The sequence below is a fragment of the Nerophis lumbriciformis genome, linkage group LG21, assembly GCF_033978685.3.
Source record: "Nerophis lumbriciformis linkage group LG21, RoL_Nlum_v2.1, whole genome shotgun sequence".
Lineage (NCBI taxonomy): Eukaryota > Metazoa > Chordata > Actinopteri > Syngnathiformes > Syngnathidae > Nerophis > Nerophis lumbriciformis.
Genome location: NC_084568.2, coordinates 29,761,965 through 29,825,000, shown reverse-complemented (window position 1 = coordinate 29,825,000; position 63,036 = coordinate 29,761,965). Strand labels below are relative to the sequence as shown.

General features: G+C 38.5%; 2 protein-coding genes across 6 annotated transcripts; both read right to left on the bottom strand.

The window, feature by feature from the left end:
• Window positions 1-16,194: 16,194 nt before the first annotated feature.
• Window positions 16,195-34,777, bottom strand: snx10a (sorting nexin 10a). 5 transcript variants are annotated; one of them, XM_072915645.1, is made up of 8 exons: window positions 34,532-34,777; window positions 28,307-28,385; window positions 26,546-26,590; window positions 26,397-26,483; window positions 26,232-26,332; window positions 18,283-18,381; window positions 17,992-18,186; window positions 16,195-16,659 (listed from the first exon to the last, which is right to left on the bottom strand). In XM_072915645.1, exons 3-8 carry the CDS (start codon window positions 26,576-26,578, stop codon window positions 16,533-16,535), a joined length of 642 nt encoding a protein of 213 aa, XP_072771746.1. In that variant the 5' UTR covers window positions 26,579-26,590; window positions 28,307-28,385; window positions 34,532-34,777; the 3' UTR covers window positions 16,195-16,532. The 5 variants fall into 5 exon arrangements, with proteins under 5 accessions (XP_072771746.1, XP_072771747.1, XP_072771748.1 ...); XM_072915646.1 differs by lacking the exon at window positions 28,307-28,385 and having other exon boundaries at window positions 18,255-18,381; window positions 26,546-26,587; XM_072915647.1 differs by lacking the exon at window positions 28,307-28,385 and having other exon boundaries at window positions 16,195-16,656; window positions 18,255-18,381; window positions 26,546-26,587.
• Window positions 34,778-41,535: 6,758 nt separating this feature from the next.
• cbx3a (chromobox homolog 3a (HP1 gamma homolog, Drosophila)) lies at window positions 41,536-53,662 on the bottom strand. The gene is made up of 5 exons (XM_061982481.2): window positions 53,515-53,662; window positions 52,778-52,940; window positions 52,439-52,595; window positions 47,942-48,036; window positions 41,536-42,027 (listed from the first exon to the last, which is right to left on the bottom strand). Exons 1-5 carry the CDS (start codon window positions 53,603-53,605, stop codon window positions 41,901-41,903), a joined length of 633 nt encoding a protein of 210 aa, XP_061838465.1. The 5' UTR covers window positions 53,606-53,662; the 3' UTR covers window positions 41,536-41,900.
• Between the last annotated feature and the right edge of the window lie 9,374 nt (window positions 53,663-63,036).

Here is a 63,036-nt window from a genome sequence, read left to right as displayed (position 1 = left end):
ACATCAAATATTCCACTTGGAAGTATTTTGGGGTAAAATATTTCATATTTTGTGTGTTTGTCTTATAAAAAAAATATTATTTGACAAAAAGTGAATAAAACAAAAAAAAATGATGAATGTATTATTGACGGGCAGATCTGAAGTGGATCTAGAGCAGGGGTCACCAACGCAGTGCCCGCGGGCACCAGGTCGCCCGTAAGGACCAGACTACTCAGTGGCCTAGTGGTTAGAGTGTCCGCCCTGAGATCGGTAGGTTGTGAGTTCAAACCCCGGCCGAGTCATACCAAAGACTATAAAAATGGGACCCATTACCTCCCTGCTTGGCACTCAGCATCAAGGGTTGGAATTGGGGGTTAAATCACCAAAATGATTCCCGGGCGCGGCCACCGCTGCTGCCCACTGCTCCCCTCACCTCCCAGGGGGTGATCAAGGGTGATGGGTCAAATGCAGAGAATAATCTCGCCACACCTAGTGTGTGTGTGACAATCATTGGTACTTTAACTTTTAACTTTATGAGTAGCCCGCTGGCCTGTTCTAAAAATAGCTCAAATAGCAGCACTTACCAGTGAGCTGCCTCTATTTTTTAAATTGTATTTATTTACTAGCAAGCTGGTCTCGCTTTGCTCGACATTTTTAATTCTAAGAGACAAAACTCAAATAGAATTTGAAAATCCAAGAAAATATTTTAAAGACTTGGTCTTCACTTGTTTAAATAAATTCATTTATTTTTTTACTTTGCTTCTTTTAACTTTCAGAAAGACAATTTTAGAGAAAAACTACAACCTTAAAAATGATTTTAGGATTTTTAAACATATACCTTTTTACCTTTTAAATTCCTTCCTCTTCTTACCTGACAATTTAAATCAATGTTCAAGTAAATTGATTTTTTTAATGTAAAGAATAATAAATACATTTTAATGTAATTCTTCATTTTAGCTTCTGTTTTTTCGACGAAGAATTATTGTGAAATATTTCTTCAAACTTATTATGATTAAAATTTAAAAAAATTATTCTGGCAATTCTAGAAAATCTGTAGAATCAAATATAAATCTTATTTCAAAGTCTTTTGAATTTCTTTTAAAATTTTTGTTCTGGAAAATCTAGAAGAAATAATGATTTGTCTTTGTTAGAAATATAGCTTGGTCCAATTTGTTATATATTCTAACAAAGTGCAGATTGGATTTTAACCTATTTAAAACATGTCATCAAAATTCTAAAATTAACATTATTCAGGAAAAATTACTAATGATGTTCCATAAATTATTTTTTTAATTTTTCAAAAAGATTCAAATTAGCTAGTTTTTCTCTTCTTTTTTTCGGTTGAATTTTAAAGAGTCGAAATTGAAGATAAACTATGTTTCAAAATTTAATTTTCATTTTTTTTGTGTTTTCTCCTCTTTTAAACCGTTCAATTAAGTGTTTTTTTCATAATTTATTCTCTACAAAAAACCTTCCGTAAAAGATAAATATTATTAATTATTAATAATAACAGAGTTAAAGGTAAATTGAGCAAATTGGTTATTTCTGGCAATTTATTTAAGTGTGAATCAAACTGGTAGCCCTTCGCATTAATCAGTACCCAAGAAGTAGCTCTTGGTTTCAAAAAGGTTGGTGACCCCTGATCTAGAGACTTAAGTGTGGAAAAGAAAAAAATAAAGAAAATTAAAAAGTATGACTTGTTTTTAATGCTTTTATGAGTGGGGCCCTTTTAGAACCAATAACTTTCATTGCTGAACAAAGAATCAAAATCTATTTTGTTATGAGAACTCCAATTACTTCATATGAAATGTTTCACTTTGAAAATGTTTTGGGGGGGAATTATTGCATATTTTGTGTGTTTGTCATATAAAAAAATACATTTTCAATGACAAAAAGGCCATAAAGCAAACCAAAAAAAATGTGGAATCGACAGATCTGAAGTTGATCTAGAGACAGTTAAAAGTTAAAAAAAATACTGTATTTTTCGGAGTATAAGTCGCACCGGTGTATAAGTCGCACCGGCCGAAAATGCATAATAAAGAAGGAAAAAAACATATAAGTCACACTGGAGTATAAGTCGTATTTTTTAGGGAAATTTATTTGATAAAACCCAACACCAAGAATAGACATTTGAAAGGCAATTTAAAATAAATAAAGAATAGTGAACAACAGGCTGAATAAGTGTACGTTATATGAGGCATAAATAACTAACTGAGAACGTGCCTGGTATATTAACGTAACATATTATGGTAAATAACTATAACATATAGAACATGCTTTTTGTTTACCAAACAATCTGTCACTCCTAATCGCTAAATCCCATGAAATCTTATACGTCTAGTCTCTTACGTGAATGAGCTAAAAAATATTATTTGATATTTTACGGTAATGTGTTAATAATTTCACACATAAGTCGCTCCTGAGTATAAGTCGCACCCCCGGCCAAACTATGAAAAAAACTGCGACTTATAGTCCGAAAAATACGGTAATAATAATAATTTAAAATATGACTTTTATATCCTCAAGAATTTGTGGGATTTAAAGAAGAAAATTGTCAGTTTAAAAAAATAATTTAAATTATTTTGTAATGAATATATATACTTTGCATCAGTCCATCTTGGATGAGCTCTGTAATGAATATATGAATATTCCACTTTGGAAATGTTTTGAGGTAAAATAATCTCTCTTAGGTCATCAACTTTAGGAAAGCCCATAAGGTTAAAAAAAAAAACGATATATCGGATTGCAGTTGTGGTTCGTGTACCACTCGTGGTACGTAGGCTCCATCGAGTGGTACGCCGAAGAAACACTTGATTAAAGTACAGTGTTTTATTTTCCTACATTCAAACACAGTGTTACTGTTCAAACTGTGTGGAATGTTAGTGAAAATTTAGCAATATAAGTGACTAGTTACTCTCAATTAAATGTAGCTAGGCTACAGGGGAAGCTATCCCCAGGGAATTGTAGCAAGCTACACAGCAAAAGTAGCTTGCGACATCAACACTACATATACATATCTAAAAATAGGTATGTCAACTTAATGTACAACTTTTCACCAACAAATAGGCAGAGAATAAACGCTTAAATTGATTGTTTATTATAATAAACAAAGTGGAAACATGCCGTCTGTCTGGCTTTGAAACATTTTTTAACTTGCACAGTTACAGTACCATGTAAAAAATGAGGGGTAAGATAATTAAATCAAGTTAGTTAACAATAATAATAATAATAATATCAAGTAAAGCAGGGGTGCTCATTACGTCGATCGCGAGCTACCGGTCGATCGTGGAGGGTGTGTCAATCACCAGCCAGGCATTAAAAAAATAGTCCTAAAAATGAGCGATCATAAATCTTCACTATGACGTCACTTTCGTCACTTGATTGACATTCACGGCACCCGAGGGTCTTCTGAGATGACGCTGGCTGCTGCCAGCTCATTAAAATTACCGACAGGAAGGCGAGAAACACTTTATTTCAACAGACTCTGGCGCCGTACCTGTCGTCAAAACTCCAAAGACCGACTGCACAGTTGCACAATAAAAAGCTCTGCTTCATCCTGCCTGCGCTAACAAAATAAGAGTCTCAGAAAGCTGGCGTGCACAAGCTAGCAAGCTACGGAGTTTGCCGACAATGTATTTCTTGTAAAGTGTATACAAAGGAGTACGGAAGCTGGATAAATAAGATGCCAAAAACCAACAACTTTCATGTGGTATTGGACAGAAAGGAGGAGTTTTTTTCTCCTCCATTCAAAAATGCGAACGTTATCAGCACCACTGTCTGATTCCAATCAATGCAAATCATCAGAATCAGGTAATACACCAACTTATATTCTTGTCTTCATGAAAGAAAGGAATCTATATGTGTTAAACATGCTTGTATTATCTTTAAACACCTTTAACTTATTACCAATATTAACTATATGTGTTAAACATGCTTGTATTATCTTTAAACACCTTTAACTTATTACCAATATTAACGATAAGTGTTAAACATGCTTGTATTTTCTTTAAACACCTTTAATTTGTTAATATTAACTATATGTGTTAAACATTCTTGTATTATCATTAAACACCTTTAATTTATTAACAATATTAACTATATGTGTTAAACATGCTTGCATTATCATTAAACATCTTTAACTTGTTAACAATATTAACTATATGTGTTAGACATGCTTGCATTATCTTTAAACACCTTTACCTATTAACAATATTAACTATATGTGTTAAACATGCTTGTATTATCATTAAACACCTTTAACTTGTTAACAAAAACATATATTTCATAAATAAATATAAATTATATATATGAATGAGGTAGATCCCCACGACTTGATCAATTGAAAAGTAGCTCGCCTGCAGAAAAAGTGTGAGCACCCCTGAAGTAAAAGGAACCCTATGCAACTTTTATAGCAGTGTTAACTGAGCAGCATTGACACTTGCTATGGTCTCCCTCCTCACACAGCTATTAGTCAGCCAGAACAAAACACGTTTAGAAAATGTTGACAATAATGTCAAATTAATAAAAGTACCGATAAATGGCCTAATGATGCACCCTGGAAGAAAAAGTTATTTAAACCACCAACATGAATTGATTAACGTGGACCCCGACTTAAACTAGTTGAAAAACTTATTGGGGTGTTACCATTTAGTGGTCAATTGTACGGAATATGTACTGTACTGTGCAATCTACTAATACAAGTCTCAATCAATCAATCAATCGCTGTGGGCAATGTGTTCAAACGTTGCTTCCTGGTTTAAAGCGTCAGGACCCGCCCTATCTTGCCTCTGATTGGCCCTGACTTTAGCCAATCCTGACTCACCTTGCATATTAAACCAGCCAATCATTATGGAGTTTCTCAGTTTTTTTCCCCCACAGGGGACAAGCGGCAATAAAGGATGGACGGATTTGCAGTCCAGTTTGTCTTTTTGTAGCTTTTATGGACGCCAATGGACGTCTAAAAATAGCTAAGCTACTAGAATCGCTACTGCTTCAAAAAGTACGCTCCTCAGAAATGTAGTTAAGCTACACAGCTTTCGTTACAGCACCAAAAATATCAACTATACCTTGTTAAAACCTCTGCCTTGTTTTTAATGAATACTTAGGTCTACTACGCTACTGTTAGAATAATTGTATTATCAGTTATCACAAAACTGTGTTGCCATGAGTTCCCGGCGAGAAGACAAAAGCTGTCTTTGATCCTACCAAGAAGAAGGCTTATAGAACTCCACTGTGTAGGATGGGAAGCAACATGAAGGTGTTCTGTTTCTTTGATGTATTGTAATCCACAGAAGGATTTTGTCTTGACCCGAGAACTACAAAGGGGAGAGGAAGCAGGACCAGACTCCCCTTCAGGAGACCTTTTCTTTAAGCTGTTTTATGACCTTTTCTTTGAACTGTTTTACGACCTTTTCTTTGAACTGTTTGTAATCAAAGGCGATGGCTGTTTATGACCCCCCTCCCTTGGAAACAGCTGTCCAAATAAAAGAGGAGGCGTACAATCTTTCGTCAGAGCGTGGAACACTGTACAAGGGTACAGGTGTTCGCGTTTCTCCTCATTGAGCCAAATTTAGTTTTGTCTGTTTGATTCCTTGCTTCTTGTCTTGTTTAATAGATGTCATCAATGTTTGAACCTGACAGCTACTGTATGTTAATGTTGGTCATTATGGAAGTACTTGGAGAGAAAGGTTTGGGAACCACTGTTGTGTTGGTTTTGATGATGAAAAATATCGAAATGGCCCCTACGTGCCACCTAGTTAGCCTAGGTCTGGGCGATATATCGAATATACTCGATGTATCACGGGTTTGTCTCTCTGCGATGCAGAAAATGACTGTTTTGTGAGTATTCGAGTATACAGTATGTTCTTACGCAGTTGCTTTCAGCTGCGGGCATTACACTACAGGCTTTTCTCACTCTTTCTAGTCTCTCCTTCCCACAGAGAGTTAAAACAAGTGCACCTTGTTACATACGTCACATACTGACGCGCATGCAACGTCACACGCCCTCGCCGAGCAGAGAGGTAGCGGCATGGGTAACGTTAGCCGTGGCAGGTGGTGCGAGTGGTAATTCGAGAGAGAGAAGGTGCGCATCTGGTAACAAATGGAGGAAGAAGTGGTTTGGCTTCAAGCGGGAAGATGTTGAACAGACAACCGTAATATGTCAAGTATGCGGCAAAAGCATTGCTACAAAAAGTAGCAGCACTGCTAATTTGTAGCATCATTTGAAACATCACCCGCTCGAGAATGGAGAGTGCTTGAAACTCCGCATGTCAACATCTCCAGCCAGTGCCACACCCAACAAAATGCCGAAGCAACCAGCACTGACCCAATTGAGCCTGGCGTCTTCCATTTCCACATCAACACCGCATGAAAAAAATAGTCAACAGAAGGAGATAACGTCCACAGGAACCTACCACATAGCGAAGGACATACACTATTTGATTTCCTATTATGCAGCTCATTTTTATTTGACAGTTATTGAAATATCTTGTGTGACATCGTGCACAAAAATGCACTTTATTTGTTTTAAACTATTGTAGTGGCGTTCTGTACAAAAAGTGCACTTTAATTTAGTGTTGTTTTGATATGTCATCTTAGTGACATCATGCACAAAAGTGCACTAATAGCTTGTTTTAAAATGACAATCTTGTACTTTCTGTTTTGTTTGTGCCACTGCTTAATAACTGTTTCATAAATACAGTTTTGGTAAATTGACTTAGTTTTGATTTCCCTCTCTGCACGAAAGTTTAAAATGAGCATATATTAATGCAGTATGAACAAGAATGTTTTAATGTAGACACATAGAATAATCATACTGGTGTCATTATATGCATCAAGTGTTTATTCAGGGCTAAGGCAAAAATATCGAGATATATTTAGTGACATGGCCTAAAAATATAGAAATATTAATTAAGGCGCTACATCTGTAAGGGCAAGTTAAAACTCTACTATGCAACGCGAAAGCCATTAATCAACAACACCCAGAAACGCCGCCGGCTTTGCTGGGCCGGAGCTCATCCAAGATGGACTGATGCAAAGTGGAAAAGTGTTCTGTGGTCTGACGAGTCCACATTTCAAATTGTTTTTGGAAACTGTGGACATCGTGTCCTCCGGAACAAAGAGGAAAAGAACCATCCGGATTGTTATAGGTGCAAAGTTCAAAAACTTTCATCTGTGATGGTATTTGTGTGTAACATCTGCTGTTAGTGAGGCAGCCCTAAGTGCTGCCTCACTTAGGGCTGGGCTCACTTAAGCCCAGCCCTAAGTGAGTGACACTTTAATATTGATCCTCATGCGTGTTATTACAACTACAGTACACTGCTGGCTAGCTGTGTACAAACAAAACATGAAATAATACTTAACAGATACTGTAATATGATTTTTCATGTTTTTCCTCTCGACGTAACTAGCTTTTACGGCTAATACCGACACACGCCAATGTGTTAATGCACTAGAAAAAAAACAGTTCCTCAGTATTCACTCTTACAATAACAAATATCGCTATAGCTTGGTTATTATACAGGTTAGGAAACATAAATAAAAGTATCGTTGACGGTTTTGGAATGCATTTTTAAAAAGAGATTTAGCGGGAGAACAAGATTTTACATTGCATCATAATGATTGTGAACGATAGGGAAAATACCAAAAAATACAGTTCAGTTCCCCTCATACTTGCCAACCTTGAGACCTCCGATTTCGGGAGGTGGGGGGGCGGGGGGCGTGGTTAAGAGGGGAGGAGTATATTTACAGCTAGAATTCACCAAGTCAAGTATTTCATATATATATATATATATATATATATATATATATATATATATATATATATATACACACACACACAGACACATATATACACACACACACACACACACACACACATTATATATATACATATATATACACATATTATATATATACATATACATACACATATTATATATATACATACATATTATATATATATATACATACACACACACACACACACACACACACACACACACACACACACACACACACACACACACACACACACACACACACACACACACACACACACACACACACAAGAAATACTTGACTTTCAGTGAATTCTAGCTATAAATATATATATTTTTTTATATATACACACACACACACACACACACACACACACAGGTAAAAGCCAGTAAATTAGAATATTTTGAAAAACTTGATTTATTTCAGTAATTGCATTCAAAAGGTGTAACTTGTACATTATATTTATTCATTGCACACAGACTGATGCATTCAAATGTTTATTTCATTTAATTTTGATGATTTGAAGTGGCAACAAATGAAAATCCAAAATTCCGTGTGTCACAAAATTAGAATATTACTTAAGGCTAATACAAAAAAGGGATTTTTAGAAATGTTGGCCAACTGAAAAGTATGAAAATGAAAAATATGAGCATGTACAATACTCAATACTTGGTTGGAGCTCCTTTTGCCTCAATTACTGCGTTAATGCGGCGTGGCATGGAGTCGATGAGTTTCTGGCACTGCTCAGGTGTTATGAGAGCCCAGGTTGCTCTGATAGTGACCTTCAACTCTTCTGCGTTTTTGGGTCTGGCATTCTGCATCTTCCTTTTCACAATACCCCACAGATTTTCTATGGGGCTAAGGTCAGGGGAGTTGGCGGGCCAATTTAGAACAGAAATACCATGGTCCGTAAACCAGGCACGGGTAGATTTTGCGCTGTGTGCAGGCGCCAAGTCCTGTTGGAACTTGAAATCTCCATCTCCATAGAGCAGGTCAGCAGCAGGAAGCATGAAGTGCTCTAAAACTTGCTGGTAGACGGCTGCGTTGACCCTGGATCTCAGGAAACAGAGTGGACCGACACCAGCAGATGACATGGCACCCCAAACCATCACTGATGGTGGAAACTTTACACTAGACTTCAGGCAACGTGGATCCTGTGCCTCTCCTGTCTTCCTCCAGACTCTGGGACCTCGATTTCCAAAGGAAATGCAAAATTTGCATGGTTGGGTGATGGTTTGGGGTGCCATGTCATCTGCTGGTGTCGGGTCCACTCTGTTTCCTGAGATCCAGAGTCAACGCAGCCGTCTACCAGCAAGTTTTAGAGCACTTCATGCTTCCTGCTGCTGACCTGCTCTATGGAGATGGAGATTTCAAGTTCCAACAGGACTCGGCGCCTGCACACAGCGCAAAATCTACCCGTGCCTGGTTTACGGACCATGGTATTTCTGTTCTAAATTGGCCTGCCAACTCCCCTGACCTTAGCCCCATAGAAAATCTGTGGGGTATTGTGAAAAGGAAGATGCAGAATGCCAGACCCAAAAACGCAGAAGAGTTGAAGGCCACTATCAGAGCAACCTGGGCTCTCATAACACCTGAGCAGTGCCAGAAACTCATCGACTCCATGCCAGGCCGCATTAACGCAGTAATTGAGGCAAAAGGAGCTCCAACCAAGTATTGAGTATTGTACATGCTCATATTTTTCATTTTCATACTTTTCAGTTGGCCAACATTTCTAAAAATCCCTTTTTTGTATTAGCCTTAAGTAATATTCTAATTTTGTGACACACGGAATTTTGTATTTTCATTTGTTGCCACTTCAAATCATCAAAATTAAATGAAATAAACATTTGAATGCATCAGTCTGTGTGCAATGAATAAATATAATGTACAAGTTACACCTTTTGAATGCAATTACTGAAATAAATCAAGTTTTTCAAAATATTCTAATTTACTGGCTTTTACATATATATATATATATATATATATATATATATATATATATATATATATATATATATATATATATATATATATATATATATATATATAAAATAAATACTTGAATTTCCGTGTTCATTTATTTACACATATACACACACTTAACACTCATCTACTCATTGTTGAGTTAAGGGTTGAATTGTCCATCCTTGTTCTATTCTCTGTCACTATTTTTCTAACCATGCTGAACACCCTCTCTGATGATGCATTGCTGTGTGGCACGCACAAAAGTGCTTTCATCAAATGCACTAGATGGCAGTATTGTCCTGTTTAAGAGTGTCACAACATTGCTGTTTACGGCAGACGAACTGCTTTACGGTAGACGAAAACGTGACTACTGTTGTTCTGTGTTGTTGCCGCGCTGGGAGGACGTTAATGAAACTGCCTAACAATAAACCCACATAAGAAACCAAGAACTCGCCCTCCATCATTCTACAGTTATAACGTGATTGGGCAGGTACGCTGTTTATATTGTAGGAAAGCCTGAATTTCGGGAGATTTTCGGGAGAAAATGTGTCCCGGGAGGTTTTCGGGAGAGGCGCTGAATTTCGGGAGTCTCCCGGAAAATCCGGGAGGGTTGGCAAGTATGGTTCCCCTTGAAATTGTAGTGGAAAAAGTTAGGACACCCCTGCTCCAGTTGCTTTTATTCTATTCCGTTAGCTGGCGATATGACCTCATCGGCTGTGTTCCTCACTTTGAACACGTCGAGGCTGCGAGGTGCGCCATTTATTGCAGTCATTTAGGCCGGTAATATGTCACCTCCATTAACCGACTTTTTAACAGTCGCAGATAGATGGTCCTGTGACATTTATCTGCGCGCGGCTCGTATTTTACTAGCTAAATGGCTGGCCGTGTGTGTTTAAGGAGTGCCACGCCAGGGCGAGGAAGGAGATGCATTGACTTTTAATGATACTCTATGCAACAGCACTTGAGAGGTAATAATCCCAAATACAATGCCAGAGACGACCTTTCACCCCTGCTCCGAAGGGAGAGACGAGGGTCCGGATCGAAGCCGGGTGTCAGCAGAAATGAAACAAAGAGAATATGAACGGGGAAGAAGTTGAGAGAAATGACTAAGAGTGATGGAGGGACAGAAGCAAGACGTGACAGAATTATGCAGACTAATTGCTCCAATGGATTTGGCCATTGTTGACTTTTGAAGGGGTCATGAGGGGAAGCCACTGCGTTTGGTGGCTGGCGTCAGGTGAGCTAATAACCAAGACTCATAAACCAATATCAATATACGGCGCTCAGGACCGATATGGAAGGATAATCAACAGGGAATTGAGAATCGATAACCCCTTTTACACTGCTAAAGCCGCCATTGTATCACCTTTCAGAGCCACAACAGTGCCTCATTTTCACTGCAGCATACCTACTGTCTTCCTGTAGTTATCTACAAACCCCGTTTCCATATGAGTTGGGAAATTGTGTTAGATGTAAACATAAACGGAATACAATGATTTGCAAATCCTTTTCAACCCATATTCAATTGAATGCACTACAAAGACAAGATATTTGATGTTCAAACTCCATCCATCCATCCATCCATTTTCTACCGCTTATTCCCTTCGGGGTCGCTGGAGCCTATCTCAGCTACAATCGGGCGGAAGGCGGGGTACACCCTGGACAAGTCGCCACCTCATCGCAGGGCCAACACAGATAGACAGACAACATTCACACTCACATTCACACACTAGGGCCAATTTAGTGTTGCCAATCAACCTAAATAATAAAAGTTAAAAGTATATCAAACAAACTTTTAACAAAGTGATCAGTGCAAACTCATGCGTTCTTCCACTCTGCTCCCTTGGACTGGATTTTGAGAACCTCTCGAGGAACTCTGAAGAAATGTTTTTCCTTTTCGCCATTTGAAAGATTCATACAGCCAAAACCAACAGGCATAGGGCATTTTTTCTTTGAGAAAGGCTAAATGGTGCAGAGTACCTATTGAGAACAGAGCTCGCTTGACCACCACGCATATTTAATGGTAGGAACGTGAGCCGGACACGACTTCAGTGAAATTCAAGCAATTGACAAAACCAAACAGAGCAAGAAGGATTGAGGGAAAAAACGCCATATTTGAGGCATCAACACTGGAGAATAAATAACTAATTTCTCCAGTGTTAAATGGAGGATTAAAATAAAAATGTGTAATAAATAAAATAAATACATGAATTAAAACAGAGAATTATAGTAATACATAAGAAAAAACATGATCAGTAAAAAGCCTGATTAAAAAGGGGTCTTTTTAGCCTTTTTTCTTTTTTTAAATATATATATTTCAATGCTCTCTGGCAGGCTGTTCCACAGGTGGGGGCCATAGTGGCTAAATGCCGCCTCACCGTGGGTCTGGTATTTGGTAAAGATAAAAGGCATGTGCCAGAGGACCTCAGGAACCGCGAGGGTTGGTACGGAAAAAAGCAAATCAGATAGATTAGAAGGTGCAAGGCCTTTAGAACATTTAAAGACTAATAGAAGGTTTTATATGCAAACTGACCTAAAGTCTCAAAATGCTAAAGTATCATATGAAGTCACATGTGAGAGCTATTTAAAAAAGGCACTATTGGGGCTTGACTTCCAAATAGCAGCGCTTCAGGGCATCAGGAAGAACTTCTAGCATAAAACCGATCATGGACAAGTCTGCCGTGCCACACCATCCATCCATCCATCTTCTACCGCTTATTCCCTTCGGGGTCCCGGGGGGCGCTGGAGCCTAGTAATAATAATAATAATAATGAATTTGTAACGCACTTTACAATTGTTAAAATCTCAAAGTGCTACAAAGTATAAAAAAAAAGGTAAAAAATAAAAATAGAAAGTTAGAATATAAAATAGAAAATTAAACTAGAAATAAAAACATGAAAAACACTAGTTAACACTAGATAAAACATAGAAAAATAGAAATGAAAACATGAAAGCACTGGATAAAACAGATAGGCAAGCAGTGCATTTAAAAACAAGAAGGCAGAGAAACTAGATAAAAGCTGTGCTAAAAAGGTGGGTTTTAGTCCCTTCTTAAAACGGTCGACCGACTGTGGTGCTCTACGATGGTCGGTGGAGAGCGTTCTAGAGTTCGGGTGCGGTCGACCAGAAAGCCCGGCGGCCCATTGTTTGTAGGTTTGTCCTGATGGGTTTGAGGAGCGGAGGTTGCAGGTAGGAGGTTGAGGGGAAACTAGGTCGGCAACCTTTACCACTCAAGAGCCATTTTGACCCGTTTCACAAATTAAAGAAAACAATGGGAGCCACAGAACTCTTTTGAAATTTAAAATGAAATAACACTGCATACTAAGTTTTTTTTTGCTTTGTGCTATGTATAAACCAGGGGTCTCAGACACGCGGCCCGCACCTTAATATGAAAATGTAATGTTAGTGCAGCCCGCGAGTTTTATATGAATGGCGCTTGACAGCGTCATACTTGCCAACCCTCCCGATTTTTCCGGGAGACTCCCGAATTTCAGGGCAACAATTCTCTCGAATGTACGCTGATTTTCACCCAAACAACAATAATAAGGGCGTGCCGTGATGGCGCTGCCTTTAGCGCCCTCTACAACCTGTACATACCGCGTGCCAGCCCAGTTACATGTTATATGAGGCTTCTGACTGCAAGGAAAAGGGTGGAGTGCCATCTCCGGGTTGGGGAGGAGATCTTGCCCCAAGTGGAGGAGTTCAAGTACCTCGGAGTCTTGTTCACGAGTGAGGGAAGAGTGGATCGTGAGATCGACAGGCGGATCGGTGCGGCGTCTTCAGTAATGCGGACGCTGTATCGATCCGTTGTGGTGAAGAAGGAGCTGAGCCAGAAGGCAAAGCTCTCGATTTACCGGTCGATCTACGTTCCCATCCTCACCTATGGTCATGAGCTTTGGGTCATGACCGAAAGGACAAGATCAAGGGTACAAGCGGCCGAAATGAATTTCCTCCGCCGGGTGGCGGGGCTCTCCCTTAGAGATAGGGTGAGAAGCTCTGTCATCCGGGGGGAGCTCAAAGTAAAGCCGCTGCTCCTCCACATCGAGAGGAGCCAGATGAGGTGGTTCGGGCATCTGGTCAGGATGCCACCCGAACGCCTCCCTCGGGAGGTGTTTCGGGCACGTCCGACCGGTAGGAGGCCACGGGGAAGACCCAGGACACGTTGGAAAGACTATATCTCCCGGCTGGCCTGGGAACGCCTCGGGATCCCCCGGGAGGAGCTGGACGAAGTGGCTGGGGTGAGGGAAGTCTGGGCTTCCCTGCTTAGGCTGCTGCCCCCGCGACCCGACCTCGGATAAGCGGAAGAAGATGGATGGATGGATGGATGACTGCAAGGCATACTTGGTCAACAGCCATACAGGTCACACTGAGGGTGGCCGTATAAACAACTTTAACACTCTTACTAATATGTGCCACACTGTAAACCAACACCAAACAAGAATGACAAACACATTTCGGGAGAACATCCGCACCGTAACACAACACATAAACACAACAGAACAAATACCCAGAATCCCATGCATCCCTAACTCTTCCGGGCTACATTATACACCCCCCCGCTACCACCAAACCCCGCCCCCCCAACCCTGCCCCCCACACATCAACCTACCCAACCCCCTCTGTGCGTTGGTTAAGGTGGGCGGGGTTGGGGGGGGCGGGATTTGGTGTTAGTTGAGGTGTATAATGTAGCCCGGAAGAGTTAGGGATGCATGGGATTCTGGGTATTTGTTCTGTTGTGTTTATGTTGTGTTACGGTGCGGATGTTCTCCCGAAATGTGCTTGTCATTCTTGTTTGGTGTGGGTTCACAGTGTGGCGCATATTAGTAAGAGTATTAAAGTTGTTTATACGGCCACCCTCAGTGTGACCTGTATGGCTTTTGACCAAGTATGCCTTGCAGTCACTTACGTGCGTAGGCAGAAGCCGCATTCAACATGTGACTGGGCCGGCACGCAGATAGTATGGTGAAAAAGTGGACGCGACGACAGGTTATAGAGGACGCTTATAACGGCAGTGCCATCACGGCATGCCCTCAATATTGTTGTCCGGGTGAAAATCGGAGAATATTTGCCCCGGGAGAGGCACTGAAATCCGGAAGTCTCCCAGAAAAAATCGGGAGGGTCGGCAAGTATGCTGCTGAGCCGCATCAGAGTGGCATGCGGCTCTGGAGCTGCGGGTTGCCGACCACTGCCATAGATGCATTGATGTGTTAGCAGGTTAATCTTGAATTGGGTCCGGGATGCAATAGGGAGCCAGTGGAGTGATATGAGAATAGGTGTGATATGATCACGCTTGCGCACTCTCATCGGGATCCTCGCTGCGCTGTTTTGGATATACTGGAGCTTTTTGATGCTCTTTTTGGGGACCCTGACGAGAAGTGCGTTGCAGTAATCAAGAAGTGTTGTGATGGTTGTCATTTTATGTGTTGACTGTGAAAAGTTCAGCACTGAAGTTGACTAATGTGACAGAAAATGAACAATTAAAACTATCAGATGGGTCCACAGCCTCTGCATGGCGGTGCTTTCACAACTGAGTGGATACCCTAATTGCCTTGAAATACAATTTGGGCTGGGCCTTTTGTTTGCTGCTTTGGAGGTATGAAGTGCTCGAGTGCACACTGGAAATTGAGTTATAAATTACCAAGCTGAAATAGATATGCACGCTGAATGCTCAATATCTAAATGTTAGACCCCCTCCTCCTCCTGTAGCTTTTGGGATACGTCTTGAAAATAAACACTGGCTGTTTTTCATTGGACATTTTGATAAGGTTAAGCCTAACTGCAATGAAACGGAGCCTCCAAGCATAAAGGGAGCGCGGAGAAAGAGAAAAATCATCATTTGTGGAGTGCAAGCATCCCCACTTGTGTGGCTGTAAATGTTTGTGGGCACGGCGCCAGTGTGTTTGTGGCTGACAGCTTCATTATGACTTGTGTGCACATCCAGGGACAGGCTGGCTTCACTGTTGGGACGGCCCGTGTCGGTCCAGCTGCTGGAGGAGGGACGGGGGACAGGTGCTGTCTCCTTTAATGAGCCTTCGCTTATGTCATCAGCTTTCAATTTACAGAGCTGTCCACTACCTCTGCCCCTCATTTCCACATCCTTGTCACACATGCACACACCTTCAGTCATTAATTTGCTGTCCTCTTACCTGGGAAGCTGTCATACGGTGGACCTCGCCTTTCTTTTGTCTGTCCATTATACTGTCCACCCAACAAGAACCTGCCAGAGAATAAGGAGTTTTAAAGTAACACGGCTAATTGATTGTACGCTAACTCAAGTCATAGCGAGGTTTCACCTTGTCCAGCCAAATATTGGTAACCGCTGCGTGTAGAAAGCCCTGTAAGGAACACACGGTCATGAACATTGATTTGGATGGTGCGTTGCCAGAGCTTTACCTGCACCCAGGCTGTGGTGATGTCTCTACTCCCTCTACTGGGCTGTGGAGCGCACGGCTGAAATATCCAGCAGAGCCATTTTCTTCAAAAAAAGAGTTTATTCATCCTTTAACAGATCATAAAAGTGTTCTCCTGATAAATGTTTCTTTAAAAAAAAAATACAATTGAAAACATACCGAACTAACCTCAGCTTCAGTGCAGATAAAAATATAAACAGTTAAGATTATAAACATAGGTTTACTGTACATTTCTTTAAAAAAACATGAATTGTTCTTTTCCAAGTACACATTCGATGAAATAACAGGTATTACTCAAAGAAAGGAAAAAACAATATACAGACATAATTTTTTAAAAGAGCATACAATAAGGAAAATGTTCTGGAGGTTAATAAGGGAATAAATGCAGCGCCTCAGGCGTCACTGAGCTGCTTTATGGGCGACTGAATGACAAGTGCAGGAGCCGGGTGACCCGAGGAAGGGAAGGGGACTTCTGAGACTGGTGCTGTCCACACTTAAGCCCAAGCCCGATGACGAAAAGGAGCTGCTAAAAAAAAGATGGAGAAAAACAATTGATAGAATTATCCCTCTGGGCACGTTCCATTTTCATTATCTTAGCCAAACAGGACTTCAAAGTCCTTAAGTTGATGAAGGGCCTAAAAACATTTGGTTCATATTTTTTACTCTCAAACTTTAGTCTTAAAAATATTTTTTTTTTCTATTTTGTCCTTTTTGGCCAGATAATATCACATGTTTAAATCAGTTCAATAACTAATGTTGTGCAAATGAATACCCATTGACAACTGTGACATCATTTGCTCAAAAGGCCTTCAAACTACGGATGCTGCATCAGGGTTTTATGACGCCGATACAGATCGTCCATTAACTGTACATTTTTCAGTGTATTTATGGTGACAGTTGAACAATACTTAAACTAGATCCTTATTCTCTTATTACAATCAATAGTAGGCAATAACTACCATCTACTACTCATTTAAATATTTGGGGTTTTGCCCTCAGGGTCCTCCTGCATCTGGGGAATTATTACCCAACATTAACAAAAAACAATTGAGAAAATAAAATTAATCAACCTAATCATTTACTGATCCCCTTGGTATCGACACCACTAATTTAAGGAATGATCTGACCTCGTCTTACTATACCGATTGTGATATTGCTGACACACCCACAGTTATGTTATCCTTCCTCTAGACTTGTATTCCTCTACTAGTTAATTTCTTATTAATATCTGCAATGCAGATCTTTTAACACTTTTTAAACTTTAGAGCCCTTTTTTTAAAATTTTTTTTAGCTTAGAACGCCTGCTCCTGGTTTGATCTCGATGTGTAACAGGTTTAGCCTCGTCCTCCAGTGATAATACTTTAATGCAGTTTATTAGCCGTAATGGAGGTAATTAGCATAGGGGAGCAGTTCCACACAGAGTATGAGACACATAATTAGGTGCTAGCCAGTCAGGTTTGGCATTAAAAGGCATTAATCGGCAATGTGATCACATCGTTTTGCACAGAAGTCGGCCAATACTGATCAGTGGCTGATCAATCGGCACATTCAAATAAAAACATGACATATTTTTGTTTAGGGCTAAAGTTGATTGAGAGATTTGAGCAAATAAAAAAAAATATGAATACAAAATGTTTTATGCTCTTTGAAAAATGAAGGACTATCCTGTCTTGTTTGTGGTATTGTCAAATAACTGCTAGTGTATCAAACATCCGAGACAGAATTGGACATTTTAAAATCTATCATGAAAAAATTACCTAAATTGGCGTAACGAAAAATGGAGCAAAAGTTGAAAGGACAAAAAAAGTCAGCCATTGTCCCTTGAGGGTTAAAAAGAAGGAATTCAAGGTTGAGATACCTCTCATAGTCAGAGTCAAATGAGGCCTTGTCCTCCAATCGACTGACGCAGTCGCCGCCGCAGCGCTGAATGGCCTCGGCCACCGTGTACCTGCTCTTGCCAATAGCACACCTTTCCATCTTGGCGACGCTGAGGTCGGACTGGAGGAACAGATGGAGCCGACTGTCGGACAGCAACAACGGTGTGTGAAGAGCACTGGAGAGGAAAACCACATGCAATGAAAGCATCGTCCACCAGGTCGGCCTCCACTACGCCAGACTGACTTTTCCTTCTCCGCCATACAAACCGCACATTTCTAAAAACTCCTGCAGGCCCGTCATCCTCTGGCTGACTTGCTGTGGGTTCCTCAGGTTGAAGAAAGGATTCCAAGGGGGCAACTTGGGCACTTCTCTGTGGGGAGGAAGAAAGGAAAACATCCACTGGTTTATTGTGATAGACAAAGGAATCGTTGTGTTTGAGGTAAACATGTCCTGACTTGACTTTAGCACAAAACAACATGTAGTGAGAGCTCAGTGATCATCTCACTTCCACCACTGGGTTTTGCTGCATCTATGGCTTTGTTGTATTTAGTGCGACATCATTATGATGAGAGGGTAAACACGACCTTGTTAGAACTTTGAACTAAAGCACATAGAACATGTGAACATTTGTAATCAATGACCACGTACTGGTTATCCATTTTCAGACGGATGTCAAAATGTGAACAACATGACGAAGGGGACTGTTTCAATAGCATTGTAATTAGAGATGTCCGATAATGGCTTTTTTGCCGATATCCGATATTGTCCAACTCTTAATTACCGATTCCGATATCAACCGATACCGATATATACAGTCGTGGAATTAACACATTATTATGCCTAATTTTGTTGTGATGCCCCGCTGGATGCATTAAACAATGTAACTTTACCATTAATTGATTAACGTGGACCCCGACTTAAACAAGTTGAAAAACGTATTCGGGTGTTACCATTTAGTGGTCAATTGTACGCAATATGTACTGTACTGTGCAATCTACTAATACAAGTTTCAATCAATCAATCAAAAACAAGGTTTTCCAAAATAAGAGAACAACTTCAACTCCAGTTATGGAAAAAAGTGCCCAACATGGCACTGCCATATTTATTATTGAAGTCACAAAGTGCTTTTTTTTTTTTTAACATGCCTCAAAACAGCAGCTTGGAATTTGGGACCTGCTCTCCCTGAGATAACCCTAATACCCACTACAACTATGGGAAATACTTATAAATAAATGATAAATGGGTTGTACTTGTATAGCGCTTTTCTACCTTCAAGGTACTCAAAGCGCTTTGACACTACTTCCACATTCACCCATTCACACACACATTCACACACTGATGGAGGGAGCTGCCATGTATACTTTATTTTTTTTAAACATACCTCAAAACAACAGCTACAAAAACAATGAAGGCACACAGCTTCAGTACAGAGTATACTAGAGCATACTTGCCAACCTTGAGACCTTCGAATTCGGGAGATGGGGGGGGGGGGGGGCAGCGGGGGGTTGAGGTGGGCACGGTTTGGTAGTAGCGGGGGTGTATATTCTAGCGTCCCGGAAGAGTTAGTGCTGCAAGGGGTTCTTGGTATTTGTTCTGTTGTGTTTATGTTGTGTTACGGTGCGGATGTTCTCACAAAATGTGTTTGTCATTTTTTTTTGGTGTGGGTTCACAGTGTGGCGCATATTTGTAACAGTGTTAAAGTTGTTTATACGGCCACCCTCAGTGTGACCTGTATGGCTGTTGATCAAGTATGCCTTGCATTCACTTATGTGTGTGTGTAAAAGCCGCATATATTATGTGACTGGGCCGGCACGCTGTTTGTATGGAGGAAAAGCGGACGTGACGACAGGTTGTAGAGGACGCTAAAGGCAGAGCCTTTAAGGCACGCCCCCAATATTGTTGTCCGGGTGGAAATCGGGAGAAATTCGGGAGAATGGTAGCCCCAGGAGATTTTCGGGAGGGGCACTGAAATTCGGGAGTCTCCTGGGAAAATCGAGAGGGTTGTCACACCCTACGTCCGTGTTTTACCGGATATGTACCGCTCCGTAAAGCGGCGTTTTAAAAAATCATTAAATTTTACTTTTTGAAACAGATACCGATAATTTCCGATATTACATTTTAAAGCATTTATCGGCTCTAATTGTAATTAAACCTGTTCATTTATTGGTCCATTAATGGATCACACACACCTTTGTAGAAAACAAACATATGCGTTCAAAGGTTTAGAGAAGGTCAAATTAATAGGTAACATAAATTCCAGAATACAAGCCGGTACTTTTTCCCCTACGCTTTGAAACCTGTGGCTTATAAAACGGTGTGGCTTATTTATGGATTTTTCTTCGCTGTATAGTTTTCATTAAACACATGCAAAGACGCTGAAATAGAGTTATTGTTTGTGCTGTGGTGACATCTTTTGGACAAGTTTGCTCACAGCATGCGCTGCTAGGTGAATGCCTTCAGTGTTTCCTGCGGTTTAAAGCTTTGAATCAGAGGTACAAGTGCCTTTCCGTCTTCTAGTTGTCCATAGCGTTTCTACTCGTATGGATTCTTTATTCATCACTCCAAGCAGCGTTTAAAAGTTTTACAATATAACTAAAACAATTCTTACTTACTAAACCGTCCCACGTAGGATGTATGTAGGAGTGTTTTTATGCATATTTGTACATTCTATTGTAATGTAATCAAGCTAGCGTTGTTACCTCCAGGCAACTTCAACCCTAAACTAACACCCTCCCTTCCACATCCTACCTCCCCGGATTGTAAATAGTCAAATGTAAATAATCAAATGTAGATACTTATTCTTATGCATTCTGATCTCTCTCTCTATGTCCACTACTTTCTGTACATATCCTACCAAGTCAGTCCTACACTGTTCCAATGTCCATTTCTCTGATGATGCAATTGTTGATGACTTAAGTGTTGATATCAACCAAACCTAACCCCCCCTCCACATCCCACACCCCGGATTGTAAATAATGTAAATAATTTAATGTATATACTCTGATGATTATCTTGTGTGATGACTGTATTATGATGATAGTATATATCTGTATCATGAATCAATTTAAGTGGACCCCGACTTAAACAAGTTGAAAAACTTATTCGGGTGTTACCATTTAGTGGTCAATTGTACGGAATATGTACTGCACTGTACAATCTACTAATAAAGGTTTCAATCAATCAATCAAGCATTAGCTAGTATGCTAACACGTTTACAAATGCCCATGTTCGGATTATGGCATTCTTTTTGTATTGTTTCAGTTTAACAAAATTCCCCAGTTAATTCACCAAAACGTCACGGTGGAGTTATTGAGTCTGTTTAGCTGAGTGGAAAGCTAGCTTTTGCAGTTATTGGGTCCATGACCCTGACGTCTGTTTTGTTTGATCAACCATTTTACTACCGTGTTACAGGCACCGTTTGGAAACAGTTAATGTAAATACAAATTTACTGAATATTTTTGAGTAAATAATTCATTTCACAACGTATATATCTGCGACTTATAGTCCAGTGCGACTAATACAGGTATATGGAAAATGTGTGTGTATATATATTTTTTTTTTTTAATTTATTTAGTGGGTGCGGCTTATATTCCGGTGCCCTCTAGTCCGGAAAATATGGTACGAGACCTAACCCGATCATGGCATGGCACACATGGGAGACAAAACTACATTTCCATATTCCTTGTTACACACATGCAGGAGTTGCTTGAATTGGTGAAATTCAAACCTGCGCAATTAATTTATAAAGCAAGAAATAATCTGCTGCCGCCAGATATCCAAAAAATGTTCAAAGACAGATGGAAAAGATCATTTGAGGGGTAAACTAAATTTGAAACAGTTAACTCTTAAAAAGGTACAGTGTATGTGCGCATTAGTTCGTGGGGTGGAAACAACTGCATGAAGGAATTAAAAAGCAAAAACATAATTTAGTTGAAAAAGAAAGAAATATTCTTGATAGGTACAACAAAGAGAAGCACACAAAATATCTTAGGGGAAAAATTAATTCATATAAACTACCTTTGATGAAATTAGTTTATTTTTTTTTAGTATTTATGGATGTGATTATATATGTATTCTGTAATTATATACTAAATACTAATATATACTGAATGCATTCTGTTGATAAAGAATCACATTATATTTGTGTGATAGGAGTGATACGCTTTTGCTTCTTCCTGCTCCTTTGCGGACACATCACATTTTCTTTTTATTTAACTTGTTAAATTGTATACATGTGAGAGTATTTTGGTTGCTGCAATCGAAATAAAGTTAAAAACATTTTTTTTAATGTCAATTCCAGGGGGGGTACGTGTCTTGACAGAACACTGGCTTGAATTTTAAGGCCGGCTGCAACGAATGAGTCTATCCACAGTGTGAAGCCGCTTCTAAGATATTAATTCCTACCCCATGGCGGAAAATGTAACTTGGGGCAGCTGATGAAGTATTCACCTCAGAATCCTGTGTCAAAGTCAAAGTCAAAGTGCCACACACATGCTAGGTGTGGCGAGATTGTTCTCTGCAATTGACCCATCACCCTTGATCACCCCCTGGGAGGTGAGGGGAGCAGTGAGCAGCAGTGGTGCCCGCGCCCGGGAATCATTTTTATGGTGATTTAACCCCCAATTCCAATCCTTGGTGCTGAGTGCCAAGCAGGGAGGTAATGGGTCCCATTTTTATAGTCTTTGGTATGACTGGGTCGGGGTTTGAACTCACAACCTACCAATCTCAGGGCGGACACTCTAACCACTAGGCCACTGAGTAGGTCAACCACGCGATTAAATGTTGTAACTTCCAGACGCAGCTCCAGTGACCATAGTCAACCTCGTGTCATTGGAAATGTAAACATTGGATATATTGACACTGAGCTCCACAGGAGATGCTCACAGATTGCCATAATATTTCAAACTATTGGCCTTCCAAAGTGCACGGGCCGCAATGACGCTAAACCATAAAGTTAAGTAAAAGGGCCACAAATTATGGAAAAGGCACCCAGACCGCAAGGTTTTTCTGCCCCTGATTTTAACAATACTAATGCAATCCACTTTATTTAAAGTTAAAGTGCCAATGATTGTCACACACACACTAGGTGCGGTGAAATTATCCTCTGCATTTGACCCATCCCCACAGAGGAGCAGTGAGCAGCAGCGGTAGCTGCGCCCAGGAATCATTTGGTGATTTAACCCCCAATTCCAACCCTTGATGCTGAGTGCCAAGCAGAGAGGCAACGGGTCCCATTTTGATAGTCTTTGGTCTGACTCGGCTTGGGTTTGAACTCACGACCTACCAATCTCAGAGAGGACACTAACCACAAGGCCACTGAGCAGGTATATATAGCACATTTAAAAAAAACAATAGACATTCCACAAAGTGCTGCACAGAAGTTGAGACCTACATACTAGGAGAGTCAATAACATAAAACATTTACCTATAAAAAAATAATAGCATAAAATACATCAGATAAAATAAAATAGACTAAAATCACACAACTCTCATGCTGGTTTAAACGCCAAAGAGTAAAAATATGTTTCAAAGATTTAAAGAGGGAGCCGTCCGAATAGCAAGAGGGATATTGTTCCAAAGTTTTGGAGCCACAGCATAAAATGCACGATCACCTCTGGATTTTAAACAGGTTTTTGGGACAACAAGATGAAACTGGTCAGCTAACCTCAGAGACCTTGTGGGGGTGTACATTTTTAGAAGGTCTGACATATTGTGGCGCTAATCCGTTAAGAGATTTAAAAACAAACAATATTTTAAAATGAATTCTAAAATGAACCGGGAGCCAGTGAATGGACGCTAAAACGGGGGTAAAGTGTTCATGTTTTTTAGTGCCAGTTTGAAGGTGAGCAGCAGCATTTTGGACTAACTGCAATCGAGCGATTGAGGCCTGATTCATTCCAACGTAAAGGGAGTTGCAGTAGTCCAAACGTGAGGAAATAAAAGCATGGATTACCCGCTCAAAGTCAAAAAAGATTTTGTGATGATAAAAAATATCGATGTAATCCTAGTAGTATCGACTAGATACGGTCTTGTACTTGGTAGCATTACAGTGGATATCAGGTGTAGATCCACCCATGGCATTTGTTTACATTCAGGAACGCTGGCTTTTGTAAGCGGTGACGCCGCTGAGCTATTGTATCCTCCTACGGTGTGTAGTGAAGCATGTTTAGCTATTCCTCGTCCTGCAGTGATAATGATACTTGTAAGAAACGTACTTTATTTGTTGCCATGGAGGTGATGATTAGTGATTTAGAAGTACCGGTAGCTAAAACACTGCCGACTGCAGATGGATGCGTCCGTTCTCCCTTTTCTGTCTACACACTGTGTCTACTTGTAAGTACTCCGTAATTGTGCGTTGCCGAACATGCTCTTCTGCTCGTAAAACCAGTAATGTCATGTGACGGTGCTTTTCAAACAGACTATAGTACCGTTTTTAATTCATTAGTACCGCGATACTATACTAGTACCGCTATACCGTACAAACCTATTTCCTATGGGCATTTATTTTGTTTCCAATTATCACAACCAATGTTCCCTCTAATTTTTCATATGTGTGAGCAAACGCCAAAACTCCCTGAGCATTCAGTGGAGCCCATGTGAGCAACATCAGACGTGCACACTGTGGCTACACCAGCAGCACATCTGTCCCAAACATGACTAAATAACAAGTTAAATCTCCATCCATCCATCCATTTTCTACCGTTTGTCTCTTTCGGGGTCGCGGGGGGTGCTGGAGCCTCTCTCAGCGGAAGGCGGGGTACACCCCGGACAAGTCCCCACCTTATCGCAGGGCCAACACAGATAGACAGACAACATTCTCTTATTATTATAATCAAATGACAGCAGTCATTTCCATGAGATTATTTTCTAATATAAGTGTTTAGGCCCACTTACAATGACAATAACAAAAAATATTGTTTTTCATGAACTGTGTACTTGTATTGTTTGTCTGGGTGGAGGTCCTGCTTTGGAAATAATTTGTACCCCTTTCAGACATTGCATTTAGTTCCCATTAAAACATTCACATGTTGCACAATGAGATGTAAGCAGGGGATCATGTGTACATTCCCGCAACTTCCTGTTTGTAAAAAAATATATTTTTATTAGTATTTATTTAATATACTAACAGCATTTCATGATTAATATTTATAAATTAAGATTCCTAATAAATAACACTAGAATAAGCACACATTTGATTTGTAAATCATAGTGTAACGACCTGGTATTACACTTTATGTGTGGTGTTGGAGTTGTCAGACTTTTTGTGTGGCTGTAAACGCATCACTGGCTAAGTGCCATATGTGCATGTGTTGGCGCAAGTGAGAAAGAGCGAGCGGCTGCTGTTGCTATAACAAAGTTGCTTTTGGTCTGGTTTGTACTGCAGAAAATGACCAGTTTTGCTAGATATCATTTTTTTTACTAATGTTTTGGTGATGTGTTTATGGCCGACAATAAAGAGTTTTGCTCAGTAAAGTGATGGATGGAATTCATGTCCTCAAAGCGTCTCGACCGATGTTACAATATTTGAACAATGATGACGAAAACTGTTTTCTCTGTCGTGTCCGTGTGTCGAAAATTGTTATGCGCTTATTGTTTTATTTGATTTTGTGCGTGGCATAGATTTGCCGTGCGCAGAGGACACTTGAGCAGTGCGCAATTGCACAGGTGCGCACCATAGAGGGAACTTTGATCACAACGTGGTCGTCATCCTTGGATAGATTGTGTACTTTATACAAAGTTAAAGTTAAAGTCCCAATGATTGTCACACAACACTAGGTGTGGTGAAATTTGTCCTCTGCATTTGACCCATCCCCTTGTTCACCCCCTGGGAGGTGAGGGGAGCAGTGGGCAGCAGCGATGCCGCGCCCGGGAATCATTTTTGGTGATTTAACCCCCAATTCCAACCCTAGATACTGAGTGCCAAGCAGGGAGGTAATGGGTCCCATTTTTATAGTCTTTGGTATGACTCGGCCGGGGTTTGAACTCACAACCTACCGATCTCAGGGCGGACACTCTAACCACTAGGCCACTGAGTAGGTGATGACGTCAGCAACTCCTTGTTGGTACAGATAAATATTAGGTTCTCAATAGTAGTAGTATTTTCATATAAAAGTGAGGACATGATATTTAATATCTAAATATTTCAGAAGCAGTGTGTTAGGTCTCCACTGCACGGAGCAGAGTAACATTTTTCTCACTGCCAACAAAGTGGGAACTTACATGATGATGGCGTTTTGTTCCAGACAATGTCGCAGCCACACAAACTCGCTGTAACGCCGCCGCACACGTGAAGTCTTCTTGCGAAAACACATGCTATTCGTCTAAAGATAGATCAACAGGATTAGGATAGACACTTGAGGACACGCCAAACTTAGCCGTACTCACGTTTAAAATGATTTCATAGTCCACATGGGCGTGCCAGCCGTCCTTTTTCTGGCGCTTTGGGTTTTGGACGCAGATACTGATGAACTCCTGCAAAAGAGAAGAAATAACTAACAGCTCCGATTGGATATGAGGAAGAAAAAAATACTTACAGTTTTGGCAAGATTTTCTAACATACTGTCCATATTCGAAACCTGCACAACGAGAACACATTTACGAGATTAACATAATGGCACAATTATTTGCTGTGTAAGGGTCCGTGTTACGCAGCTTAAGGACTCAGGAAGTGCAATGTTGGAGCTCATGGAAGCATAAAGGCAAATAAAACACAGCAAAACAGGATTAGAAACAATAAAGCCTCTTTTGCACACATTAAGCACTCACGCAGGCCACCAGCAGCACTATTACAGTGCAAGGCAAAATACAACTACACAGGTCCGATCACGTCGACAGTTATATTTCCATGTGACTTGATGTTTTTTTGACATGAAAATCCAAGAACTGAGTCAAAGCCGCGTAAATTGAGGATATAAATCTATGACTAACGTCAGCGTCAAATTGCACTCTGCTTAAAGTCACATGCACTCATAAGGTCGCACACAAACCCATTGGCTACAGCCTATTATTATTATTATGTCATATGATGTATTCATATCAATCCATCAATCCATTTTCTACCGCTTGTCCTTATCCGGGTCACGGGGGGTGCTGGAGCCCATCTCAGCTGCATTCGGGCTGAAGGTGGGGTATACCCTATATGTACAAATAGCGCTGCTCGGTTGTTTTCTTTTAAACAATACATTCAACAAAACCTAACCTGTATGATTTCACTTTAAGCAGCATTAAACAAAGCATCAAGCTACAGATGATTCAGTTAAAAAAAAAGTTTTTTTCCCCCCAATCTGTCCTGTGCAGCCACACAGACAAATCATATTGTTGATGTAGATGATCTATATCTGCTGTACAGATGTACTTTAGAAAAGAGTAGTGTTGGATACTTCTCTTGTTGCCTTATTTGTAGTTGACTTGATTAAATGTTTGGGTAGAATTGTATTTAACAAAAGCAGTTTCCTTTTATGAAATATAGGCATTTATCAGAGTTGTTTATGTATTTTACGGAGAAATGTAGTCAATCATAAAACTGGCACCCAGTGTTATTAAAAAGTATTGATTTTGGATGCAAAATCGATTCTGAATCGAATCGTTACCCCCAAGAATCAAACCAAATCATGCGGTGCCCTATTATGTATATCACATTGTTTCAGGACAGTATGACAAGTTTCACACATTTGCCAAGATAAAGTGTGGAGTAGGGATGTCCCGATCCGATATTTGGATCGGATCGGCCGCCGATATTTGCCAAAAAATGCGTATCGGCAAGGCATGGGAAAATGCCGATCCAGATCCAGTTTTAAAAAAACTCCGGTCCGTGTTTTCCAACGCACCGATTTAAATAATACATTCCACTTTCCTGCTGCTCCATAATTTCCGTTCCGCATTTTCCAGCACACCTTCAACACATCCACAGGTCTGTGGAATCTCACGCAGTTGCTTTTAGCTGCTGGCATTACACGACAGGCTCTTCTCACGCTTTCCTGTGTCTCCCTCTCACAGACAGCGAGCGCACCTTCTTACACACGTCACATACTGTCACGTCATACGTCACATACTGTCACGTCATACGTCACATACGTATACGTCCTCCCCGAGCAGAGAGGTAGCAGCATGGCTAACGTTAGCTGTGATGCTAGCGCAGCCGCTAAGGTGCGCGCCTGCTCAAACGTCCTCTGCGCACGGCAAATCTATGCCACGCACAAAATCAAATAAAAAAATAAGCGCATAACAATTTTCGACACACGGACACGACAGAGAAAACCGTTTTCGTCATCATTGTTCAAATATTGTAATATCTGTCGAGACGCTTATCTCCGTTCGGTGCCACACGTCCACACCATCAAAATGCTGAGGCAAAAATTTCCAGATCAACACCGTCTGAAAAAATTAGTGATCTATTTAGTTGTGATTTCCTTCTCTGCATGAAAGTTTAAAAGTAGCATATATTAATGCAGTATGAAGAAGAATGTTTTAATGTAGACATGCAAGCCTTGAAACAAAATTTTGAAAATCAAGACTACATTTCTTGCAAATGGGTGCATTTCTACCCTATATTTTAACTTTAGATTTATTCTCATATCAAACTCTTTTGGCTGTCTTTTTGACACTTACATCCGGCGCCCCCCTCCACACCCTGGATTATAAATAATGTAAATAATTCAATGTGATTATCTTGTGTGATGACTGTATTATGATGATAGTATATATCTGATAGTATATATCTGTATCATGAATCAATTTAAGTGGACCCCGACTTAAACAAGTTGAAAAACTTATTGGGGTGTTACCATTTAGTGGTCAATTGTACGGAATATGTACTTCACTGTGCAACCTACTAATAAACGTCTCTATCAATCAATCAAAACACATAGAATCATCATACTGCTGTGATTATATGCATCAAGTGTTCATTCAAGGCTAAGGCAAAATATCGAGATATATATTGTGTATCGCAATATGGCCTTAAAATATCTCAATATTAAAAAAAGGCCATATCGCCCAGCCCTAGTTCAATGATACCATTTCTGTTTGTCATGTATAATTTTGTCTATTTTGTGTTTATCCTTGAATAAACAGGTCAGTTTCTTGTTACCAACCATTGTGTATTATTCAAACTCCCCTAATTCAGCTGGCTAGTTGTTATCAAGAGTACTAAAACCCTTTTCAACATCATTCTGACAACTAAGTAGGCTAAATAACTTTAAACTTTAATACATGCTCGGATAGGCCAGTATCGGTCAGTATCGGTATCAGATCGGAAGTGCAAAAACAATATCGGTATCGGATCGGAAGTGCAAAAACCTGGATCGGGACATCCCTAGTGTGGAGTGTACTTATATTTCTTTAAAGGCAGTCCAATAGGGTGGAAATTGAAATAAACATATTGACTCTATTGAACATACATACAATACAAGGGTTGTCAATTGTCATTGAGGGCCACATCACAGTTATGGCTGCCCTGAGAGGGCCCCTTGTAACTTGGAATAATAAGAATACAAATGATATTACGTATTTGCATCAGCATTTCAATATTATATTTATTTATCTACACTAACAAAGCTGTATATTTTAGGGTAAAACTGGCAGGTCCGTCGGCAGAATTGTAATGCACATCACTGCAAGTAAAAAAAATGGTACCACAGTTAAAAAAAAATAAGTTGCCAATGATTTACTGTAAAATCTACATTTGCTTTTACTGTGTACAATTTTTACAATAACTTGCTTTGAAATCATAAGTCAAGCAGATGTTTAAGTAATATTTTTATTTCAACAAACATTTTGAAGTTTGAAATGTATGATAACAAAAATATTTGTTGCATTATTAGATACTAGTTTAAAATATATGCAATTGCATGCAGTTCATGTTAGGGCTGGCGGTGGTTTGGCTTCAAGCGGGAATATGTTGAACAATTATGCGGCAAAAGCGTTGCTACAAAAAGTAGCACCACTGCTAATTTGTAGCATCATTTTAAAAGTCACCCGCTAGAGAATGAAGAGTGCTTGAAACTGCATGTCAACATCTCCGTTCGGTGCCACACCCACAAAATGCCCAAGCAACAATTTCCAGATCAACCCCGAATGAAAAAAAATCGTTGTTTACCATGAATTGATTTACGTGGACCCCAACTTAAGTTGAAAAACGTATTCGAGTGTTACCATTTAGTGGTCAATTGTACGGAATATGTACTGTACTGTGAAATCTACTAATAAAAGTTTCAATCAATCAATCAGTCCGCAGGAACCTACCACACAACGAAGGACATATGCTATTTGATTTCCTATTATGCAGCTCATTTTTATTTGACAGTTTTTGAAATATCTTGTGTGACATCATGCACAAAAGTGCACTTTATTTGTTTTTAACTATTGTAGTGGCGTTCTGTACAAAAAGCGCACTTTAAATTTAGTGTTGTTTTGATAAGTCATCTTCGCGACATCATGCACAAAAATGCACTAATAGCTTGTTTTAAAATCTCTGACAATCTTGCACTTTCTGTTTTGGAAATGACATGAATGTTTGTGCCACTGCTTAATAACTGTTTAATAAATACAGTTTTGATCAATTGACTTAGTGGTGATTTCTATCTCTGCATGAAAGTTTAAAATGAGCATATATTAATGCAGTATGAACAAGAATGTTTTAATGTAGACACAGAATCATCATACTGCTGTGATTATATTCATCAAGTGTTCATTCAAGGGTAAGGCAAAATATCGCGATATATATCGTGTATCGTGACATGGCCCAAAAACATCGAGATATTAATAAAAGGCCATGTCGCCCAGCCCTAGTTCATGTCTTTTTTCTGTCAAAATGAATACATTTAGTCAGAAATAATAAAGTACTTTGATGCATATTTCCAGCCTTTTCGTGGGCCATGTCAAATGATGTGGCGGGGTAGATATGGCACCCGGACCTTGAGTTTGACACATGTGCTTTACACACTTATACAGTTGATAAACATACACGTATGTAAACAGAACATATTCATTGGAGATGATAATTCAGTAGAAGCATTTACGACCCATCTTAAAACTAATCTATACACAAATATACAGTATATACACGTATGTAAACAGAAAATATTAAGAGATGCTACCTCAGTAGATCTGTTTAAGTCCCATCTTAAAACTCATTTGTACACAAACATAAAGTATATACACATACACGTATGTAAACAGAACATATTCATTGGAGATGATAATTCAGTAGAAGCATTTACGACCCATCTTAAAACTAATCTATACACAAACATACAGTATATACACGTATGTAAACAGAAAATATTAAAAGAGATGCTACCTCAGTAGATCTGTTTAAGTCCCATCTTAAAACTCATTTGTACACAAACATAAAGTATATACACATACACGTATGTAAACAGAACATATTAGAACATATTAGTTAGAGATGCTAACTCAGTAGAAGCATTTAAGACCCATCTTAAAACTAATTTATACACAAACACTGTATATACACATTAGAGATGCGCGGATAGGCAATTATTTCATCCGCAACCGCATCACAAAAGTCGTCATCCATCCGCCATCCACCCGAACCAACATTTTATCAAAACCACACCCACCCGCCATCCGCCCGTTGTTATATATCTAATATAGACGATGCAAGGCATTAGTGAGGTTAGAAAGCTTTTGCCTGTTAAAGAAAGGAGACTGATCAAATGCAGCAGAGACATTCAATGCGTGCCACGCATTAATATCTCTTGGCTACGCATTAGTGGCTAAGAGATATTAATGCGTGATAATATTCTTTATCATTATTATAATATTATTGTCATTTCCATTAAGAAAGTGTTGACTATTGTTGCCAATGCCCTCAGATCAGGAGTGCGTTCCTCACACTTTGTGTGCGCAGTTGCAGCAAGCAGAACGAGGCTTTTAAGAAGTTAAAAAAATGTTTTAGAAAGACTAGGCCTATATTTTCGTTAGGTAAAAAAAATGTTCTGAATTTATTTCAATGAATATTAACTTGTTAACGTTATAATGCTCAAATAGGGACGAGGGCGGGGTGCACAGTGAAGCAGTGAACAATTTCGCGACAAAGATGAACCTTTATTGATTGATCTGCAGCCATGACAAAATATCAGACAATCTCCATTGTCAACGACAGGCAGGAAAATAAAGATAAACACATAGCCTATGTTGTAGGTATAGGCATAGGCTCATGCGTTTTTAAGTTGAAATAAAAAAATAAATAAAAAATGTGCCTCATAAGCCTTAAGCTGTCAATCACGCGCACAAACTTAAATTATACAATAACATATGTATGTCATCTCTATTTAAACAAAAATAAATTAAATAAATAATAATAATAAATTACCTGCAACTTATTGGCCAAGGCAAATAGCTGAAGGGGGGAAATCCAACCCATCAGACTGCACTTTATCATCAAACTTGAATTATAATGAAAATAGACGGTCGCGACAAACAAAGCAGGCTAAATAGCCTTACATTGTCGCCAATCAGAGATGCGCTTCACTTGAAAGCGAGGCCAAATAATTATTCACACATAGTAGTATATCTCGAATAGAAAAAAACCACAATAAACAACGCAATTGCCTTAATTCCTTTGCATTGTAGTGCGCCCAAACAACACGTAACCATCAAAATTATTTAGCTGACCGAACTCAATATAGGTTAGACATGGGCTTATTTGGTATAGCCTAGGTAACGTAGACTAATTCGTTCAACATATCCAACCGTATGTCTACTTACTTTTTTTTTGTTAGCACTATGCAGGAATAAAATGGCATCTACAGTACCAGGATTCATGCGAGAGCGCCTGGCCTCTAAAATGCGCCCTGCTGCGCTGAAGGAGCGCTCACTTGCGCCACTTGTTGCTGGGACGCGGTGCCATCTTTTTCTTTTTTTCTTCTTCTTCTGTTGTGTTGTGTTGTGCTGCAGTGCCTGATGAATAATTGACTGTTTCAAAGAGTGCTGCTCGTTTTTCGTATGTGGGTAACAACATTTAACTATGTATATATATTTCCGAATTGGTTCAACTGCCAACCGCCCGCATCTATTTAAAATCTATTTTTACCCGCCCGACTCTGCGGTTGTGTCCGCAAACCGCGCATCTCTAATACACATACACGTTTGTAAACAGAACATATTAGAACATATTAGTTAGAGATGCTAACTCAGTAGAAGCATTTAAGACCCATCTTAAAACTAATTTATACACAAACATACAGTATATACACATACACGTGTGTAAACAGAACATATTAGAACATATTAGTTAGAGATGCTACCTCAGTAGAAGAATTTAAATCCCATTTTAAAACTAATATATACACAAATATACTGTATATACACATACACGTATGTACACAGAACATATTAGAGATGCTAACTCAGAAGCATTTAAGTCCCATCTTAAAACTAATTTATACACATACAGTATATACACATACATGTATGTAAACAGAACATATTAGAACATATTTAGAGATGCTAACTCAGCAGAAGCATTTAAGACCCATCTTAAAACTAATTTATACACAAACATACTGTATATACACGTATGTAAACAGAAAATATTAGTTAGAGATGCTAACTCAGTAGAAGCATTTAAGTCCCATCTTAAATAAATAATGATAAATGATAAATGGGTTGTACTTGTATAGCGCTTTTCTACCTTCAAGGTACTCAAAGCGCTTTGACACTACTTCCACATTTACCCATTCACACACACATTCACACACTGATGGAGGGAGCTGCCATGCAAGGCGCTACCAGCACCCATCAGGAGCAAGGGTGAAGTGTCTTGCTCAGGACACAACGTACATGACGAGGTTGGTACTAGGTGGGGATTGAACCAGGGACCCTCGGGTCGCGCACGGCCACTCTTCCACTGCGCCACGCCGTCCCTTAAAACTAATGTATACACAAACATACAGTATATACACGTATGTAAACAGTACATATTAGTGATGCGCGGACGGATATTGACCTGAGCAGATCTCTACACTGAATTATGGATTCTCAAATCAAAAGATATTTTTAATACTTTAGTGATTGTGGATAATGTATATCATTATCAAAAAAAACGGTGTAACTAACTAAATCACAGGTATTGTCAAAATGATACGCAATTGGTGGGAACTACTTTTTCTTCCGCCTTGGTAAGTAGGTAAAACAGCTGGTAATTGACAAGGAGTCACTCGGTAATATAAATTGTAAATATTGTAAAACACCAAGTGTATGGATCATTTTATTGCAGGACATTTTTGAAACGCTACATAGAGAATTAAACATAAATTAGATTAAGAATACCATCATTAATAATTTGTTTGTTATCATGATGCACTACTTTTTCAAATTTGACCAGACACATTAGGTGTATATGCACACAGCATCGGATGATGATCGGACAGAAAATCAGTGTAATCGCTTAAACAGACTTTATTGAAATAGACAAAGTCAATGGTAAAAAAAACACTATATTAATTTAATACACAGTCGTCAACACATAAGAATATGAGATTATTCACTCCTACCTTCAGCTTCTTCAACCTCAATGTTCGTGTTACAGTCTCTGTTCGTGGCTCTCAAACACCTTGCTCAATCAAGCCTTTGCCCCTAATGCACTATATTAAAAATAAGAAACGCGGGCTAACAATAATTTAAAAAATAACAAAGTAGTAATGACGACTACTACTACTACTACAACAACCGTAGTGTTGTTGGCGACAAACAAAAATGGCGGACGGTGCTGCACACTAACTCACACCTGCGAGCCGATTGAGAAGGAGGGGCGAGTTTAAATGATAACACCTGGTCATCCCAGAGGGGCGGGGACTGCCTGTTCCTCGTATAAACATAGTAAAAGACCGCACATTACCCAGTAGGTGCAAATATGACTAAATTCAACGAACTTCTTCTGAGCACTGTAAATCTATTCTGGAAAAAAAATAAAAAATAAATAGAATAAAATCTAAGAAAACATTCTGAACTTTGCACTAAATAGAACAGTGTTATCCAAAGTGGTATTTTTTTTTATTCGCTCACAGTAGATTCTAAAAATAGGTTGTAGTAAATATACTTACATAATAAATATATATGTAAATATATATCATAGTGAATTCAATTGTGACAAAATAAACAATTACTGAGCCATTCATGGTTTTACTTCATTCTACAAAGTATTAATAAAATGAATTTTTTTTAAATGATTTTAATATTTGTTAGTAATTTATCAAACTTTCATTCTGACGACTGAGCTGCCAGCTGTATATTGTAACATCTACAGATTTATTTATTTTAACAATGTACAATAACAAAAGTGTGTGTTTTTAAATACAGAAATCAAGCATTGAAGGTTTTTTTAAGAAACTAAAAAAAAAATTGTCTGATTTACATGTACAACATACATGATTATGGTCTCGCAGCTTCATTTATAATATGACTGGAAAGGTCTACAAAATGTCATAAATCAGTGATTCTCAAACACTAGTGGTACGCCAAGGACTCGCTTAATTAAATATTCAAACACAGTGTTACTGTTCAAACTGTTTGTAATGTTACTGTGGCCAAAAATATTACAAAACCCAAAACCGGTGAAGTTGGCACGTTGTGTGAATCGTAAATAAATACAAAATACAATGATCTGCAAATCCTTTTCAACTTATATTCAATGGAATAGACTGCAAAGTCAAGATTTTTAATGTTGGAACTGAGAAACTTTTGTTTTTTTTGCAAGTAATCATTAACTTAGAATTTACTGCAAAAACTCATTGCAAAAAGGTTGACACAGGGGCATTTTTACCACTGTGTTACATGGCCTTTCCTTTTAACAACACTCAGTAAACGTTTGGGAACTGAGGTAACCAATTTTTGAAGCTTTTCAGGTGGAATTATTTCCCATTCTTGCTTGATGTACAGCTTAAGTTGTTCAACAGTCCGGGGTCTCCGTTGTCGTATTTGATGCTTCATAATGCGCCACACATTTTCAATGGGAGACAGGTCTGGACTACAGGCAGGCCAGTCTAGTACCCGTACTCTTTTACTACGAAACCACAATGTTGTAACACGTGCAAAATGTGGCTTGGCCTTGTTTTGCTGAAATAAGCAGGGGCGTCCATGATAACATTGCTTAGATCGCAATATATGTTGCTCCAAAACCTGTATGTAACTTTCAGAATTAATGGTGCCTTCACAGATGTGTAAGTTACCCATGCCTTGGGCATTAATACACCCCCACACCATCACAGATGCTGGCTTTTGAACTTTGCGCCTATAACAGTCTGGATGGTTCTTTTCCTCTTCGGTCCGGAGGACACGACGTCTACAGTTTCCAAAAACAATTTGAAATGTGGACTCGTCAGACCACAGGACACTTTTCCACTTTGCATCAGTCCATCTTAGATGAGCTCGGGCTCAGCGAAGCCGGCGGCGTTTCTGGGTGTTGTTGATAAATGGCATTGGCTTTGCATAGTAGTTTTAACTTGCACTTACAGATGTAGCGACCAACTGTAGTTACTGACAGTGGTTTTCTGAAGTGTTCCTGAGCCCATGTGGTGATATCCTTTACACACTGATGTCCGTTTTTGAGGGACCGAAAGTCACGGCTTAGCTGCTTACATGCAGGGATTTCTCCAGATTCTCTGAACCTTTTGATGATATTACGGACCGTAGATGGTGAAATCCCTAAATTCCTTGCAATAGCTTATTGAGAAATAATGTTCTTAAACTGTTGGACAATTTGTTCACGCATTTGTTCACAAAGAGGTGACCCTCGCCCCGTCCTTGTTTGTGAATGACTGAGCATTTCATGGAATCTACTTTTATACCCAATCATGGCACCCACCTGTTCCCAATTAGCCTGTTCACCTGTGGGATGTTCCAAGTAAGTGTTTGATGAGCATTCCTCAACTTTCTCAGTATTTTTTGCCACTTGTGCCAGCTTTTCTGAAACATGTTGCAGGCATCCAATTCCAAATTAGTTAATATTAGCAAAAAAAATAAAGTTTACCAGTTCTAACATTAAAAATATTGTATTTGCAGTGTATTCAATTGAATATAAGTTGAGAAGGATTTGCAAATCATTGTATTGTGTTTTTGTTTACGATTTACACAACGTGCCCACTTCACTGGTTTTGGGTTTTGTAGATATACTCGTTAAATAAAACCCTCTGCTTTGTTTTTAATGATTACTTACGCTCACTACGTTTCTGTATTTTAATGTTGCTCATTGTGGTGGTACTTGGAGAGCCTAGTGTTTTTTTGGAGGAAAAAGTTGGAAAACCATCGATATAAACCATGAAAAGTTCAAGTTCAATCTTCATTCAACTGTAAAAATGGTACCTTAATATACAAGCAAGTACAGTTGTAACCTGATTTACATTGTAAATAAGGCGGGTTGTTTTATTAGAATAAATAGTAGATAAAATAGGAAAAAAATGATATTCAGTTTGTTCCAATTGAATTAAGAATTTAAAAAAAAAACATTTCTGTCACAGCATCCAAGTTATTTTTATTACTAAGGAATGGAACAAGTTGAATACAAAAAAAATGCATGCGCTATTTGCGGCCCCCAAAGGGTCACTCATTTGTCTTGTGATTCTTCACAAGTAAATAAACACTGATTAAAAAAAGTATCTTATTTTCTGTCGCACTTCCAGGTCACATGAATATAAATAATGTCATGCGATAAATATATAGGATTTGCACTCCTTTGACGTGAAATAAGCCTTTTTGATTGAGATAATTAAATCATTGACAGTGTGCATTCTCCATTTAGCTCACCTACAAGTTACCAAATATTACACCAAACATTAATAAAGGATTGTCACTTCTGCATTAAAGGGATTAAAGGGAAAATAAACACTTACCAGCCGGTGCTATAAAATGTGTCCCAGCAGGAGGTCACAGTAAAAGCACAATAAACACTAACATGCAAGCACCAGATCTCCACATTTGCATACAGTAGAGTCCTGCTTGGGGGGAGGAGTTAGGAGGCTTTTCTCTCATTTAACTGTTAACGTGGAGCTATTTTGGGGAAAAATATTCAATATGACACTGTTTTTTAATTTAGCTCAATAAAAGAATATATGAATAATAATGCAGGGAACACTTCTCTAGGATTTGATGCACACGAACGCAATCCACTCTCAATAATGATAACATAGCACTTCTTTAATCATTAAAAGTGTCAAAAATGAACGATTGAATTATGATTTGCAGCATCTTTCCTTTCTTGTGGGAGACATTGACTCAATCAAGGAAAAAAAAAATATTTGTGCAAACTTGTATGCAACATGGAAAAATTGCTAATTTTACTGTATCGAACTGATACCGTACCAAGTAAATACAGTGATAGTATCGTTGATACTGATACTCTGACTTGAAATGTCATAATCCTTGAATACTTTTTGAGTCGGCCTCCAGTTTGTTGATTATGACGATGATAACGCATCAAAATGTAACTTAAAGCAATCATACAGAACAATGCATTAAAATAAACCCCTTATGACGATCAGTTACACACAAAAGAAAAATGTGTTTGCGCAGATGAGAAAATGCAAGAAAGCATCCATGCTATACCAACACCCACCTTGGTATCGATATTTAGAGCGATACGCCCAACAATACTGGACAAACTTTTGATTGTGGTCAAATGATATTGACGCATCGATGCCTTATGAAACAGTGATACTGTGTCCCTTTAAGAAAATATCATGTGACCAATACCCCAAACTGTTTATTAGTAAACGCCTCGGAATTTGTCTCATGTAAAAATTCCGAGGTGTGGGATTATTTTGACGTTACAACACCAAACATTGTTTTTTTTTCTGTTTACTATTATGCTACACATTCCTTTCGTTAAAAAATGCTAACTATTCATTTTAATAGGTCAAATGTAAGTGAAACACTAACTGTATCGGCGCAGTGTCAATACAGGTAGTGAGTGTGGCATACACTCACTTCCCCAAGACAAAAAACTAGTAACTACTGGTCCTGAGTAAAATTCTTATTTTTACATTAACTTAGTAAAAAAAAAAATATATATATACATTTTTTTTTTTACAAAATTAATGTAAAAATACCAATTTTAAATTTTTACATTAATTTTGTAAATAAATATATATTTTTTTTTTTTTTTTACTAAATTAATGTAAAAATAAGATTTTTACTCAGGACCAGCAGCTACTAGTATTTTGTCTTACTATACCTACTAGTATATATATATATATATATATATATATATATATATATATATATATATATATACATACACATACATACTACTCAGGTAGTGAGTGTGGCATACACTCACTTCCCCATGACAAAAAACTAGTAACTGGCCCTGAGTAAAATTCTTATTTTTACATTAATATATATATATATATATATTCTTTACTAAATTAATGTAAAACTTTAAAATTCTTATTTTTACATCAATTTAGTAAAAATATATATATTTTTTTTTTACAGGACCAGCAGTTACTAGTTTTTTGTCTTGAGTAAAATTCGTATTTTTACATTAATTTAGTAAAAATAAAAAAATAAATTAATGTAAAAAGATTTTTACATTTAGTAAATATATATATATATATATATATATATACTAAATGTAAACATCTTTTTACATTAATTTAGTAATATATATATATATATATATATTTTATTTTTACTAAATTAATGTAAAAATAAGAATTTTACTCAGGACCAGCAGTTACTAGTTTTCATTGGTACTTAACTTAAATTATATATATATATATATACACACACACACACTACTCAGGTAGTTAGTGTGGCATACACTCACTTCCCCAAGACAAAATATAATATAATTTAGTAAAAAAAAAATATATATATATTTATATATATTTTACTAAATTAATGTAAAAAGATTTTTACATTTAGTAAATATATATATATATATATATATATATATATATATATATATTTACTAAATGTAAAAATCTTTTTACATTAATTTAGTAAAATATATATATATTTTTATTTTTACTAAATTAATGTAAAAATAAGAATTTTACTCAGGACCAGCAGTTACTAGTTTTTTGTCTTGGGGAAGTGAGTGTATGCCACACTAACTACCTGAGTAGTGTGTGTGTGTGTGTGTGTGTATTAGAGATGCGCGGTTTGCGGGCACAACCGCGGAGTCCGCGGATTATCCGCGGATCGGGCGGATGAAATAAAAAAAAATTAGATTTTAAATAGATTCAGGCGGGTGGCAGTTAAACCAATTCGGAAATATATATACATAGTTAAATGTTGTTACCCACATATGAAAAACGAGCAGGCACCTGCAGCATATGCCACAACAGAAGAAAAAAAAAAAGAAGAGATGGACACTTTTACGGAGCGGAGAAGGCCCCCGACGCCTCGCCGGGGTCCGGGACCGAGGCCCCTTCCCCCGAGAGGGCCCCACCGGGAGCCGTAGCTGAGGCGATCCGCGAGAAGGGCCCGACGCACGTCCAGGGTCACCACCGCGCCCACCGCACCGACACCCCGCCTCGTCCGCCTTCGCCGCGGCCGGCGTCACGCGCAGCAGGTAAGCAATTTACCTGCCCGCCACTCCCGTGGCCGGGGGCTCGTAACAGGGGTCACTCCGCGCGCGCAGCTTACCTGCCCGCCACCCCTGTTGCCGGGGGCGCGTAACAGGGGTCACTCCGCGCGCAGTGCGCTCATGAAAGGGGTGGGGCTCACCCTGGTTGATATAGACAGCAGGACGGTGGCCATGGACGTCGGAACCCGCTAAGGAGTGTGTAACAACCCACCTGCCGAATCAACTAGCCCTGAAAATGGATGGCGCTGGAGCGTTGGGCCCATACCCGGCCGTCGCCGGCAGCGAGACGCGCTTGGAGGTGCGCTCAGCGCGGCTCCCATATGATTGTGCACTGGTGTGCGTCTGGGTCGTGACAGCGTGGCACGCGAATGTCTGTGCTGCATTGGATCAATCTCCTTTCTTTAACAGGCAAAAGCTTTATAACCTCACTAATGCCTTGCATCGTCTGTATTAGATATATAACAACGGGCGGGTGCGGGCGGGTGCGGTTCTGATCAAATGTTACATCGGGTGGATGGCGGATGGTTGACGACTTTCTGATGCGGTTGCGGATGAAATAATTGCCTATCCGCGCATCTCTAGTGTATATATATATATATATATTTAAGTTAAGTACCAATGATTGTCACACACACACACACACTAGGTGTGGTGAAATGTGTCCTCTGCATTTGACCCATCCCCTTGATCACCCCCTGGAGGTGAGAGGAGCAGTGGGGAGCAGTGGGCAGCAGCGGTGCCGCGCCCGGGAATCATTTTTGGTGATTTAACCCCCAATTCCAACCCTTGATGCTGAGTGCCAAGCAGGGAGGTAATGGGTCCCATTTTTATAGTCTTTGGTATGACTCGGCCGGGGTTTGAACTCACAACCTACCGATCTCAGGGCGGACACTATTTAATCCGGTTTCCAATTGCAGTTAGAGGAACTTTGAACCTTCACAGTAAGAGCACATGGAGATGCCGCCTTGATTATTTGGTCAAAAAACTTTATTTGAAATGAAGCAACATTTACACAAAATATTATAGAAACAAAAACAGTGGGACACAAACAAAACATTTCCTTTTAAATGACATGGCGAGGTTAACGAGAAAATGCGCGTCACCATGACTGATTGTTCCACGAGGAGGGGCGTCCTTCAGACTGAAGACTGGTATTTATTGTGCGCAACATGGGTGCTCTCCGATGTCGCCGTGCTTGGCAAACGGTACAAATCCTGCAAAAAGGTCAAACAAAACTAGGACAGCTAAAAAGTATACGGCCAGGCCAACAAAGGAGAGTCAGTCCTGAGGAATGGGGAGCCCAGGGGGATTTGGAGGAGGTCCAGAAGGAGCCACTACTGGGCCTCGTCCTCTGGGCAGGAGTGCCACGTTAGTCTCTCCTCGTAGAAGGAGATGACCACCTGAGGGCACTTGGTGTTGGCCTCGCGAGCCGGGACCAGGTCCGCTTCGTCCGAGTCTTTCCTGCGGCGGCAAAAGGTGTCAGAAAACCCATTCTTATTCAAAGCGTATGAAACGTTGAATTAAAAAGGAACCGACTGCAGGAAGCCAGGGAGCCTTGTGAGGATGACTACCATACAACAGGAAATGGACGCCGAAAAACAGAACTCTGCAGGTTTCAACAAGTCAAATGTAAGTCTGAGACTTTTTTAAGACCAGATTGAATGTGATTGAACACCATTTCACATTTATACGAACTAAAAAGTACAAAGGAAAGTCAGAGGGCCAGAATGAATTGTAAGTATGTGAATTAATTTACTGCTCTTTCACATTGGAAAAGAAAATGGTCAAACTAACTGAATACACCAGCAGACTAGGGTTGTACAGTATACCTGTACTAGTATAGTATTGCGGTACTAATGAATCAAAAACGGTACTATACTGTTTAAAAAATATATATACATGAGGAACCACTACTGTTAAAACGGGCATGACAGTGCGTCGTCACGTCATGACATTGCTGGTTTTACAATCAGAGGAGCATATTCGGCAGCACACGCACAGAGTACTTACAAGCAGACAGTGTGTAGACAGAAATGGGAGAATGGACGCATTTTGGTTTAAAAACTAAAGATAAAGGTGAAGTTATAACACTGAAACGCCCTCAGGAAGAGGTGCCTTAAGACACGGCTACCTAGCGAACTAAGTGCTAACATTCATCTGCAATGTTTTAGCTACTTCTAAATCACTAATCCTGGTCTCTATGGTGACAAATAAAGTATGTTTCTTACAAGTATCATTATCACTGCAGGACGAGGAATAGCTAAACATGCTTCACTACACACCGTAGCTCACCGGCGTCACCGCTAATGACGCCGCTCCTGAATGTAAACGAACGCCATGCGTGGATCTACACCTGACATCTACTGGAATGATATCCAGTACAAGAACGTATCTAGTCGATACTACTATCATTACATCAATATTTTTTATCATCACAAAATCTTTTTTCTAAAATTATTTTTATGTTTATAAACTCAGGAAATACACCCCTGGACACATGAGGACTTTGAATATGACCAATGTCTGATCCTGTAACTACTTGGTATCGGATCGATACATTTGTAGTATCATCCAAAACTAATGTTAAGTATCCAACCAGAAGAATAAGTGATTATTACATTTTAACAGAAGTGTAGATAAAACATGTTGAAACAGAATGTAAGCAGATATTAACAGTAAATTAACAAGTAGATTAATAATACATTTGTACATCTTGTCCCGCACCAAGAAAAATTCAGAGTTTGTGAACCCGTTCTCAAACAATGGCAATAAAACTAAAACTATTCTGATAATGTTGACAAAATAATAGGTAGATAAATGACACAATATCTTACTGCATACGTCAGCAGACTAATTAGGAGCCTTTGTTTGTTTACTTACTACTAAAAGACAAATTGTCTAGTATGTTACTATTTTATTTAAGGACAAAATTGTTCTTCGATTGCAATAATAAACATATGTTTAATGTTTTTGTTAAAATAAGCAAATAATGCCATTTTTTGGTGGTCCCTTTTATTTAGAAAAGTATCGTAATACATTTTGGTACCGGTACCAAACTATTGGTATCGGGACAACCCTACAGGGGACTATTGTAAACTACTTAAAAAAAATATTAGCAAACATCACTATAGCCATTTTTCAGATTTGCCATAGAAGTGTTTTCTTTCAAAAGATGCAGTGTGCTTCATATCAAGTATTTTCATGGAACAACAAGTCCAACGTCAGCACAACAATACATTGAAAGTTAAAGTACCAATGATTGTCACACACACACTAGGTGTGGTGAAATGTGTCCTCTGCATTTGACCCATCCCCTTGTTCACCCCCTGGGAGGTGAGGGGAGCAGCGGGCAGCAGCGGTGCCGCGCCCGGGAATAATTTTTGGTGATTTAACCCCCAATTCCAACCCTTGATGCTGAGTGCCAAGCAGGGAGGAAATGGGTCCCATTATTATTGTCTTTGGTATGACTCGGCTGGGGTTTGAACTCACAACCTACCGATCTCAGGGCGGACACTCTAACCACTAGGCAACTGAGTAGGTGAAGGGGACTGTTAGCATCTCTGCTAAAGCTAAATGCTTCACTTGCGGCTGTCAAAATGTAACAAACATGAAAACATCTACAGTGTGACGACTATCTCTGCACAAAGTTGTGACAACCAGAGTGCAGACTGATGGTCTAAAAAGAAAGAAGGCCATCATGGCATGCAAGCCTCAAAAACAATTTTGATAGGAATAATGTGCATAACAGTCCCATTTGCGCAGATCATTTTGTATCTGCTATGTATGAATACATTTGACCTTCATGTACATAGATCGGTAGGTCGTGAGTTCAAACCCCAGCCGAGTCATACCAAAGACTATAAAAATGGGACCCACATACCTGCCAACTTTTGAAATCAGGAAAAACCTAGTAGCCAGGGTCCAAGGGCCGCAGGCCCCGGTAGGTCCAGGACAAAGTCCTGGTGGAGGGTTCAGGGCTTCGCCCCCCGACGCAAAATGATTATTAGCATTCAGACAGGTTAAAATGTTGCTAAAACCATCACTTTTCTATCAGTCACAGTGACTTTTCAAAACAAAAATATTACAGCAAAAATCATATGGGTTGATTGACATGTTTATTCTGTAAGCTAACTTCAATAGTTTGAAATTATTTTGACAGTTAATGCCAGTTATCCTGTCAACCTTTCACAAGACTTCAATTTGTTAATTGAAAGTATAAACAGTATAAACACTTTTTACAGTAAACAAATGGTAAAACAGTACTAAACAATTCCATTAAAAAAAAAACTGGTGTCATTATTAACTTTCTGTCCAAGCTTGTATAATCTACTGCCTTGTTCAATTGTAAAAAATAGTCTGTGCCTAAAATTCACATTTCTATCACAATTATCATACTGTAAACATGGTAAGCTAACTTCATTAAAATTAATAGTCCTGTCAATAGCATGGAATTACAATTCAAATGTAGTTTTTTTGTAAGCCTTTCAAAAGAATTCAAAATATGAAAAATTAATGAAAATTAATTTAAGCCATCAGACACTTGAAAAGTGGCACATCACATCTCTAATGTAATCATTTTAACTTTTCAACAGAAATAGCACTGCAAAAATATTAAGGACATACTTCTGTATTTTGGTAGTTATGCTGTCAACATTTAACAAGATTTCTTCAACTTGGACTTGAAAGCATAAATAGTATAAACACTTTTAACAGTATAACAGTACTAAACAATTCCAATAGATAACATTGGTGTCATTACCTTTTTGTGGCTAAAATCCAAATTTATTCTATCAGATTGATCATACTGCAAAAATGATATGGTAACTTTATGATAAGTTTACTTGAAGTGGCATAAAACACTGAAAGTGATTGTTCCTATAACCCCTTTGTTTCAAATGTTTGTTCCACTTGTGGCAGTCGGGCACCAGCATACCGTCTTTGACAACTTGAAGTGGCATAAAACACTGAAAGTGATTGTTCCTATAACCCCTTTGTTTTAAATGTTTTATGCCACTTCAAGTTGTCAAAGACGTGCTGTGAAATACAGCCGACAGGATTGCGGAACAAACACGAAGCAAGGCCAAAGCGCATGCATGGTGCAGGAGAACAAAGGACTTCTTTCATTTAAGGTTTGTGATAAACCATCAAACTCATTCGTTAAAAGGACTCTATAGTAATATAAAGTGAGTTTTTCTGGACATTATCATGCAAGAAAAGTTTATTTTTGGGACCGCGATCACCGCGTAATGATTTTTAAAGGTTGCATTACAAACATTTAACTGTCCCATGTGATCAGCCAGTGCGATTGGAAGTCCATGCTCAATTATTGCCTCCGTAAATAAAACTTCGGCATTTATCACATCCAAAGAATCTGTTTGGGCGACGAAAAACGTTGAAAGTTTTCCACTTGTATCGCTAGCAACAGCATTAGACTTGTGTTTTTTTGTCCCAACGTGGTCTTTTACATCGCTACTTCCTCCGTGTCCGATCGAAAAATCTTGTCTGCACAAGGTGCAATTCGCGTAGTTTTCACCCTTTTTTTTTTAAATTAATGAAAAACTGTATTTTTTATCACTGCAACCGTAACCCGGAATAGGTTGATGAAAACCGTACTAATTACGGGAAAACCGGAGTACTTGGCAGGTATGGACCCATTACCTCCCTGCTTGGCACTCAGCACCAAGGGTCGGAATTGGGGGTTAAATCACCAAAAATGATTCCGGGGCGCGGCTGCGGGTGATGGGTCAAATGCAGAGAATAATTTCGCCACACCTAGTGTGTGTGTGACAATCATTGGTACTTTAACTTTTAACTTGTATATACCCCCCCTACCCCCTCCCATTTTTGTATATATTGTTTTTCAAATCACCTGACATGTATACTGTGTATATGTACATAATGTATCCATTTTCCCCCTATTTTTTTTTATATATACACATGTTACAGGTTATATACCTTATTATTGAATCTATCAAATGTGATGAATGTTTAATAGACCGCAATGGAAACAAGCCTTTTGGCTTTTTGTGCCATCCATTTGCCTTTTTAAAGCATTATGTGGATTCAATTCTTTAAGATGTCAATAAACTTCTCAATCAATCAAACCTGTTTTTGAAAACATATTGCTAATAAACAAAGACTAGTTTTTATTTATCCTTGCTTGGCTCACCTCACCATAAACTGAGTGTAAACACTACACAGGCAACCTTTATAGATTTTAATGTCACTTGCTGTATAAACATGGAGAAATGATTCAGCATGAGAAACTGCCCTGAAATAATTGGAATAAATAATAGAAACAACAAGAGAATTTGTTTTTTTATATAGTTGTGAGTATACTACTAGCACAGAAAAATTAGCGTGTGCTTACTGTATGTAATAGTATGATTTCACTAGTAAACATCTCATATTGATCTCCTGGAAAATGGCGCCACGTTACCTACAATGCACTCATGTGGGGGGATAAGTTGCTCCTGGTATAGTTGTGCAAGTGTTTGTGGCGTTTCAGCAGATTTTGACACCGATTTATCCCAGATTTTTTACTTTTACATTATCATTCCGTTCACTTTCACCGCCATGTTTATAAACGCTTCCCTCCTCGATGGCTCCACATCCGGGTCCTAAAGACTTTGTACGTTTCCATCCACCGCCTTCAAGCATGCATGAAATTGATGGTTCTGGAGCCACAAATGGTTGAACTTGCACTTGTTCATCTTATGCAAGTCATTCCGCTTTGCTGTGGGCTTTCATTTAGTTTTGTCCACTGCGCACGCGCACAGCACACCAAGTGGTGCGCGATAAATTCTCACCAGGACAGCACAGGTAGTCTACTTTAGTTCCATTTTGTAGTTACATTATGGCATCCTCAAAAATCAAGACTGAAGTTTATGCATGTTTTAAATAAAAGTAGATTTTTAAAACCTATCAAAATCGTACTTATGTGAGATTTTAGACATTCTAAGAACCTAAATTCAAATTATTGGATTTAAGACTTTAAGACCCCACGGATACCCTGTACTTACGTTGCAGCGGTTTTTGAGTGAATTTCTGTTGGCATTGGAAACTGCATCATTACCTTGAAGTAGTTTGCTTGTGTCCGCTCTCAGTGCTGCTGGAGTGCCGAAGCGCAAAGAGCTGACTGAGGTACCATAAGATGGCACAGTTGGATTTTGCATAAATCGGTGCTCGGTAAAACTGGATTTAGGTTACCACCCTAAAGGTAACCATGTAGAAATGATTCGAATCACCCCCAGAATCTAACCACTTGTTCCCATTTTTGACATTCCCTGAGAGTTTCATCAAAATCCCTCCATAACTTTTTGATGCTTAGCGACAGAGACAAACAAAGCCCGGGGATAAGATTGGCATTACTCACCATTTCATCAAGAACATTAACTCCCCGCTGCTGTCTGTTGCGCCAATGATCCTCTCAGGCTCAAGGTTCCTTGCGAAGCCTCTGGGTTTGTCAGACTGTAAACATGACAAATACAATAATATGATCAAGTTCAAGATGAAATGCAGTACAACTGCAACGATTAATCGGTTGGAAAAAAGCCAAATTTCTGTGGCGCCAAAGAGTGTTTTTTTTTCATGCACACATGGTAAAAGTGCAAATTCAATGTTGATGATTTGCATTCAATAAAAAATGAATAATAGTTATGACAAGCAGAATTTTTTTATATTTCCTTAAAATACAAACTGAGGCTATAAAGTGTTTTACCCGATTACTCTAACAAACCAATCGATAGATTACTTCGATTAGTAAAATAATTGATAGCTTCAGCCCTAGTATTTAGTATAGATAGACTGATATGGCTTTTTCAGGGCTAATACCGATTATTAGAGGTCAAGACACCGAGTGTTGGTAGTCAAGACACCGAGTGTTGGTTCTCAAGATACCGACTATTGGTAGTCAAGATACCGACTATTGGTTGTTAAGATAACAATTATTGGTAGTCAAGATAACAACTATTGGTAGTCAAGATAACAACTATTGGTAGTCAAGATACCGCTTATTAGTATTCAAGATACCGCTTATTGAATTGAAGTATTTATTTCAAACCTGCACAGTGCAACAACACACTTTTTTTTAGATTTTGGCAGACATTTATGCAAGGCTTGAAAAGGGGTTGGATGAAGCAGATGCTTATAATATCCCAACCCCTCTCACTCATTCCACATTTAACATAAACAATATAATACAAGAACAACACTATACTTATTAGTAGTCAAGACACTGCTTATTAGCAGTGTTGGGACTAACGCGTTACTGTAACGCCGTTAGTTTCGACGGTAACTAGTAATCTAACGCGTTATTTTTCATATTCAGTAACTCAGTTATCGTTACTACATGATGCGTTACTGCGTTATTTTACGTTATTTTTCATGTAGTATCGGCTAGAAACAGAAGATCTGAGTGTGTTTTATTGCAGCGCTGCGGTGGAAAAGAAAAGGCGTGCTTTGTGTGGGTGGGGGCGGGGGGGACTCCCATACTGCAGTTGAGGAGCGCAGGGGAGACGTTCCACCAGGGCCTATGTACGTCTTCGGGGCTAACAACCTTCCTGGGTCTTTACAGCTGAGGGTGAATGACGAGGCCGGCGGTTTGTTGCAACTTTGTGACTTTATTGGACGCAGCCATCCACCAAGCTAGAGCACCTGTACGCACTCACTGTCGCCGCTCGCTCACCTCTCTCGCCCAATCACTCACTGCCGTCACTCACCTCACATGCTGTCATATCTTAAAGGCCCCCCCGCCCACACACACACGCCTCTCTCATAACAACTAACAAGACATCATGGCGAAGCCAGAAGTCGAATTTTTTAACATGGTGACATTCTCAATACTTTTCTTTTGTCGAGCACAAAGAAAATAACATTTTAGTTAAATGTAAGTTGTGTCTTGGATCAAAGATCCCATCTACTTAAAGTTAAAGTGCCATTATGTTGCAGCTATTTAAAATAGTTTTGTCAATTTGTTCTGGCCTGAAGTAAATTGGCCCTTTGAAACATATCTTTGTCTTTGTGTGTTGTATGTAGACCACATTGCTTTCTGAGTTCAGTGATGCAAATGCATTTCAAGTTGATCAGCACATTGTATTATTCTCCAGTGCAATAACAGTACTGAAATGAAGGCTAAAAGGGCATTAATGGGAGCCTTAAAAAAAAAGGGGGGAAAAAGAAGTAACTAAATAGTTACTTTTCACAGGAACGCATTACTTTTTGGTGTAAGTAACCGAGTTAGTAACTGAGTTACTTTTGAAATAAAGTAACTAGTAACTGTAACTAGTTACTGGTTTTCAGTAACTAACCCAACACTGCTTATTAGTAGTTAAGATACCGCTTATTAGTAGTCAAGATACAGCTTATTAGTACCGTATTTTCCGCACTATAAGGCGCACCTAAAAACCACAAATTTTCTCAAAAGCTGACAGTGCGCCTTATAACCCGGTGCGCTTTATATATGGATAAATATTCAGATTCATTTTCATAAAGTATCGGTCTCGCAACTTCGGTAAACAGCCGCCATCTTTTTTCCCCGTAGAAGAAGCGCGCGGTGCATGCTGGGATATGTGACGTTTCATTTCCATTTGTGTGTTTATGTAAAGACCCCAAAATGGCTCCTATTAAGTGTGTTGTCTGTCTAATTATAAATAATGCAGACGAGGCGTGTTAACTGAGTTCTCAACGTTTACTCACAGCGTGCTCATAACCACATTCTAACTCCCAGCACACAACAACGCTTCTCAGGGCTACCGCACATGCTCGTCACTATCGTTGCATGCTGGGTAGTGTAGTTGTTATATTTGCTAGCTCATAACATCACATTAAGAGACACGTTTACGCGCTTAATTCAATACTCGCCGTCATTCCGGGTGGATTGACAAAAGACCTCCAGCCGCTAGATATTGGTGTCAACAGGGCATTCGAAGCTAGACTGCTAACTGCGTGGGAACAGTGGATGACAGAAGGCGAACACACGTGACGTTCACCAAGACAGGGAGACGGAGACAGCGCCAGACGACATTTTGGATCCCACATTCGCCCAACTTTTCAATTCGGACAACGAAGGAGAATAATTCGAGGGATTTATGAATGAAGAATAACTTCAGAAAGTGAGCGTTATGTTTATTTTGTGTGTTGTGACATTAACGTTCGAGCAACATTATGTTGCTATTGCTCTGCACTATTTTGAATTTTACTATGTTTGTGATTGCACATTTGCGTACATTTTGGGAGTGAACAGAGTTGTTAGAACGCTGGTTTTTAATATATTATTAAAGTTTGACTGACCTATCTGACTGTTTTTTTTACATTCCTTTAGCGCAGTTAGATGCGGCTTACAACACCGGGCGGCTTATAGGTGGACAAAGTTTTGAAATATGCCGTTCATTGAAGGCGCGGCTTTTAACCCAGGGCGCCTTATGATGCGGAAAATACGGTAGTCAAGATACCGATTAATAGTAGTCAAGATACCGATTAATAGTAGTCAAGATAACGATTATTAGTACCGGTAGTCAAGTTAACGATTATTAGTAGTCAAGATACCGATTATTAGTAGTCAGAGAGGTCAATAACTGATATCTGGAGATATTCATTTGCAGTAAAAGTTATTTAAACATGAATAATAAACATTAGTAAACAGTTGGACATGGCTCTAAGTAGTTTTTTAACATCGATACATAGATTTCGCAACGTATATATCTGCATCTTTTTGTCCAGTGCGGCTAATACACGGGGGAGAAAAAAATATTTTAAAATTTAGCGGGTGCAGCTTACATACCAGTGCGCTCTATAGCCCTGAAAATACGGTATATTAACCCTTGTGCAACATTCATATTGTTGTTACTCAGCCAGCGTTTGTGGGTCTGATGGACCCGTTGCATTTTGTGGCTTTTAATGCCCCACAATCCAACACTTGTATGTTAAAATACTGAACAGATGTTTACCTTATCCCAAAAAACATCTGTTCAGTATTTTAACATAAAAGTGTTTGATTGTGAGGCATTAAGAGCCACAAACGCTGGCTGAGTAACAACAATATGAACATTGCACGGAAAATTTCTCTGCCAGTTTCTGCATCCCACAGGGATTCTTCTTTTGTGTTTCTGCACCTGCGGTTCTTACACAAGGTTGCAACGTTGTTTGTCAACACTGTCTGCTCTCATTTTCTCGCACATTTGACACTCTGATGTTCTGTATACCTACACTCTCTCCTCCTCCTGTCTATGCGTGCTGTGTGTGTGTGTGGATGGGTGCGTGTGGTACACAGAACATCAATTTCCACACTTCTATTAGCCCTGGAATGTGTAGGGCCGGGGGTGTGTGGTCATTAAATATGTATTCGGATATATGTTCTTCACAGAAAATGAGCCAAAGTCAGTGAGACTCAGTTTGAAAAATTAATTAATTGTATCATTTTTCTTTTAATAAAAAATGAAAACGGGTCCCACAGATGAGGTGGTTCGGGCATCTGGTCAGGATGTAACCCGAACGCCTCCCTGGGGAGGTTTTTAGGACACAGGGAAGACGCAAGACACGTTGGGAAGACTATGTCTCCCGGCTGGCCTGGAAACGCCTCGGGATCCCCCGGGAAGAGCTGGACGAAGTGGCTGGGGAGAGGGAAGTCTGGGCTTCCCTGCTTAGGCTGCTGCCCCCGCGACCCGACCTCAGATAAGCGGAAGAAGACCGATGGAGGGTCCCACAGACCCGAACACCATGATGACTAGTGAGCCAGGATTTGTATCAACAAGGGACTACAGGCTGTATGCTTGATAGCTCGAGTGATGTCAGCAGCGCCGCCTTTTTAACAATTTTTGGTTGGTCTTAGGTAAAATAAGGACGATTCCTAAACATTTGCTCCCTCGCTACTCACCGCGGCTTTCTTTTTCGCGTCCATTTCCGGCTCGTCCGTCGACGCCTTTCTCTTCAGAGAGGCGGGGTTCTCCGTGATGTTCTTCTGCGACTCCAGAAACCCGTTGATCAGCTCCGGGCAATCCAGGTTGTCCTCCGGCTCCCAGGTGTTGTCGGCTCTGGGCGAGCAAAAGCGGGGATTTCACTCAAAAAGCAGTTTGTTTGACGCACTTGCGCATGAGGGTGGGCCTAATTAGCAACTAATTGAATGCAAATCTGTGGGGTCTTCATGCAACGAGAAGGGGGATAACAACACGGCGCGACCCCATACCAGGGGGCCGGCCGTCCCGAGGCAACTCACTCTGTAAATCCTTTCCACTTGAGGAAGAACTCCACTTTGCCATTCGCAATACGCTGGTCCAGAACTTTTTCCACCACAAATTCCTCAGGTTCCTCTTGTCCGCCCTGCCCCCCCTGTGAATCCTTCCTACTCTTGGTATTCTGCTTCTTGCCCATGCTGTGCTCTATTCAAAAGAGACAACACACATGAAATAGTTCAAGTTGTTAGACAACTTTCCACTTTAAAAAAAAAAATACACCTGAATGTAACAGAAAGACAGTTAGTCTAGACCAGCTCGTCCCGTGTAACAGACAACTAACTAATGGACACACCACGTCCACGTCGGACTAGCTGGGTGTTCTTTAAGGAAGGTTATTTACAATGTTGCATGGTTATTTAAGACCCAAACTTGGGAGGATTTTTGCTTATTCTCATGTTTGTTGGGGTTTCGGTGGCCCATTCAATACAACACTGATCCAAAGCCGATATATATATATTTTTTAATGCAGATACTAAAAGGCTCGACGTGGTTAAGTAGTGTTTTTTATTTTTATTTAAAAAAAAGCTGAAATAAGAGTGTGCGGCCATACATCCTCAAGCTCCGTGAACTTAGGAGCACACACAAACACACACACGGCTAACTTGGAGCGGTTACTTGGGAGCACACGCCGTCGTACATTAGCTTCCAAGAAAACGCAGTTTAAAAGTGTCGCATAGCGGTAAATAAGAGTGTGCTTGGTTCGGCTGTGAATACTCACCTTTAAAGTTTGGATAAAAACAACTCGGTGAGCTCGTACGGCGGCGACTCAGCAACACGCGGTCGGCGTCTTTATCCGTAGTAGCGAGCATAGGCGCCAAAAAGCTAGCTTAAGCATCTGGCCTTCGACGGAAGCCGGCGAGGGGAAAAGTGCTTCGCGCTTGACTTTTTCCACTTCCGGGAACGGCTAATAAATTTAAAAAAATAATTACAATAATAATGGATTGCCGTATTAAAACTGGAGCAATTCACTAATATCTTAACTTCGCGACACATTTTAAGGATGAGTAGGGAAAAAATGTGTGAAAGTATGAAGTAGTACAGATAACAGCTTTGTCATATTAGTCGTTTTAAATGACTTGGACATTATTATAATGTTTTTCAACGTACGTTGCCAAAAAGTTACTTAATGGTTTTAAAAACAAGTCAACATATTTTTTTTTAGATTTTTTTTAAATTAAAATTAAACACCCAACGTTAACAACAGTAAATTAGCGAGGTTGAAATGAACGAAGGCTTTAATAAATTCATATCAATAAATAATTTCCACTTCATAGTCATTGTGTTTTTAGAATAAGTTAACATATTTTAAATTTTTTTAATGTATATTTAAAAAAAAAAAAAAAATACCATCCATTGTTGACAATGTTGATAATACAGTATATTAGGGTGGTTGAAGTACAGTGAAAATGAATGAAGGCACCAATAACTTTCAATTAATAAATAATTTACAATTCATTTTTAGAATAGGTTAACATATTTTTTTTAATTGTTTTTTTAATTTAAATTAAATACCATCCATTGTTGACAATGTTGATAATGCAGTATATTAGGGTGGTTGAAGTACAATGAAAATGAATAAAGGCACCAATAACTTTCAATCAATAAATAATTTCCAATTCATTTTTAGAATAAGTGAAAATATTTTTTTAATTGATTTTTTTTAATTTAAATTAAATACCATCCATTGTTAACAGTGTTGATAATACAGTATATTAGGGTGGTTGAAGTACAGAGAAAATGAATGAAGGCACCAATAACTCTTTGTATCAACACATAATTAAAAAAAAACAAAAAAAAAACAATAATTATGGATTGCCGGAGCAATTCACTAATTTCTTAACTTTGCAACAAATTGTAAGGATAAGTGGAGGGGAAATGTGTGAAAGTATGAAGTAGTACAGAAACAGCTTTGTTATATTTGTTGAATAGGATTCCCTATTTAGTTGTTTAAATGACTTGGACATTATTATAATGTTTTTCAACATACGTTGCCCAAAATTTACAAAAATGGTTTTAAAAATAAGTCAACATATTTTTATTTTTTTTCATTTTTTAAAAATCAAATGAAATACCCAATGTTAACAACAGTAAATTAGCGAGGTTGAAGTACAGTGAAAATTAATGAAGGCACCAATAACTTTCAATCAATAAATATTTTCCAATTAATTTTCATATTTTTTTTATTGTTTTTTTTTTTATTTAAATTAAATACCATCCATTGTTGACAATGTTGATAATGCAGTATATTAGGGTGGTTGAAGTACAGTAAAAATGAATGAAAGCAGTAGTAACTCTTTGTATCAACACATAATAATTGAAAAATAATAATAAAAATAATGGAATTCACTCATTTCTTAACTTTGCAACAAATTGTAAGGATAAGTGGGGGAAAAAAGTGTGAAAGTGAGAAGTAGTACAGAAACAGCTTTGTTATATTTGTTGAATAGGATTCCTTCTTTAGTTGTGTTAAATGACTGGGGCATTATTATAATGTTTTTCAACATACGTTGTCTAAAATTTACTAAATGGTTTTAAAAATAAGTCAACATATTTTAATTTTTTAAAATTCAATTTAAATACCCAATGTTAATAACAGTAAATTAGCGAGGTTGAAGTACAGTGACAATTAATGAAGGCACCAATAACTTTCAATCAATAAATAATTTCCCATTCATTTTTAGAATAAGTTAGCATATTTTTTTAATTTATTTTTTAAATTAAAATTAAATACCATCCATTGTTAACAATGTTGGTAATAAAGTATATTATGGTGGTTGAAGTACAGTGAAAATGAATGAAGGCACCAATAACTCTTTGTATCAACACATAATAATAATAATAATAATAATAATAATAATACAAATAAACATTAATAATGGATTAACTTTGCAACAAATTGTAAGGATAAGTGGGGAAAAAAATGTGTGAAAGTGAGAAGTAGTACAGAAACAGCTTTGTTATATTTGTTGAATAGGATTCCCTCTTTCCCTCTTGTGTTAAATGACTGGGACATTATTATAATGTTTTTCAACATACGTTGCCCAAAATTTACTAAATGGTTTTAAAAATAAGTCAACATATTTTTTTTTTTACATTTTTTAACCCAATGTTAATAACAGTAAATTAGAGGTTGAAGTACAGTGAAAATTAATAAAGGCACCCATAACTTTCAATCAATAAATAATTTTCAATTCATTTTTAGAATAAGTAAAAATATTTTTTTAATTGATTTTTTTTTTTTAATTGAATACCATCCATTGTTAACAATGTTGATAATACAGTATATTAGGGTGGTTGAAGTACAGTGAAAATGAATGAAGGCACCAATAACTCTTTGTATCAACACATAATAAAAATAAAAATAAATAACAATAATAATGATTGCCGGAGCACTTCACTCATTTCTTAACTTTGCAACAAATTGTAAGGATAAGTGGAGGGGAAATGTGTGAAAGTATGAAGTAGTAGAAACAACTTTGTTATATTTGTTGAATAGGATTCCCTATTTCGTTGTTTTAAATGACTTGGACATTATTGCCATGTTTTTCAAGATACATTGCCAAACATTTACTTAATGGTTTTAAAAATAAGTCAACATTTTTTTTTTTTAATTTAATTTCAAAATTCAAATTAAATACCCAATGTTAACAACAGTAAATTAATTAGCTAGGTTGAAGTACAATGAAAATGAATGAAGGCTTTAATAACTTTCTATGAATAAATACTTTCCACTTCAAAATAATAGTTTTTTTTAGAATAAGGTAAAAAAAAAAAATGTAATTGTTTTTTTTAATTTAAATTAAATACCATCCCTTGTTAACAATGTTGATAATACAGTATATTAGGGTGGTTGAAGTACACCATGAAGGCACCAATAACTCTTTGTATCAACACATAATTTCAATAATCATCTTTTTAAAAATAGGTTAAACATTTTTTTTTTAAACGTGGTTGACAGAAAAGTTAATGGTAAAGTCATCCTTTTAAAAATAGGTCAACATAAACTTTTTTTTAAATTTAATTTTAATACCCATTGTTAACAATGTTGATAGTACAGTATATTAGCGTGGTTGAAGTACAGTGAAAAATAATTAAGGCTCAAATAACACATTTTAAAATGTTTAAATAATTAAACTAATTAAAAATTTATATATATTTATATTAATTCCACTGTTAACAAATAATTTCAGTAATCGTTTTTTTATGTGGTTAACAAAATAATTAATGGCAATAATCATCTTTTAAAAAACAAGTTAACAAATCTTAGATTTTTTTATTTATTTAAATAATAAAAATACAAATAAAAATAAGCATTTAAGTCCCATCTTAAAACTCATGTCTATACTCATTAAATAGACCCCCTTTTTAGACCAGTTGATCTGCCGTTTCTTTTCTTTTCTGCTCTGCCCCCCTCTCCCTTGTGGAAGGGGGGGGGCACAGGTCCGGTGGCCATGGATGAAGCGCTGGCTGTCCAGAGTCGGGACCCGGGGTGGACCGCTCGCCTGTGCATCGGTTGGGGACATCTCTGCGTTGGATGGTGTCCTGCTGGCCCCACTATGGACCGGACTCTCACAATATTGTGCTAGACCCACTCGACGTCCATTGCATCCGGTCTCCCCTACAGAAGGGAGGGGGGGGGGGGGGGGGGGTCACCCACATCTGCGGTCCTCTCCAAGGTTTCTCATTGTCATTCTCATTGACATCCCACTGGGTTGTGAGTTTTTCCTTGCCCTTATGTGGGATCTGAACCGAGGATGTCGTTGTGGCTTGTGCAGCCCTTTGAGACACTTGTGATTTAGGGCTATATAAATAAACATTGATTGATTGATTGATTGGAAAATATCTATTGTAAACAATGTAATATGTTAGAGTAGTTGAAGTACAGTGAAAATGAATGAAAGCTAATTAATTCTTCCAATATAAGCAAACCGCAACGGACATTCAGGCCTGCAGAAAAGATCATCGATGTCAACTGTCCGCCCCCCCGTCCAGGACTTTTACCGGTCCAGGGTCAGGAAGCGGGCGGGGTGGGAGGGGTCTGCTCAAACTCCTCCCCTTTGGCAGGCGTTACAGATCACTGTGATGAGAACTGTTAACTAACTCTCTAATGACCGCTACACAGTCACAGCGTAAAATAACCCTGGAACTAATTAGTCAAAGTGAATACACTAGCTCATGTTCACTTCATCGTCCTTTTGCTCCATTCACCACTGCAATATCACCTCATTAGCCTTGCACATATGTAGCTTATATTTCAGAATTTTTTTTAATATTTATTGTTTACATTGAAAAAAGAGACTAAGTCAAATTCCGTGACTGTTGAACATGTTTGGCCAATAAAACTGATTCTGATCAACAAATCATTTGCATTTAGGATTTTAATTAAAAGTAGCATTGACATGAATGTTAATGTAGATATGTATAGTATGTTTGAATGGTTATACTTAGACCAACTTTATTGATCTAAAAGGAAAATGATGACCACTGCAGGCTCACATAAGTTAATGGCCAAAACACATAAGAGACATCAAAGTAAACAGAGCTGATGCAACATGATGCAGCATCAGCGATGCCGGCTCTACATACAGCTACAAAAACAAACCAGATAGTTCAAAGTGCAGCTCAGGGGGGCTTTTGACTATGGTGCGCATCACAATCTAAAAATAGAACTACACAAGGAAGCGACAAAGAAAAACAGCATCAAAAACTGGAAAAAAAAAAACATCCTAAAAAAAAAACATTTGTATGCTCATACAACATTTAAAACCTTTAGCATATCTGTATGTGGAATTAAATTATGGAATGGATTAAGCAAATAAATCAAACAAAGCCCCAATATGATACAGTTTATGAGACAGTTCAACATACAAGGGTTCACAAAGTACAAACCCCGTTTCCATATGAGTTGGGAAATTGTGTTAGATGTAAATATAAACGGAATACAATGATTTGCAAATCATTTTCAACCCATATTCAGTTGAATATGCTACAAAGACAACATATTTGATGTTCAAACTGATAAACATTTTTTTGTTGTTGCAAATAATCATTAACTTTAGAATTTGATGCCAGCAACACGTGACAAAGAAGTTGGGAAAGGTGGCAATAAATACTGATAAAGTTGAGGAATGCTCATCAAACACTTATTTGGAACATCCCACAGGTGTGCAGGCTAATTGGGAACAGGTGGGTGCCATGATTGGGTATAAAAGTAGATTCCATGAAATGCTCAGTCATTCACAAACAAGGATGGGGCGAGGGTCACCACTTTGTCAACAAATGCGTGAGCAAATTGTTGAACAGTTTAAGAAAAACCTTTCTCAACCAGCTATTGCAAGGAATTTAGGGATTTCACCATCTACGGTCCGTAATATCATCAAAGGGTTCAGAGAATCTGGAGAAATCACTGCACGTAAGCAGCTAAGCCCGTGACCTTCGATCCCTCAGGCTGTACTGCATCAACAAGCGACATCAGTGTGTAAAGGATATCACAACATGGGCTCAGGAACACTTCAGAAACCCACTGTCAGTAACTACAGTTGGTCGCTACATAAGTGCAAGTTAAAACTCTCCTATGCAAGACGAAAACCGTTTATCAACAACACCCAGAAACGCCGTCGGCTTCGCTGGGCCTGAGCTCATCTAAGATGGTCTGACGAGTCCACATTTCAAATTGTTTTTGGAAACTGTGGACGTCGTGTCCTCCGGACCAAAGAGGAAAAGAACCATCCGGATTGTTATAGGCGCAAAATTGAAAAGCCAGCATCTGTGATGGTATGGGGGTGTATTAGTGCCCAAGACATGGGTAACTTACACATCTGTGAAGGCACCATTAATGCTGAAAGGTACATACAGGTTTTGGAGCAACATATGTTGCCATCCAAGCAACGTTACCATGGACGCCCCTGCTTATTTCAGCAAGACAATGCCAAGCCACGTGTCACATCAACGTGGCTTCATAGTAAAAGAGTGCGGGTACTAGACTGGCCTGCCTGTAGTCCAGACCTGTCTCCCATTGAAAATGTGTGGCGCATTATGAAGCCTAAAATACCACAACGGAGACCCCCGGACTGTTGAACAACTTAAGCTGTACATCAAGCAAGAATGGGAAAGAATTCCACCTAAGAAGCTTAAAAAAATGTGTCTCCTCAGTTCCCAAACAATTTACTGAGTGTTGTTAAAAGGAAAGGCCATGTAACACAGTGGTGAACATGCCCTTTCCCAACTAATTTGGCACGTGTTGCAGCCATGAAATTCCAAGGTAATTATTATTTGCAAAAAAAAAATAAAGTTTATGAGTTTGAACATCAAATATCTTGTCTTTGTAGTGCATTCAACTGAATATGGGTTGAAAATGATTTCCAAATCATTGTATTCCGTTTATATTCACATCTAACACAATTTCCCAACTCATATGGAAACGGGGTTTGTATTTAGACTTAGACACACTTTATTGATCCACAAGGGAAATTGTAACTGAGCTACTGTGTGGAACAAAGGATGGAAAGGGTAATGCAGATATGAAGTAGACAAAAAATTTACCATAGTAGCAATATAAAATTTAACATATATGTAATGTTTACAGTCTAGGATAAATACTGATATATTACATTTTTATATAATACATACAATATATAACAAATGCCAATTACCATGTACAGTATTACAGTATATGGTAACAGCTGCAGCAAAAAAAAAAAGGGCAGAACAATAATTATGAACATCTTGAACCCCTTTTTTTTAAAAATTTAGATAGATTATTTATGTATTTAACATTTGTTTACTTACTATGGTATATTATTTATTTATTTACTGTTCTGTTACAGAGAACAAGGAAATGGGATACAATTGCTACGGTAGGAAAAGGGGTAGGATTAAATACGCTCAGCTTCTTCCCACTCCTTTTCGGACGTGCTGTAATGAAACAACTGGACATATGTGATGCATTGCATGTTGCAAGCAAACTGAAACTGAACTGAAGAATGATGACATTTTTGATGCAAAAGTAATTGTAGGACTAAGGTAGACTGACCATACGTCCTCTTTTCCCCGGACATGTCCTCTTTTGCGGGGCTGTCCGGGCGGGGTTTCTTAAATGCCTCAAATGTCCGGCATTTTGAGTCAGGGTTGCGTGTATTTTCAAAGTACGTCCAGGGTTAAGAAGGGGTTAAAAACAAAACAAATTGTGAAGTTGTGCGCACGCAGCAGCATTCGGTGAGGGAGGGGCAGAGACAGAGAGAGCGATAGAATGGATTGATTGACATACTTGCCAACCCTCCCGATTTTCTCGGGAGACTCCTGAATTTCAGTGCCCCTCCCGAAAATCTCCCGGGGCAACCATTCTCCCGATTTACACCCAGACAACAATATTGGGGGCGTGCCGGCCCAGTCACATAACATCTACGGCCTTTCACACACACAAGTGAATGCAAGGCATACTTATCACTGTCACACTGAGGGTGGCCGTATAAACAACTTTAACACTGTTACAAATATGCGCCACACTGTGAACCCACACCCAAACAAGAATGACAAACACATTTCGGGAGAACATCCGCACTGTAACACAATATAAACACAACAGAACAAATACCCAGAACCCCTTGCAGCACTAACTCTTCCGGGACGCTACAATATACACCCGCCGCTACCCCCTACCCCCCCTTACACTTTTATACTGAAATAAATACACCTACAACTTATTAAATAAAAACATAGAAAAAACTACCCGCAGCGGTAAAGTTTAGATCCATGAAGGAAAGAAGAAAGTGAATGAATGTTTATAACTGAATACGTTTACATATATATACAAATTTGTTTTTTTTATTATTTCTTTTAATGAATTAAGTAACGTTTGTGACAACCTTTTTCCAAAACACAATATAGAATGTGAGATATAACAGGATACGTTTACCATTTGTTTTCAAAACGCTAACAAAAAAGTGGGACCCCAAAAATTTTCTGTGGGACCCCATTTTTATGACTTGATGGGGTCCCTGGGACCCCATTTAGAAAATTCCTTGCGCCAACACTGCTGTCAACAGAGGAGAAAAAATGCTTTATTTAAATAAATATATTATTTATAAAAGGAAGTTCAAGTATCATTGGCAAATGTTCGCTAGTCCCGGCCTTGGCAGGCATATATGTGTCCTCTTTTTGGGATTTCAGAATATGGTCAGCCTAACTAAGGTGTCTGAACTGCTGCCTGGGAAGATTAAACTACAAAATAATTAAAAAAAGTGCAAAAAAGTTGAAATGTTGCAACTTTTCAGCATATTTGCATAGCTTTCACCTTTTTACATCAAAGTGGTCGTCATGACGTTATAGTAACTAAATTATATTTTTAGCTGGATAAAACAATAAGCCATACTTGCCAACCTTGAGACCTCCGATTTCGGGAGGTGGGGGGTGGGGGTTGGGGGTCGTGGTCGGGCGGGGGCGTGGTTGGGGGCGGGGCTAAGAGGGGAGTATATTTACAGCTAGAATTCACCAAGTCAAGTATTTCATATATATATATATGTATATGTATATATATATATATATATATATATATATATATATATATATATATATATATATATATATATATATATATATATATATATAAGAAATACTTGACTTTCAGTGAATTCTAGCTGTATATATATGTATTTTATTATATATATATATATATATATATATATATATATATATATATATATACACACACAATATATATATATATATATATATATATATATATATAAATAAAATAAATACTTGCATTTCAGTGTTCATTTATTTACACATATACACACACATAACACTCATCTACTCATTGTTGAGTTAAGGGTTGAATTGTCCATCCTTGTTCTATTCTCTGTCACTATTTTTCTAGCCATGCTGAACACCCTTTCGCAGGTACCCAGAAAGGTTTCGAGTACCACCAAAAAAACTGAATCTCTGAAGACAGTATAAAAATCTGTGTTAAAGGTGTACAAATACTGTTTGTATAATAAGCATGTTATTTTTTTTTTTTTTTACAAATGAGGGTTAAGAGTTCAGCACTAAAAAAAAAAAAAGAATGTGGCTTAAGTACAGTTTTTTAATTGAGCTGCTGCATTTTTTGGTTGGGTTGTTTATTTATTTTGAGTAACTTCTATACATTTCTAAAAGGGGAATAATGTAATAGAGTAATCTATGTTTGTCTGTTGCCATCTCCTGGTGAATATTGGCTATAGCGTACTGGGGTTACTTTTTG

What these genes read in the sequence shown, in the direction of transcription:
- cbx3a (XM_061982481.2), bottom strand. Translation starts at nt 53,605, where the DNA reads ATGCTCGCTACTACGGATAAAGACGCCGACCGCGTGTTGCTGAGTCGC. An exon ending in ACGCGAAAAAGAAAGCCGCG is followed by an intron (nt 48,037 to 52,438) that starts GTGAGTAGCGAG and finishes TCATGTTTACAG; the next exon opens with TCTGACAAACCCAGAGGCTT. An exon ending in TTAATGTTCTTGATGAAATG is followed by an intron (nt 42,028 to 47,941) that starts GTGAGTAATGCC and finishes TTGCCGCCGCAG; the next exon opens with GAAAGACTCGGACGAAGCGG.
- snx10a (XM_072915645.1), bottom strand. Translation starts at nt 26,578, where the DNA reads ATGGACAGTATGTTAGAAAATCTTGCCAAAACT. An exon ending in TAGAAAATCTTGCCAAAACT is followed by an intron (nt 26,484 to 26,545) that starts GTAAGTATTTTT and finishes TCTCTTTTGCAG; the next exon opens with GAGTTCATCAGTATCTGCGT. An exon ending in CTGCAGGAGTTTTTAGAAAT is followed by an intron (nt 18,187 to 18,282) that starts GTGCGGTTTGTA and finishes TTTCCTCTCCAG; the next exon opens with TGCTCTTCACACACCGTTGT.